This window comes from Meles meles, chromosome 2, assembly GCF_922984935.1.
Source record: "Meles meles chromosome 2, mMelMel3.1 paternal haplotype, whole genome shotgun sequence".
Taxonomy (NCBI): domain Eukaryota; kingdom Metazoa; phylum Chordata; class Mammalia; order Carnivora; family Mustelidae; genus Meles; species Meles meles.
The window spans coordinates 168,553,258-168,625,346 of NC_060067.1; the positions used below are offsets into that span (position 1 = coordinate 168,553,258).

The 72,089-nt window shown below is 38.0% G+C and overlaps 1 protein-coding gene across 1 annotated transcript; it reads right to left on the bottom strand.

The window, feature by feature from the left end:
* Window positions 1–25,628: 25,628 nt before the first annotated feature.
* On the bottom strand, window positions 25,629–50,491 carry LPL (lipoprotein lipase). Its single transcript, XM_045998262.1, has 10 exons — window positions 49,469–50,491; window positions 42,811–42,971; window positions 38,323–38,502; window positions 36,724–36,835; window positions 35,715–35,948; window positions 34,078–34,320; window positions 31,793–31,913; window positions 30,894–31,076; window positions 29,806–29,910; window positions 25,629–27,729 (listed from the first exon to the last, which is right to left on the bottom strand). Coding segments are annotated over exons 1-10 (1,428 nt in total). The 5' UTR covers window positions 49,557–50,491; the 3' UTR covers window positions 25,629–27,728.
* Window positions 50,492–72,089: the final 21,598 nt, after the last annotated feature.

The following is a 72,089-nucleotide window of genomic DNA, read 5'->3' on the forward strand; positions in this document are numbered from 1 at the left end:
GAGAGAGAGAGAGAGAGAGAGAGAGAGAGAGAGGAGGAGGAGGAAGCAGGCTCCCCACTGAGCAGAGAGCCCGATGCTTGGCTCAATCCGAGGACTCTGAGATCATGACCTGAACTGAAGGCAGAGGCTTTAACCCACTGAGACACCCAGACACCCCTTTGAAGAGTTTTAATCAGGAAATGATGCTATATTTTGTCAAATGCTTTTTCTGCATCAATTGAGAGGACCATGTGGTTCTTCTCTCTTCTCTTCTTGATTTGTTCTATCACATTGATTGATTTGTGAGCATTGAACCTCCCTTGTATCCCAGGAATAAATCCCACCTGGTCATGGTGGATAATCTTTCAAGGTACTATTGGATCCTATTGGTTAGGATCTTGTTGAGAATCTTGACATCCATATTAATCATGGATATTGGTCTGAAATTCTTTATGGTGGAGTCTTGGCCTGACTTGGGGATCAGGGTAATGCTGGCTTCATAGGGTCTGGGAGTGCCTCAGTGGCTCAGTGGGTTAAGTCTCTGCCTTTGGCTCAGGTCATGATCTCAGGGTCCTAGGATCAAGCCCTGCATTGGGCTCTCTGCTCAGCAGGGAGCCTGCTTTCCCATCTCTCTCTGCCTGCCTATTTGTGATATCTCTCTCTCTGTCTCTCTGTCAAATAAATAAATACAATCTTTTTTTAATAAAAAAGAAAGAGTCTGGAAGTTTCTTTCTGTTTCTATTTTTTGAAGGAGCTTCAGGAGAATAGGTATTATTTCTTCATTGAATGTTTGGTAGAATTACCCAGGGAATCCATCAAGTACTGGACTCTTTTTTTTGGGGGGGGGGGGATTTTGATCATTGCTTCAACCTTTTTACTACTTATTGGTCATTCAGGTTGTCAATTTCTTCCTGTTTCAGTCTTGGAAGTTTATAGTTTTCTAGGAATGCATCCATTTCTTCTAGGTTGCTTAACTTATTGGCATATAGCTGTTGATAATAATTTATGATGATTGTGTCTATGTCCTTGGTGTTAGTCATGATCTCTCCCCTTTCATTCATAATCTTACTAATTGGGGTCCTTTCTTTTTTCTTTTGGGTTAGTTTGGCCAGTGGTTTATTGATCTTAATAATTCTTTCCAGAACCAGCTTCTAGTTTTGTTGATGTGTTCTATTGTATCTCTAGTCTAATTCATTGATCTTTGCTCTAATCTTATTTCCCTTTTATGCGTGGGGTTGGCTTAATTTTTTGTTGATTCTCCAGGTCTTTAAGGTGTAAAGAGAATAGGTGAATTTGGGATTTTTTCGTTTTTTTGAATGAGACTTGAATGGTTATGTATTTCCCCCTTAGGACCATCTTTGCCATATCAATAGATTTTGGGCCAATATGTCTTCATTCTCATTGGTTTCTATGAGTTGTTTAAGTTATTCTTTGATTTCCTTGTTGACCCAAACATTATTGAGTGGGATGGTCTTTTTTTTTTAAAGATTATATTTATTTATTTGTCAGAGAGAGAGTGAGCATGCACAAGCAGGCAGAGTGTCAGGAAGAGTCAGAGAGTGAAGCAGGCTCCTTGCTGAGCAAGGAGCCTGAAGCAGGACTCGATGCCAGGACCCTAGGATCATGACCTGAGCTGAAGGCAGTTGCTTAACCCACTGAGCCACTCAGGCTTCCTGAGCAGGATGGTCTTTAGCTTCAAAATGTTTGAATTCCTTCAAAACTTTTTCTTGTGGCTGGGTTCCAGTTTCAAACCATTGTGGTCTGAGAATATGCAGGGAATAATCTCAATCTTTTGGTATCAGCTGAGCCCTGATTTGTGATCCAATAGATGATCTATTCTGGAGAAAGTTCCATGTGCATTCGAGAAGAATGAGCTTTAGGGTGGTATGTTCTTTATATATCTATGAGGTCCATCTGGTCCAATGTGTCATTCAATGCTCTTGTTTCTTTGTTGATTTTCTTCTTAGATGTTCTGTCTAAATCTCAGAGTGGCATGTTATGATCCCCTACAATTAACATATTCTTATCAATATGATTCTTTATTTTGATTAACAGTTGATACAAATGTTGGATATTTAGTTAGCTGCTCCCATATTGAGAGCATATTTACAATTTTTAGATCTTGATGGATGGACCATTTAAGAATGATGTAGTGTCCTTCTGTATCTCTGACTACAGTCTTTAGCTTAAAATATAATTCATCTGATATGAGAATCACTACACCTGCTTTCTTTTCAGGCCTGTTGGAAAGACATATGGTTGTTCATTGCTTCACTTTAACTCTAGACGTTATATTTAGTTTCCAAATCTCTCTTGTAGACAGCATATGGATGAGTTCTGTCTGTTTATCCAGTCAGAAACTCTGTGCTATTTTATGGGAGCATTTAGGCCATTCACATTGAGAGTGATTATTGAAAAATAAGTTTTTCCTGACATCATGTTGCCTGAGAAGTCCTTGTTTCTATTGATTGTCTCTGTAAATTTGGGTTCTATAACACTCTTGGAATCTTTCTTATTTTATAGAACCTCCCTAATGTTTCTTCTAGTGCCATCTTTGTGGTCCCATAATCTTTCAAACTTTGCCAGTCTTGGAAGCTCTTAATCTCTCCATCCATTCTGAATGTCAGCCTTGCTGGATGAAGTATTCTTGCTGCAAGTTCTTCTCTTTTAGTACCCTGAATATATATTTCCAGTCTTTTCTTGCTTGCCAGGTTTCTGTGGACAGGTTTGAAGTTATTCCTGTGGTCCAGAATAACGTCCAGAAGGAATCTCTTCCTCCTCGCTGCCCTTAAGATAATTTCTGTGAATTTACAATTGTGAATTTCATTTTCACATGTCTGGTGGTCTTTCTACCCTCATTGATCTTGATGTGTGCCCTCTCTGTTTCTAGGATACAAACACTTGTTTCATTTCCCAGATTAAGGAAATTCTCATCTAGGATTTGTTCAACTACATCTTCTAGTCCTCCCACTCTCTCCACTCTCTCAAGGATCCCAATAATTCTGACATTGGAATGTTTCATGGCATCATTTATTTCCCTAATTCTGTTTTCATGGCTTCTAAGCTGTTTGTTCAAGGCCTCATCCTGATCCTTCTTTTCTATCAGTTTTCTATCACTAATTCAGTCTTCTGCCTCATTTACCCTAGCTGTTAGGGTGTCTAGATTAGGTCCGATCTCTTGACAGCATTTTTAAGTTCTGCCAGATTAGCTCTCACTTCTGCCCTTAGAGATTCTATGTTTTCACTCATGGTTTTCTCCAACCTAACCATTGTCTGGATAACTGTTACTCTGAATTCCATCCCCAACATCTTGCTTAGGATGTTAACCTATTTATCATTTGGGTTGATATGGTCCATATCCAGTAGTTCTGTGACAGAGGTCACAGTCTCTGAATTTTTCCTCTGTGGAGTGTTCTTACTCCTAGTGATCTTGGTTAGAGGTGGTTGAGGGGATGTATAGCTGAATATGCCAACCACATCCCAGGCAAAGTGCACCCTGGAAAGTTTCAGAGCAATTGGAAGTCACCACCAAAAAGAAAGAAAATGAAAAAAAAAAAAAGAAAGAAAGAAAAAATAGAGGGAAAAAAGCCCAAACAATATGAACCCCAAGAGTAAGATGTATAAAGTACAAAAACAAGAAATACAAACAAACAAACAAAAAAACAATAGAAAAAGAAAGAAAAGAGAAACCCAGCCAAAATGAACCTGAAGAATGAGATTTATACAGTATAAAAACAAAAAGAAACACACAGAAACACTGACAGAAGAATAAGATGGGAAGGTGATTACAATCTCTTGATATGGGTAAGGAAGGTTATTTCAGTTCTTCCTGGGTGTATCTTGTTATCTTTGTTAAAGAACTCAACTTTCTAGAGATACAGGGAAATTAAAACCGGTATGTATGTATGTGTGTGTATATATATAGTATTGGATAAGAAAAAAGGGCTACATGGAACCTTTTATATATATTTATATATTTATTTGTATATCTATATATTATGTTATATACTATATTTTTATATATTTATAACTACTTGTATATTTTATATATCTATCTCTACTTATATATATTTATTTATATTTTATATATTTATTTGTATTTTAATTATATTCATATTTTATATATAAATTTTTATATATTTATATATATTTATATATATTGTGTATATACATAGTGTGTGTATATATATCTATGTATATATATACACAAAAGGAAAAGTAACAAAATTATATGTATGAAAAAAGTTCAAGTTAAAAAGTTACTATGGAATATGTTGTATTAAATATCTAGTTGAAATGATAAATAGATTAGAAAAAACAACAAGAATTATGAGAACAAATTAAGAAAGAGAGAGAGAAAAGTTGTGTCTATGCAATATACAGGTTTCCAACAAATACCAGGGGCTTAATATATTGTTTTCCCCTGATGTTGGGGTTTCACAGTTTTATGGGGAAGCTGTGGTTGTTGTCCTCTTGTTCTTTTGGCTTGTCTTCTGGGGGTGGGGCCTGCTGCATTGATTTTCAGTCAGTCTTGCTTTGGCTGAGTTGCTCTGCCCCCTATCAAGGGGTTAGGCTCTGTGGAAACTAATTTTTCAGGTTTTTGTTCTCTGGAGGTTTTTGTTATTTGGTGGCTTTTTGAGGCTTTTTGGAGGGTCAGAGCAAAGTAAACTGTCTGCTCCTAGACCTCTGCCTCAGAGAGAAGCCTCAGCATCCTCCCCTCTGAATGGTCCAGAATACACAGTGTCCCCCTCTGCAAACTCCGTTGAACACTGCAACATCCCACAGGTGGTACACATCCACAGCCATGGTCTCCGTGGTCACCTGAGGTCCCCACTTCTCTCTACACCTCTGTGCCACCACAAACGTGAGTGATACTGGTCTGGGCATGCCCGGTCCTGGTGGCTGCCATTGCTGGGACCACTGCCTGGAGCCCACGCCCACATTGGGTGCACTCAGCCCTGGTGGCGGTGGAGGCAGCGGATGGCCCTGCACCCGGGGACCACCAACTGGAGCCTGCACCACTCTCTCTTCTGTGTGGTGGGGTTATGCTCATCTCTGGTGGTGGTGCAGGTAGCAGAGGTGGCTATTGTGCCCATGGACCCAGGTACTGCTGACTGCAGCCAGGGCCTAGGCTCTCTCAGGCGCAGATGGGCACTGGCTTTGGCTGTCCTGGGAACATGGGCTTAGGTCTGTGCCTATGGCCACCTGATCCAAACAATTGGATCCATTTGTCCTTTTTGAGTGTTGTTAACCATTCTCCAAGCTGTTGCGGGTCCCCAGGCACAGGGCACTTCCATATTACTATCCTATGGGTCACTTCTGGTTGCTCCCTCCCCCTTCTGTTTATCCTGCAATATTAGACTGCACATTCCCAAGTCCTCTGTGCTTCTCCACTGATGATCCTCTCCCCCATGGAGATCCAGAAGTCTATAATCTTACATTTCAGGCTGATTTCATGGGTGTTCAGAGTGCTCTGGTAGATATTTAGCTCAATTCAGGGGACTGGTTGAAATAAGAAACTTAAATAAATATTTTTTAAAAATACCTGCAGATAAAACATGAGCTCAGCAAAGTTGAAGGCTATAAAATGTGTAGATAATGTGTAGACATCTGTTTCATTTCTACATACAAATAATGAAGCAACCAAAAAAGAAATCAAGGAAGCAATTCCATTTGCAGTTGCACCAAAGAATAAGATACCTGGGAATAAACCTAACTAGTGGTAAAAGATCTGTACTCTGAAAAGTATAGAACACTTATGAAAGAAATTGAAGATGATGCACAGAAATGGGAAAGCATTCCATACTCATGGATTGGAAGAACACTCTTAAAATGTCTACACAACTTAAAGCAATCTATACATCTAATGCAATCTCTATCAAAATACCATCGACATTTTCCACAGAGCTAGAAGAAACAATCCTAAAATTTGTATGGAAACACAAAGGACCCCAAATACACAATACAATACTGGAAAAGAAAAATAAAACTGGAAGCATCTCAATTGCAGATTTCAGCTATATTACAAAACTGTAGTCATCAAAACAGTATGGAACTGGCACAAAAATAGATACATAGTTCAATGAAATAGAATGGAGAACCAAGAATTGGACCCACAACTTTATGGTCAACTAATCTTCAACAAAACAGGAAGGAATATCTGATGGAAGCATGGCAATCTCTTCAACAAATCATACTGTGAAAACTGGACAGCAACATGCAAAATAATGAAACTGGGCCACTTTATTACATCAGACAAAAAAAATAAGTTCAAAATGGATGAAAGACTTAAATGTGAGACAGGAAACCATCAAAGTTCTAGAGGAGAACACAGGCAGCAATCTCTTTGATCTTGGCCATATAAACTTCATACTAGACACATCACTGCACCCAAAGGTAACAAAAGTAAAAATGACCTATTGGGAATTCATAAAGAAAAAAACTTTCTTCACAGTTGTGTAAACAATTCAGAAAACTAAAAAGCAGCCTACAGAATGGGAGAAAATATTTGCAAACCACATATTGGATAAAAGTTTAGTATCCAAAACCTATAAGGAACTTATCAAACTCGACACTAAAAAAAGCCTGAAAAATCCATTCAGGAGATGGGCAGATGACATGTACACACTTTTCCAAGGAAGAGTGCCAGATGACTAACAGACTCATAAAGAGTTTCTCACCATAATTCATCATCGGGGAAATACAAATCAAAACCATGATTAAATACCATGTTACACATGTCAGAATGGCTACAATTCACAATACAAGAAATGGTAGGTGTTGGCGGTGATGTGGAGAAAGGGGAACCCTATTACACTATTGGTGGGAATACAAACTGGTGGGAATACAAAGTGGTGCAACTATTCTGGAAAACAGTATTTAGGTTCCTACCCTATGATTCAGGAAGTTACTTACTGTAAATACCTTACTAGGTATTTACAAAAAAAAAAAAAAAAACAAAAAAAGATTTGAATGAATACATGTATCCTGATATTTACAGCAGCACCATCAATAGCCAAACTATTGCAAGAGCCCAAATGTCCACTGACAGACGAATGGATAAAGAAGAATTGGTAAGACTACGCAGTGGAATATTACTCAGCCATCAAAAAGGATAAAATCTTGCCATTTGCAATAACATGGATGGAGCTATAGTGCATTATGTTAAATGAAATAAATCACCCAGAGAAAGACAAATACTATATGATTTCATCCATATATGGAATTAAAGAAAGAAAACAAATGAACATATGGCAAGGGTTGGGGGGAAGAAAAGAGGGAAATTAACCATAAGAGACTCGAATGTTAGAGAACAAACTGAAAGTTGATGGCAGAGGTGGGTGGGGAATGGGATAGATAGGTGAAGGGCACTTGTGATGAGTACTGAGTGTTGGACACAAGTGATGAATCACTGAATCCTACTCCAGAAACCAAGCAGGGAGTCTGCTTCTCCCTCTGACCCTCCCACTTCTCATGCTCTCTCATTCTCTCTCTCTCAAATAAATAAATAAAATCTTTAAAAAAAAAATAAAAACCACTGGGCACTGGGTGTGCCAATGAATACTGTTATGCTGAAAATAAAAAATACTGAGCTCTGTAAAAAAAAAAAAAATGTTGCATGATGGGAAAAAGAGAGCTGAAAAGAAGTTGGTTCTGTCACTACTAAAAACATGCTCCTCTGGGGCGCCTGGCCGGCTCTGTCAGTGGAGCATGCGATGCCTGATCTCAGGGTCGTGAGTTCGAGCCCCATGTTGGGTGTAGAGATTACTTTAAACAATAACTAAAAATAAAACCATTGTTTTCTTAAAAAAAAAAAACAAAAAACAGTATTATGGATGAATTGATAAGGAAGAAGTAAAGCTTTCACTATTTGAAGATGACATGATATTATATAGAGAAAACTCTAAAAAAGTCCACTGAAAAACTACTAGAACTGATAAATGAATAATGTTGCAACATACAAAATCAATATGCAGAAATCTGTTGCTTTTTTAATACACTAATAATAAGCTAGCAGAAAGAGAAATCAAGGAATCCATCCCATTCACAACTGCACCAAAACTATAGGATATATAGGAATAAATCTAACCAAAGAGGTGAAAGACCTATACTTTGAAAACCATAAAGCACTGATGAAAGAAACTGAAGAGGACACAAAGAAATGGAAAGACTCATGCTCATGAACTGTAAGAACAAATACTGTAAAAATGTTTATATTCCCAAAGCAATCTACACATTTAAAGCAATCCTTATTAAAATACCAACAGTATTTTCACAGAGCACAATCTTAAAATTTATATGAAACCGCAAAAGTCCCTGAATAACCAAAGCAATCTTGAAAAAACCTAGAGGCAGCACATTTCCAGACTTCAAGTTATATTACAAAGCTGCAGTCATCAAAATAGTATGGTACTGGCACAAAAATAGACACAGAATAGGAAACCCAGAAAGAAACTCACATATGTGGTCAATTAATCTTTGGCAAAGTAGGAAAGAGCAACCAATGAGAAAAAGACAGTCTCTTTAATAAATGGTGTTTGGAAAACAGGATAACTATCGCAAAAGCATGAAACTGGACTGCTTATATCATACACAAAAATAAGTTCAAAATGTATTCAAGACCTTAATGTAAGATCAGAAACCATAAGAAATCCCAGACAACAGCATAGGCAGTAATGTCTCTAACACTGGCCACAGCAACGTTTGTCTAGGTATGTCTCCTGATCCAAGGGAAGCAAAAACAAAATAAAATATAGGGACTACATCAAAATAAAAAGCTTCTACACAGGAATTAATCAACAAAACTAAATGACAACCTCTTGAATAGGAGAAGATATTTGCAAATGACATAGGATAAACCACTAGTACCTAAAATATAAAAACAGCTTATAGAATTAAACACCTCAAAAAAGAAACAATCAAATTTGTAAATGGGCAGAAGACATGAACAGACATTTCTCCAAAGAAGATATCCAGAGAGCCAACAGACATATGAAAAAAATGCTCAACATCACTCATCGTCAGGGAAATACAAATCGAAACTACAATGAGATATCCCATACCTTTGAGAGTGGCCAAAATGGAAAACAGAAGAAACATCGGGTATTGCTCTGTTGGTGGGAAGGTAAATTGGTGCAGCCACTCTGGACAAAAGTGTGGAGGTTCCTCAAAAATTTAAAAATAGAACTACCCTAGGATCCAGCAATTGCACTACTAGGCATTTACCCAAAGGATACAAAAATGCAGATGTAAAGGGGTACATGCATTCTGATGTTTACAGTAGCATTATTAATAAAAACCAAACTACAGAGAGAGTCCAAGTATTCACTGACTGAGGAATGGATAAAGAATATTCATCTTCTTTACTCAGCCATCAAAAAGAATGAAATCTTGCCATTTGCAATAACATGGATAGAGCTGGAGTGTATTATGCCAGGTGGAATAAGTCAGTTGCAGAAATACAAATACCATATGATTTCACTCATATGTGGAATTTAAGAAACAAAATAAATGAGCAAAGGAAAAAAAAGGGAGAGAGAGATAAACCAAGAAAATTACTTAACTATAGAGGAAAAAGTGAGGGGAGTGGAGTCGGGGGAATGGGTAAAATAGGTGATGGGGATTAAAGTGTGTTGTTTTGATGAGCACAGGGTGATGTATGGAGTTGTGGGATCATTATATTATACACCTGAAACTAATAGAAAGCTAAATGTTAACTATACTGGAACTTAAAAAAATGGTTAAAATAAAAAAATTAAAATATAAAATAAAACAAAATGATGTACAGATAGTTGATAAAACATTTTTTTTTTTCTGGGTGTGTCTGTAAGCATGTCTCCAGAAAAGATTAGCTTTTGATTCAGTAAACTGAGTAAAGAAGATAACCTTTCCCATTCTGATAAGCATCTTCCAATCTGTTGAGTGTCTCAATAGAACAAAGAGACAGACCTATCTGCTTGACCTGGGATATCCATTTCTGCCTTCAGACACCACTGGTTCTTGGGCTTTCAGATTCAGACTGGGACTTAACACCACTGGCCCCCAATTTTCAGGCCTTTGGACTTAGACTGACTTATATCGCCTCTTTTCTGGGTTCTCCAGTTTGCACACAGTAGATTGTGAGACTTGTAAGGCTCCATAAACTATGTGAGCCAACTTCTACAATAAATCTCTTTGTATCTCTATAATCTCTGTCTTTGTAATGTCTCTATTCATTCTACTGATTATGTTTCTCTCAGAGAAACCTGAACAATACAATGCTCTTCAAATTGAGATTATACCCTTCTAGTCCTAATTTTTTGAGTTTTTTTTTTATCATGAATGGATACTAAAATTTGACAAATGTTTTTCATCCTCAATTTTTTTGTGGTTGTAAATCATTTTAATTAATGGACATATGTGTTGTTCACAAATTTGCTATTAAAAACAAAACTGTAAGGAGTGGCACCAAACTAATATCTTTTTGCAGATGTGAATCTTCAAAATAAAATTCCTAGGACCAGGGATATTAGAAAAGGATAATCATTTACAATTTTGATAGATATTACCAATTACCTTCCATAATAATTGTACCAATGCACAGTCCTACCACTGGTGTAAAAGAGTTCTTAGTTCCTTTTAGGTTTGCTAGCAAAGTGTATCTTTAAACTTTAGAATTGTTCCAATCTAAATTAGTAAAACTTGGTATTTTGGCTTTTTGTTCATCTTTTTTTATGATAATGACTATATTTCCATCTGTTTGATGGTCTTCTTTTTACATCTTTTACTTTTTTTGACATTTACATTTCGACTCCCATTTTTTGCCCTCTTCCCCTTTGTGTGTGTATGCATGTGTGCACGTGCATGATTTTATTGATTTTTAGAAACTTTTTAAAATATCAATCTTTTGTCAACTTGTTATCTTTTGACTTTGCTTTTGGTGTGTGTGAAAATCATATTTCACCCTAACTTCAAGTGATTTTTTTCCACTATTTTTTCTGATAAGATTTTAGAAATGTAATTTATGAGAAAATATGGAAAATGTTGTAATTTGTCTATTCCTTTGACAAATTATCTTGTGGAAAGATATCCACAAGCAGTTAACCTTATAATAATAGTGGGATATTCCTGCTAATTTCTTGCACAGAAAGTATTTAGTATAATTTCAGTGTTTCTTCTTTCACAGGTATGGATAAAAAGGTACAAATCTCATTCACTACTTTAAGATTACAAAGGTCAAGTAACAGAGTAATACTATTTGATGCATATAGAGTTAAAATGTGCTCTTGGAGTCATGTCACCTTGAAATAATAAGTGACTTTATTTCAAGTAGAATACTTCATACCTATTAGAGTAGTATATTTGTCATTGGTATTTTAGCCCAATCCACATAGAGAAAAACTAGAACCTCATCTTACAACCCAAACTCTCCAACTTGGAGACTTCTGAGAGACCAATTTTTCTAGCCCTTTCTTACATATCAAAGTGCTGAGTTCACAAGGATGAATTCAACCAGCTCTTTATTTAATGTGTAGTATCATTACTTTTGTGTATGACACTACCTCACATGATGTTGGCACACACAGTAGGAAATGGTTATTTTTTCTTTTAAAATTAAAATTAACTATATAGTGTTGATACTAATATTTCTCTTCCTTCTTTTTAACTTCTGCTTTCTGCTGGGTTTTTTTTTTTTTGTTGTTTGTTTTTTTTAAGTCAGCATCTCAGTTCCTTTTTATATCTTCTTCTTAGGACATACAGGAAAATCTCCTGGGGCTAAATATGTTCATGTTTGTTACATTCTTGAGAAATCCATTTCAACAAATAAAGAATATATTTTTAGAACATCCTAAAAGTCCTGTTCCCAGAAATTATGAATATACTGGTCAATTTCAATTATATCCGTTGCTTATAGAAGCCTGATTTGGAGAATGAAGTGAAGTTTCATTCATTTATGCTACATGTCAGAGTCTAAAAAGTACTTATTCCTTTGCTCATTTGTTGTTCCTTAAATGAGAGACAAGCCAAGAAACAGAGTCAACTATAGAAAACAAACTGATGGTTACCAGGGGGAGATGGGTGGGAGATGGATGTAGTAGGTGATGAGGACTAAGTAATGCACTTGTCATGATGACCCCTGGGTGAATGTACAGAACCATTGAACCACTTTATTTTACACCTGAAACTATTATAACTCTGTATGTTAACTATATTGGAATTAGATATTTAAAAAGAAATACTTATTCATGATTGTCACCATCAATTTATTTATGCACCTAATTAAAGTGTTGTTAATATGAATATATTTATTTTTATACTCTGAGGTTTTATTTTTTTAAGTAGATAGATGATATAATCATTATTAAAGAAACTTGGTGTCCATCTGAGAAAGCAAGATAAACAATGATATAACTTCATTTCTGGGAAAATAGAATGATGGAGGCAACATAGAGTCAAAACATAATATAACATAGGGGGAGTCAAGATAGCGGGGAAGTAGGAGAGGGACCATTTCAACCTGTACCCTAAAGTGAGCTGATTACCTACCAAAGAACTCCAACCACCCATGAAATCAGCCTGAGATCAGAATTATACACGTCTGGATCTCTACAGGAGCAGAAGACACCAGTGGCAGGTAAAGCAGACTGGGAGCATTGGACTGATATCGGAAGATAAACAAAAGGGGGAGGGAGCCACCAGAGGTGACCCATTGGAAAGTAATACCCCAACACGAGAGTGCTCTGCGTCTGGGGACCAGCATTAACTTGGACTCTGGTTGAAAGCACTCAAAAAACAAAGAGCAAAGGATCACGGGGGGGTAATAGTGGGAACCTGGGCAGTTAGGGTCAGGGACCTAAGTCCCCCGACCCAGGACAGCCTCCCCTGGCGCTGAGCCAGAGAGAGTGTGGCGGAGAAATCAGGTCTCTGTCCCTGAGCCACCAGTGCGCCTGAATGCCAGAGCGCCCGGGAACGAGTGGGGTCTGGCTCCCATGAGGGGCTGGGAGCCTGGCCAGACGGCAATCCTGAAACGTGCGCATCCCACACCCTCCCTTGGGATAGGTGCTCATAGGCGCTAGCCTGGAGCTCTGGCGTCTGGAAAAAACAGACATTCCCAGCCCGGGACAGTGGGAAAATCTCAGTGTGCGATCTCTGCTCAGAACCTCTCTGGCGGTCTGGAGCTGCCCTGGTTTTGGGTACAACTAGGAGCTCCTGCATCCCCAGGGACAGTGACTCAGAACTGACTCAGCCAGCAGCTTTTCCAAAACATTCTGGGGCTTCTCTCTGAGAGGGAGGTCAGGGTGCAGTTTGCTCTCCTCTAAACCTCCAAAAACCATCAAAAGCTGTCAAGGCTAGAGAAAGCAGATGAAAGAACATAAAAACTCCCAGAGAACAAAAGCCTGAAAAAAGCAGTTTCCTCAGAGCTCACCCCCTTGAGGGGAGTGGGAGGACCTAACTCAGGGAACAACATTGTCTGAAAACCCACGTGGCAGGCCCCTCCCCCAGAAAACCAACCAGGAAGGAAGAAAAAAATAAAAAGACTACAAGAGAACAACCACCACTACTTCATAAATACAACTTTTATTTTTAACTCTTTACCAATATTCTGGTTCTTTTTTTTTAAACATACAGATAATTTTTTAACCTATTTACCACCACACTGAGATATCCAGTACATCAAATTCTTTAATACCCTTCTAACCTGAACTTTTTGATACATACACCGGTGTTTTTCTTTTGCTTTTCTATTTTTTTTAATTCTTTTTTAATTTTAACTTAGTTTAGTCTAGTTTATTCTTTTTTAATTTTTATTTTCTGCTATACATAAAGAGTTAAACTTCAAGGTAATCCCCTTTCCCCAATCAATGCTACCCCTATAGGCAAACCAGTTTCTAATCCCCCTGTAACTTAGGAAAGTTGAGTCCCTTAACAAAAACATCAAGATACCACCAGGAAGAATCAAAATAACCTTCCTCACCCACACTGAGAATTTATAACCACTCTCCCAATTTTTCCTTCTGTCAGTGTTTCTGTGAATTTGTGTTTGTCCTGATAATATATAAATCTTATACTTGGGGTTCTTTCTGATGAGGTTCTTCCCTTTTTTTTGCTTATATATATATATTTTTTTTTCTCTTGTCATATACTTTTATCAGTCTTTTTGTTTGTCTGTTTTTGTTTGTATACTTCATAAATCTTACCTTGTGGCCCATTTGGGCTGAGCCTTCTCTTTTATCTTCCCTTTTTTTTCCTATCTCTCTCTCTCTCTTTTTTTTTTCCTTTTTTTCTTTCCTCGTTTTTTTCTTTCTTCTTCTCTATTTCTTTTTCTTTTCTTTTTTCTCTCATTTGGGTGGGGAATCCTGATTGCACAGAAGCGTTCTAGGGTGCACATTGACTGCACCACAAGAGATAAGTCCAGCTGCATCTGTTCAGTCATCTCTTTCCAAAATGACTAGGAGGAGGAATACCCAACAGAAGAAAAATGCAGAGGATGGGCCTTCTGCAACAGAGCTAATGGCTATCGACATAGACAATATGTCAGAAAAGGAATTCAGACTAACAATTATCCAGGCAATAGCTAGGTTGGAGAAAGCCATGGATGACCAAACAGAACTGATTCGGGCAGAACTGAAAGCCACCAGGGATGATGTTCACAATGTTAGGGCAGAACTGAAAGCCACCAGGGATGATGTTCAAAATGCTCTCAATGAGTTCCAATCCAATCTAAATTCTCTAAAAGTTAGGGTAACTGAGACAGAAGATAGAATTAGTGATCTGGAGGATAAACAGATAGAAAGCAAGGATCAGGAGGAAGCCTGGAACAAACAGCTCAGAAGCCATGAAAACAGAATCAGGGAAATAAATGATGCCATGAAATGTTCCAATGTCAGAATTATTGGAATCCCTGAAGGGGAGGAAAAGAAAGAAGTCTAAAAATGGATGGAGAGATAAAGAGTTTCCAAGACCGGCAAGGCTTAAAAGACTATGCAACCACCAAGCCGACACTGCAGGAAATATTAAGGGGGGGTCCTATAAAAGAGAAAAAATCCTAAGAATATCATTGAACAGAAATATAGAAACAATCTACAGACAGAAAGACTTCAAAGGCAACACGATGTCAATAAAAACGTATCTATCAATAATCACTCTCAATGTGAATGGCCTAAATGCTCCCATAAACAACACAGGGTTGCAGATTGGTTAAAACGACAGGACTCATCCATATGTTGTCTACAAGAGACCCATTTTGAACCTAAGGATACACCCAGACTGAAAGTGAAGGGATGGAGAAGCATCTTTCATGCCAATGGGCCTCAAAAGAAGGCCGGAGTAGCGATTCTCATATCAGATAAAATAGATTTTAAACTAAAGACTGTAGTCAGTGATACAGAAGGACACTCCATAATTCTTAAAGGGACTATGCGCCAAGATGATCTAACAATTGTCAATATCTATGCCCCCAATATGGGAGCACCCAATTACATAAGAAAACTATTAATCAAGATAAAGAGTCATATTGATATGAATAAAATAATAGTAGGAGATCTTAATACGCCTCTCTCAGAAATAGACAGATCATCGAAGCAGAAAATTAATAAAGAAATAAGAGCATTGAATGAAACATTGGACCAGATGGACCTCATCGATGTATACAGAACATTCCACCCTAAAACAACAGAATACTCATTCTTCTCAAGTGCACATGGAACCTTCTTCAGAATAGACCACATACTGGGTCACAAAGCAGGACTCAACCCATACCACAAGACTGACATTATTCCCTGCATATTCTCAGACCACAATGCTTTGAAACTGGAACTCAATCACAAGGAAAAGTTCAGAAGGAACTCCAACACCTGGAAGCTAAAGACCACCTTGCTTAAGAATGCTTGGATCAACCAGGAGATCAAAGATGAACTTAAACAATTCATGGAAACCAATAAGAATGAAGACACTTCGGTCCAAAACCTATGGGATACAGCAAAGGCGGTTCTAAGGGGGAAATACATAGCCATCCAAGCCTCCCTCAAAAACATTGAAAAATCGAGAATACACCAGCTATCTCTACACCTTAAAGAACTGGAGAATCAACACAAATCAAACCAACTCCACATGCAAGAAGGGAAATAATCAAGATTAGAGCAGAGATCAGTGAGGTAGAAACGAGAGATACAGTTGAATGTATCAATGAAACTAGAAGCTGGTTTTTTGAAAGAATCAATAAGATTGATAAACCATTGCCACACTAATCCAAAAGAAAAGAGAGAAAGCCCAAATTCATAAAATTATGAATGAAAAGGGAGAGATCACAACTAACACCAAGGAAATAGAAACAAACATCAGAAATTATTACCAACAGTTATATGCCAATAAGCTAAGCAACCTAGATGAAATGGATGCATTCCTGGAAAACTACAAACTCCCAAAACTGAACCAGGAAGAAACTGACAACCTGAATAGACCGATATCTAGTAATGAGATTGAAGCAGTGATCAAAAACCTCCCAAAAAACAAGAGCCCAGGACCGGACGGATTCCCTGGGGAATTCTACCAAACTTTCAAAGAAGAAATAACACCAATTCTCCGGAAGCTGTTCCAAAAAATTGAAGCAGAAGGAAAACTTCCAGACTCTTTTTATGAAGCCAGCATTAGCCTTATCCCCCAACGAGGCAAAGACCCTACCAAAAAGGAGAATTTCAGACCAATATCACTGATGAATATGGATGCAAAGATTCTCAACAAGATCCTAGCAAACAGGATCCAGCAGCACATTAAAAAGATTATCCACCATGACCAGGTAGGATTCGTCCCTGGGTTGCAAGGTTGGTTCAACATTCGCAAATCAATCAATGTGATAGAACAAATCAATAAGAGAAGAGAGAAGAACCACATGGTCCTCTCAATTGACACAGAAAAAGCATTGGATAAAATCCAGCATTCGTTCCTGATGAAAAAGTTTCAAAGTATAGGGATAGACGGAACATTCCTCAACTTCATAAAATCTATCTATGAAAGACCCACAGCAAAAATCATCCTCAATGGGAAAAAGCTTGCAGCCTTCCCGTTGAGATCAGGAACACGACAAGGATGCCCACTCTCACCACGCTTGTTCAACAAAGTATTAGAAGTCCTAGCAACGGCAATCAGACAACAAAGAGAAATAAAAGGTATCCAAATTGGCAAGGAAGAAGTCAAACTCTCTCTCTTCGCAGATGACATGATTCTTTATATGGAAAACCCCAAAGACTCCACCCCCAAATGACTAGAACTCATACAGCAATTCAGTAACGTGGCAGGATACAAAGTCAATGTACAGAAATCAGTGGCTTTCTTATACACCAACAATGAAAATACAGAAAGGGAAATTAGAGAATCGATTCCATTTACTATAGCACCAAGAACCATAAGATACCTGGGAATAAACCTAACCAAAGAGGTAAAGGACCTGTACTCGAGGAACTACAGAACACTCATGAAAGATATTGAAGAAGACACAAAAAGATGGAAGACTGTTCCATGCTCTTGAATTGGAAGAATAAACATTGTTAAAATGTCTGTACTGCCTAGAACAATCTATACTTTTAATGCCATTCTGATCAAAATTCCACCAGTATTTTTCAAAGAGCTGGAGCAAATAATCCTAAAATTTGTATGGAGTCAGAAGAGACCCCGAATTGCTAAGGAAATGTTGAGAAACAAAAACAAAACTGGCGACATCACGTTACCCGATTTCAAGCTTTACTACAAAGCTGTGATCACCAAGGCAGCGTGGTACTGGCATAAAAACAGACATATAGACCAGTGGAATACAGTGGAGAGCCCAGATATGGACCCTCAACTCTATGGTGACATAATCTTCGACAAAACAGGAAAAAAAATATTCAATGGAAAAAAGACAGTCTCTTCAATAAATGGTGCTGGGAATACTGGACTAGAAGAATGAAACTCGACCATTCTCTTACACCGTACACGAAGATAAATTCGAAATGGATAAAAGACCTCAACGTGAGACAGGAATCTATCAGAATCCTAGAGAAGAACATAGGCAGTAACCTCTTCGACATCAGCCACAGCAACTTCTTTCAAGATATGTCTCCAAAGGCCAAGGAAACAAAAGCAAAAATGAACTTTTGGGACTTCATCAAGATCAAAAACTTCTGCACAGCAAAGGAAACAGTCAACAAAACAAAAAGGCAACCCACGGAATGGGAGAGGATATTTGCAAATGACAGTACAGACAAAAGGTTGATATCCAGGATCTATAAAGAACTTTTCAAACTCAACACACACAAAACAGATAATCATATCGAAAAATGGGCAGAAGATATGAACAGACACTTCTCCAACAAAGACATACAAATGGCTATCAGACACATGAAAAAATGTTCATCATCACTAGCCACCAGGGAGATTCAAATTAAAACCACATTGAGATACCACCTGACACCAATTAGAATGGCCAAAATTAGCAAGACAGGAAACAACGTGTGTTGGAGAGGATGTGGAGAAAGGGGAACCCTCTTACACTGTTGGTGGGAATGCAAGTTAGTGCAGCCACTTTGGAGAACAGTGTGGAGATTCCTGAAGAAATTAAGAATAGAGCTTCCCTATGACCCTGCAATTGCACTGCTGGGTATTTACCCCAAAGATACAGATGTAGTGAAAAGAAGGGCCATCTGTACCCCAAAGTTTATTGCAGCAATGGCTACGGTCGCCAAACTGTGGAAAGAACCAAGATGCCCTTCAACGGATGAATGGATAAGGAAGATGTGGTACATATACACAATGGAGTATTATGCCTCCATCAGAAAGGATGAATACCCAACTTTTGTAGCAATATGGATGGGACTGGAAGAAATTATGCTGAGCGAAATAAGTCAAGCAGTGAGAGTCAAGTATCATATGGTCTCACTTATTTGTGGAGCCTAACAAATAACATGGAGGACACGGGGAGATGGAGAGGAGAGGGAGTTGAGGGAAACTGGAAAGGGAGATGAACCATGAGAGACTATGGACTCTGAAAAACAACCAGAGGGTTTTGAAGGGGCGGGAGGGGGGGTGGGAGGTTGAGGAACCAGGTGGTGGTTAATAGGGAGGGCACGTACTGCATGGAGCACTGGGTGTGATGCCAAAACAATGAACTGTTATGCTGTAAATAAACAAATAAACGAATAAAAATAAATAAATAAACATATATGGAAAGAAAAAACATAATATAACATAGCATTATTTTCTAGCTCCTACTTCATATACAGATATTTCCAACATCTTTGAATCTTCCTTCCCTAGCTAATTTTGGGGAAGAACAACGCAGAGAGTAAAGTAAGTTCTAACATATGCAGGGTCTTTGATTGAATTACAAAACAATGCCCACTCTGGGTAGCTGAATTACAAAAAGACATTTGCTTATGAGCACAGGAAGCATGTGAAGATCTATGTCATTCATAGCTTTCCTGTTTAGTTCCATATGCCTGCTCAAACTTGCCGTAGGTACTGTGACTCTAACACCTTACAAATTGCATGTAGTAGATGCCTAATAAAATCTGTCAGCCTGAGTTGACTTTATACTTGCCTTCCTCTGTACCTCCAACTTTTAATATCACTTGTCACAGCTCACCACCAGTGATTCATTTAACTGGAAGAGATCTCAAGGTTTTCTGATTGAGTCCCCACTGAAGCCAATGCAGCTTACAAAAAACGTCAGAGATTCCTGTGCATTAAAGCTTGCTGGGAAATTGCTTGGCCAAAGCTGCTACCAGACACCACACCATATATGCTAAATCTAACCATCCACAGATTAGTCCCTTCTCCCTAAAACTCAGACAGACCTTCATACAGGCTGGGCTTCAAGACAGTAGAACAGAGACATGGCAGAATTCAAAAATTGTCTCCCTTTTCCATCCTGGCCCCTTGTCCATGAGTTCCTCTTGTGTGTTCTTGTTTTCTTTTTCCTGCCAATACATTTCTGGTGAACCATCCCCCAAGTGCACTGACATGCTCGAATAGGTTTAAAACTTAGAGGAAAAACAACAACTTTGAAGCTAGACTCGAGTTTGAATTCCAACTTAACCGCTTACTATCTCTTTTTTAACTTGTAAGTTACTTAATTTCTCTTCAATTCAATGTGTTCATCAAGGAGAAGATAAAAGTATTTGTCTTAGGGGGCTGTTGTGAGAATAAAACAAATGTAAGGGTGCTTGGGTGACTTAGTTGGTTCAGTGGCCGACTCTTGATTTCAGCTCAGGTCATGATCACAGTGTCCTGGGATAGAGCCCTGTGTTGGCCTCCATTCTCAGCTGGAGTATGGTTCAGGATTCTCTCTCCATCTTTCCCTCCCCTCACTCACTCTCTCCTTCTAAAATAAATAAATATATCTTTAAACAATCAAGTGCAAACAAAGTGACTTGCACAGTGTCTGGCGCATAGTTGATGCAAGAAAATGTTATCTGCTATTCTTATTATAGCAATATCATGATGTGGTGATCACTGGGTGTTATACAGAACTAATGAATCATTGAACACCAGATCAAAAACTAATGATGTACTATATGTTGGCTAAGTGAATTTAATAATAAAAAAGCAATATCTGAATACATGCTATGCTCATGCTGACAGATCCTAGTGGTCATGTAGCAATGGAAGAAAGGAGATTGAGGGAGGGAGTTCAGAATACTGAATACAGTCATGAAAGGAATAGAGAAGATACAGTCATTATTCTTGACAGGGAAGGCCATATGAGCAAAAATGTATAAATCAGAGTAAGAAATCTTATTTGGGGAAAGAGTAAGAGGCCATGCTATCTGGGGCAGAGCTTCCTTATTAGATTAGTGAAGAATGACTTGATTGAATTAGGAAAGTGTAGAGAATACAATTATTTATTGTTTCTATTCACTTCCCTTGACATGCATTTGGGCATTAATGGGCTTAAAGAACTCCTAATTTTGATTTAGCTTAGCCTAATTCAGGAGATGGTCTTGGGATTATATCTCCTGGCAATCATATTCTGGTAGTGTGAACTTGGACTTTGCACACAACATTTCCTCAGCTATAATGGGGCAATGATGCCAACCTCATGGGTTTTTACAAGGATTAAGAAAGAAGATGCATGTGAGGACCTAGAATGCTAGCCTCTTGATCTCACGTTCAGATCATGTGCCAATCCTCAGCATCTCATCTATGACATGATTTCCACTACCATACTAGCCCCTTATAGGAACACTAAGAATATATAGAAAATTTTGCCATCCTTGCCTTATGCAGCCAATTTTGACAATTATTGATCTTATTCCCTTAAGCAATTTATTCTGTCGTGTCCTAAGAATGAGTTTCATTTGGATTGTAAAATCTTTGTGTTTTATCTTTCACTAAAGAAGAATTGTCTTAGCTTAGAAATTAAGAGATATCTACATCAAAAAAAAATCTAGAGATGTTGGAACCATATCAAAGGAATGGGAGAGGTAGGAGAAATAACTTAGGTCCAGGTACTTTCCTTCATCTCTCATCTTAGGCATATTTCCATTTTAGGTCCAGAAACATGGGATGAGAAGGTAAACAAGCTGACAAAAAACTTAAGCCATGATAAAATAGGGAAATCCCCACACTAGAAATTTTGTGCAGGCTGAGTTAAATCTGTTCAGAGTCAAAATATGCAAAAAAAAAAAAAAAATCAATCACTATGAGTAAATGACTTGTGAGGATCAGAGAACAGATTTGCTAATGTGATTCAATGGAGAAAGGTAAGTCTTTTCAACAAATGCTGATGAGACAATTTGACTGTATTAAATACAAAAGCAAATAATTACTGACACTTCCACCATAATAATAAAAAACCCTCTATCCATAGCTTGCACCTTATATAAAAATTAGACATGAGCTAAATGTAAAATAAAGTGAAAAATGCACACACACATGTGCTCACACACACATGCATGCACATACCTGCACAGACATTTGCTCACATATGCAAATAATAATTTACAGTTTTGTTGTTAGCAGAGACATTAAGTTTTGAGTAGAAGAATGGGATTGTTATGCATATTCTAGAAAGTTCATGTGTCTGTTATATCATTACAAGACTAATAGGTAGCCAAGGCAATTGCAGAGATTAAAGGGAAGACTACTGAAATAATCCAGGTAAGATTTGATAGTGATAGCATTAGCAAAGTAAAAAGTGGTCAGATTCAGGATATACTTTGAAGCAGAGCTGATAAGATTTTTTGACTGAAAGAAGGGGGGTGGGATTTAAGGATAAATTCTAAGTTTTCTTTCTGAGTAAGAGGCAAAAGGAACTTGCCATTAACTGTTTGGGGAAAAAAAATGGGGAGTTAGAAGGTTTATAATCAATAGTTATGTTTTTTACATGTTAGATCTGAAATACCTATTATAAGGCCAAATGGAGATATTTATTTATTTATTAACTTTATTGATGAATCATTGAGAAATATAGTGGTATATATTTAAAGTCTACAATGTAATAACTTGATATGCATGTACATTATAGAATAATTACAAAGATTAAGATAATCAACACAGCATCACCTCAAATAATTAACACAGTTAACTCCTGATTATGTGTGTTGGAGAGGGAAAATCTTTTTTTTTTTTATTTATTTTTTAAATTTCTTTTAAGTGTTCCAGAATCCGTTATTTATATACCACATCCAGTGTTCCATGCAATACATGCCCTCCATAATACCCATCACCAGGCTCACCCAACCTCCCACACCCTGCCCCTCCAAAACCCTCAGATTGTTTTTCAAAGTCCAGAGTCTCTCATGGCTCATTTCATTTCCCTCTCCAATTTCTCCCAACTCCTTTCTCTTCTCCATCTCCCCCTCTGTGTTATTCCTTATGCTCCACAAATAAGTGAAACCATATGATAATTGACTCTCTTTGCTTGACTTATTTTGCTCAGCATAATCTCTTCCAGTCCCATCCATGTTGCTACAAAAGTTGGGTATTCATCCTTTCTGATGGAGGCATAATACTCCATACTGTATGTGAACCACATCTTCCTTATTCATTCGTCTGTTGAAGGGCATCTCTGTTCTTTCCACAATTTGGCGACTGTGGCCATTGCTGCTATGAACTATTGGGATACAGATAACCCTTCTTTTCACTACATCTGTATCTTGGGGCAAATACCCAGTAGTGCAATTGTGGGGTCATAGGGAAGCTCTATTTTTAATTTCTTAAGGAATCTCCACACTGTTCTCCAAAGTGGATGCACCAACTTGCATTCCCACCAACAGTGGAAGAGGGCTCCCCTTTCTCCACATCTTCCCCAACACACGTTGTTTACTGTCTTGTTAATTTTGGCCATTCTAATTGGTGTAAGGTGGTATCTTGATGTGGTTTTGATTTGAATCTCCCTGATGGCTAGTGATGACGAACATTTTTTCATGTGTCTGTTAGCTATTTGTATGTCTTCATTGGAGAAGTGTCTGTTCATATCTTCTGCCCATTTTTTGGCATTATTATCTGTTTTGTGTGTGTTGAGTTTGAGGAGTTCTTTATGGATCCTGTATATCAGCCTTTTGTCTGTGTTGTCATTTGTGAATATCTTCTCGCATTCCTTGGGTTGCCTCTTTGTTTTGTTGACTGTTTCCTTTGCTGTGCAGAAGCTTTTGATCTTGATGAAGTCCCAAAAGTTCATTTTCACTTTTGTTTCCTTTGCCTTTGGAGAGATATCTTGAAAGAAGTTGTGGCCGATGTCGAAGAGGTTACTGTCTATGTCCTCCTCTAGGATTCTGCTGGATTCCTGCCTCATGTTGAGATGATATTTTAAATATATAAAATCCCCAATAAGAATTATTTAGAGGATAACTATCTTTATAATAACATTTCTACAGTATAAGTGCATCAAAAATGGGCCTGCAGGGACACCTGGGTGGCTCAATGGGTTAAGCCTCTGCCTCCAGCTCTGGTCGGGATCTCTGGGTCCTGGGATCAAGCCCCACACTGGGCTCTCTGCTCAGCAGGAAGCCTGCTTCCCCCTCTCTCTCTGCCTGCTGCTCTGCCTACTTTTGATCTCTCTCTGTCAAATAAATAAATAAAATCTTAAAAAAAGAATGGGCCTGCAGTCTAACTGAATCAGGCTAAAATAAGACATTCTTTAAGTGTTTTATTAGTTTCAGAGGTAGAATTTCATGATTTATCAGTTGCATATATTAAAACATTTTTAGAAGAACAAGGTTATGGCAGCATTCACTTATGACAAACTGCCATGTGCTGGGTCCTGGGATAGACTTGGCTGGTGTTAGAAGATACTAGATAAACACTGAAGATTCCTCTTAAAGGGACAAGATTGGGAGTGTCTCCAAATTGTTTTCATAGGTTATATATGTAATGTGATTGTGTCTATCCCCACAAGTCTATGCATATGCATTTTAATACCTTTATTGAGACACGCCATAAAAATCACTCATTTTATTAAGTGTACAATATAATTTTTTTAGTACAGAGTTGTGCAATCATCACAATCTTCATCCCCCAAAAATCCCTTATATTCATTTGTAGTTAATTTTTCTTCCAACTCTCATCCCCAAGCAACAACTAAAACTCGTTTTTTCTCTATAAATTTCTCTTTTCTGAAAAATTCATATAAATGGGGTCATACACTATGTAGTCTTTTGCATCTGGTCCTTTTGTATAGCAAAATTGTTGGAGGTACATCCATGTTGCAGCAGATAGCAGCAGTTCATTCTTTTAATTTTCAATAATATTCCTTTGTATGAATATATGACATTTTCTTTATATCTTCACCAGTTGAAGGACATTTAGGTTGCTTCCATTTTGGGGCTCTTATGAATAATGCTGCTATGAACATTTTTTTTTCAAATCATTGTGGACATACATTTCATTCCTCTTGGGTATATACCTAGTAGTGGAATCACTGAATCAAATGGGTTAAACTCTAAAATTAATTTTTAAAAACACTGCCTGTTTTCCAGAGTAACCCATCAATAATATATGCAGGTTCACATTTTCTCTACAGCCTTGCCAACTCCTGTTATTTGCATTTTAGTATCAACAGGCATTGATGGACAGTGAGCAAAGTTTAAACTGGGGAGTCTCTTCCTGTCAAGGGGACCCCAGTGCAGAAGACCCTATGCCTAACTAACAATGAAGTTTTGAGTTGGTAGCCACCAAAATATTTGTTTTCTGTATGAAATTCTTTCTGACTGTACTAAGAAGCAATCTCTACTTAGTTCCATGTATGGCTATGTGTTCTTCTGCCCAAAAAAAGTTCTAAAGAATGCAACTTTACATACCAAATAGTTAATTTCATTGCACAAATTCACTTCAGAGGTAACAATTTGACCTCAGAAATAAAGATAATATACTCTAGAACATGGTCAAAATCTTCTATATTAATTTAACATTTTATTAGTGAAAAAGTAGATGCAGGCAAGAAAAATTCTGTGCATTTTATTTAGAAAAAAATCTGTAGTATTTTCCTTTATAGTTATTTTATAGGATTTCTAAGGCTTTGTACAAATGTAAATATAAAAATTAAATATAATGTGTATTGTAATTTTTAGAAGCTATATTTTTTCCAAGCATAGTAATTGTACTCAGTAAATTTTTTTCAGTAAAAGTGTGCTGAATGACTCTTCCCTAAGAATAAATATCTTTTTATGGAACTAAAACAATACAAAATAATGACTTAGTATTGTAATAAAATTGCCAATTTTATTAAAAGCAGATTCTATTTCTTAACATAGTTAATTAAGTTTTCTTAAAAAAAAAGTCTATTTTATGGTATTATTTCATCAGAGTAAGTTGGCCCAATGAGACTGTCAGTGACAAAGACATGTACAGAGTTAGTAACGCATGTCTATAAATGCAGTTAGCCACAACCTTTCCATATACAATTTCCTTTTGCTCTTACACACATATATTTACAGCTAATAAATAACATTTAAAGCCAAGGCACTGCATATATATATATGTGCAATATATGCACCTATGCATGTATTGCATATACATATATAGATACATATATATATACACATACACACACACACACACACACACACACACATATATATATATATATATATATATAGTGAAGTCTGTAGAAGTCAGAGTTCCTAGGGCCATACACCAATTGGATCCATATTTTCTCGAGTTTATGCACCCTTGTTCAAAACCCAAATCCAGAAAATTAATGAATTAGCAATAAAGGGGGATGACAACAACAAATCTCACAACATTTTATTTTTAGAGAAAATTCATTCCAAGTTAGCTGACATCAATCACAGCATTCATCCTACTTTGTATAGGTATAAACATACTTCTCAAATGAAGGACTGAAGTTCTGGCACCTCTGGAATAACTTCAATATGTCCTAATGCTATACCTCTTGATTGTTTGCTTTCTAAGCTATGCTGAAGAAAAAATGTACATGTGGGGCTTCATATATAAGTAATATGTTCAGATACCCACACGTGTTCACAGTTTGGATTCTCAGCAATAGACTTTGAGACATTTTACTTATTAATTTATATTAATATATAGGTCATTCTGAAAATACGATACCTAGTTTATAAATAACTGTTCACTAACTCTTGACTAATTGTTAAAATAACACCTCTCATGGCATTTGATGTGGCTACGGCAATTGAGGATTCTTTTAATTGCCCACAATGGTTTTAAGCACTGTTTATGGATATATACTTTTTCACCTCTGAACTTAGTAACAATAGCCTTTGTCTAAAATTTATAGGAACTTGCATGATGTAAAATTTGACCTCTGGTACATATCATCTTATTAAAACCAGGGAAGAAAGAGACATGCTCAAAGTATGACTGAAGCATGACTGAAATAACCCTACAGTTGAATAGTGCCTATCAAATATTAAATGACCTCAAATTGATGAATAAAATTTCAGAAATCTGGTAAATGAAATTGCGGTATCATTTCCTTTCCTCATAGTTAAAATTTTATGTCTGTTGACAATAATATGGTCTTTTAAAACATCAACCTAGAAAGCACTGTTAAAATATAATCTCGAGACAAATGGTGGGTAGAGATTAAGCAATAAACTATAAAGCCTATTAAAACTGAATTGGTCTAAATTTTGTATCTCTTTTAATTTGTAACTTAGCAATGATGCAATCAGCTTCAGGGAGGGCTTAAAGTTTCAGTGATTTATCAACTTCATTTTCTATTCCTTTCTCCAAGTCACTAGGCCCTGGTACTGTTGGGCAACACAGAACCCAATGTCAAGAGAAGAGCCATTCCAGAAAAGTCGGGTGTTTTGACTAGTAGGTAATGGGTCCAACTCATGCCACTTAAAAAAAAAAGAAGAAGAAAAGAAAAGAAAAAAAATCATTTTCTATATTCAGACTTGGAGAAAACTTTGAGAAGGTATCAGTCCAGAAAATGCAGACTTCTGATTAAAAAATGAAATTCTACTCAATTTTAGGCTATGGTTAAACTCACTAGGTAAAGAAGGCCTATCATGTTACCATGACCCAAAATGTTTCTCACTTCTTTCTCTAAGGGCAAAACAGTGATTTTCAAATCTGTGATATTTTAATGTTGGAAGATGTGTTATTTGGCCAGTATATTCCTCACATTGAATTAGCCACTTTTTTGGGTATTTAAGACTGTATCCTAAAATAACTAGTCAATTTTTAATTAGGGATTAATATTCAGAAAAATTCTCTTTGAAATAACCAAAGCACTGGGCATCTTTTGTAAAAGTTATTTCGTTCTTCAAGGAATTCCTCTGCTGTTCTTCCTTCTGGAGATTTGCCCAGGGTCTGAGAAAAAGCAGAGGAAGGGAAATTTATTATTTGCTCAGTGTTTTATAACTCCCTGTCCCACCCCCACCTTCATGATGAAAAATTTATTCGACTGGAAGTTCAGAACAAAGGTTGTGAGTGTATACCCAGGGTACATATGGATAATGGATCAGGTATGGATAATGGCAGGCTTGTGGGAACAAAAGACCCTCTATGGGTCTACTTAGCCAGGCACCAATAAGGACTATCATTTTTCAGTGGACTGAATCAAATTATTTCAAAGAAGATATGATTTAAGATTTCTTAATTCTAAAACTTGTCAAATGAAATGCCTGATTTTTTGCTTTTCTTTTGATATGAGTCTTCTATAGAGTTATACCAGAAGATAAGAGACAGAGAACTTTTGATTAATTTAGTGACAGAAGCGAGAAACTGCAGAAGGTTATTAGTCTGATTCACAATTCCTAGATAAAGTTCAGATGTATAAAGAAAAGTCACCTAAATATCTGTGTGTCGGTAGTCCTGTAATCAGACAAAGAATGTATCAATAGACTTTCTCAGATAAATGACTATGACTTATATAAATAATATGACCAGAAACACTTTCAAAGCATCTGGAGATATTTCCTAATTTTTCAGGTTTTCTCTTTACATTCACATATAGATTTAAAATTGTGGATGATATGGGGAGAATGTATGTGTACAAGTGTTTGTATATGTTTGTATGTGACATAAATGCATGTATAAAACTTCACAGTCTCTTCTAAAAGTTAAAGCAAAGGTGAAATTGTCTTAGATTTGTGATGAGGGAAAACAAAGCAATGAACCTCTGATTAGAACTGTCTCCACTTAGATAAAAATTCAGTTATTCTGCTTGACTCAGTACCATCAACTATTTTTCATTTTAAGTTTATCTTGAGTGTTCTTACATTAATGTTTTTAATCAAGCAGCTTCATCTTATTATTCAAAGTGCATGCCACAAGAAAAAATGTAAATATCATATATGCATTGAGAAGGTATGAAAGAATATAAATTTAAATGTTAATTGGGAGTTATCCCTGGGGGATAGAGTCACAGTGATTTTATTTCAGCCTATTTTTCCTAATTTACCCATAATCCATAATTATCCATGGATAAATTACAACATAAAATAAAGATTTAAAATAATAGAGATATTCCACATAGGGTCTTTAATATGTTTTGATTAGGCAATTCTTATTCTGTACTTTTGTCTATAAATGTAACCGAGAGAAGAAAAACCAGAAGCAATTGTTTTTTTCTATTTCTGGATGATGTTGTGACCAGCCTTGCCCATTGTTTCTTGCTTCCCTGGCTTGTACGACATGATCTAAGCTTTTCCCTCTTATACTTGTAAACCATTAGCACTTGGTATCTGGCAGGGGAATGAGTAGGGAAATGAAAGTGAGATAATATGAAAATTCAGGAGAGGTAGGAGAAGGTCACATGTTTAAACTCCACTTAGTACTGACAGTCTGGAAAGGCTTAGCTGACAGCTGCCATATGTATCAGTCTTAAAGGTCAGTAGGACAGAGCCAGCAGATTATTTTGAAATGGAAAAGAAAACCATCTCTTAAATTCTAACTCCATTAGCTTCCTGATGTTGGGGATTTTGAGATAGATGTTGGGTGGCTGCCCCTTTTTGGTTCTCTGTTCTGGAGTCTGCTGCCACTTGGAGCACCAAGGACTATGTGTTGCAACTGAAGTTTTGTCCCCCGGAGGGGCTACGTCCACCATCACAATGATGACAATTGTGTTGTTTGCTCTGCACACAGTCTCCATAAAGGTAACAGTAAGGCAGTACAGAAAAAAAAAAAAAAATAGGTAGTTGTAAAGATTTTGTGTAGTGCAAAAGGAAAATAAAAGAACAGAAAGAGAAAGAAAATAGAGGAAAAACTGCCAAAAACAAATAGGCCAGGCCAATGTGTACATGGAAGGGCTACGAAAGACCACCTGAAGAGTCCAACCACAAGAATCAGTGTAAGCCTTTCCTTATGGGTGAAGAGCAATGTAAGAAGCAGTGTCCCTAAGGGCAAGCTCAGGGTACCCAAAGAACTTTAGTTTATGATGCTCACCAGCCAGACTTTTTATTCAGAGACTTGTCATGGCATTTCACAAATACTACAGATGCCTTTCCTTTCTGCAGATGAGACACTTTCTCTCTGGAACAGAAGATCACCCTGTAGAAGAAAATGAATGTGAACATGTCAAAAGGAAAAGAGAAACAACTGAAAATATATGGTTTGGTCAGGGCTGATCATTATGATTAATTATTTCGATATTTCCAATAAACTGTTTAAAGTCAGGCCATTCTGGCCAGCAGCACATCTGAACCAGAGAGTTATTTGAGGGCCTAACCCACTATTTAACAAAAGAGTTAATTAGTCTAGACAGGCATAAAGACAGCTTGGGGCAGCCCTAAAATCTCAGAGGTTTCACCACGAGGTGATAGAAGATCAACTTTACCATTTCCTTTAATCTGCATTAGGGAATTCACAAATGATCCTTCAACTCCTGTGAAAGAAATAAATTCTCGGCATAGCCTCTTCATCCACAACATGTTTTTTGTTTTTTGTTTTTGTTTTGTTCTGTTTTGTTTGTTATAAAAGAAAATGACCAAATAGAAAAAAAAATTCAATCTTAATTTAAAAAGTCATTTTTATTACCAATAGTTTGCAAAATCCCCATACATTAAATATAAAAAGTTTAAATCCTATGGGGCTCTTTATGCACTTAATTTATAGATAACGTGAGGTGAGGGCAGGAAGACAGGGTGAGATTACTTTGGAATCTCATTCTTCTTGAAGAGGTTGATTTTAATCTTTGAATGTCAAATCTCTGAGATTCTTTCCATAACTGTTTTGTGCTTGTAAGAAACACTGCTAAATGAGAAGCTAAGATCCTCAACTTAAAATCTCAGCTCTCACCCAATAACTGTGATCAATTCAGGGCTTATATTTTCTTTCCATGAAATTTAGAAACACTATGACTTCCCTGTGATAATAAAAGAACATGTCTCCCCAAAATTATAGGTGCAATTATCTAGTTGATTTAGTTTTAAAGAAAGAGCTTACTAAAGTTCCACCTGAATGATGAAGGCTCCATTATTCCTAGGTCAGGACACAGTGAGTTTAAAGTGAATGGGGAAAATACATTTAATTACTTTTTTTGGGTCTCTCCAGCTTTTACTCTGATCTTCTCAATGGCAAAGCCAGGGCTGCTCCACCAATCTGACCAGCTGAAGTATGAATCACTCTTCCATTTGAGTTTCAACATTAGCAGTTCCCCAATATCCACCTCCGTGTAAATTAGAAAAGAGTATGTCTTATTTGCAGAAACTTCAGGCCTGAAGAAAAAAAATTAGCATATTCGGTTAGTTCTGGAAATAAGTTTTTTGTTTTTTGCTTTTTTTTTTTCATTTTTTTTTCCCCTGCAAGACATAAATAGCTTTATTGTTTGGGAGGTATTTTAAAAATGCAAAAAATGTCCAACAAAATACTCAAGATGAAGATCAATGGCATTTGGGTATTTTAAAAGATACCCACACCTTTTTAATCTAGTCTAACTTTTACACTAACAGTATTCTTAGGGAAAAAAATCCATATATCAATCATTCAGAGACATTTATATTCATTTTCATCTATCCCCTTTCAATCTATATTGCTATGTGAACATGTTTGCTTTGTTAAAGTCATAAAATACACATAATTCTCTATTCTTTCTTTGTTTACTCTATATTTTACTTTCCACTTTTTGCCCTGTTTTCCTGGGATTTTTATAATTATAGTTTTTAGAAACTAGATTGATTTTATTGACTTTAAACCACAACTCATTTAGCCATTGTCTCAATGTTGGGTACTTATTTTATTTCTAATCCACGCTATTATATGAACCAATGTAATGAGAGCCACCCAGATGCCCCACCATAAAGCTTTTAAAAAAAATCCGATGACTATTTCTTTTCCAAGTGTCCTACTCTTCTGCTCTAAGGACCAATGGTTATAGCAGGTAGCACTGCCATGATAAACCCACATGCTGGGGTAATGCCATGTGGCTACTCACAGGGTAAAAGGGATGTTCTCACTCTCGGCCACAGTGCCATACAGAGAGATATCGAAGGCCTGGTTGGTCTGTGTATCACTCTCAGTCCCAGAAAAATGTATCTTTACTTGGTAATGGAAGACTGTAGGGAGAAAATTGGAACAAGTGCTGATCAGTTTTTATGGAACCACCACCATCCCCAAATAAACGGGTAACTCAGAACCACAGAATCCTGAACCATTAAATAGGAAGTGTTCACACATGACTATCAGTGTGAAAGATTTCTTCATGTCTGCACAGTGTTCATTACTAGAAAATTCAGACCATGAATTCCATTCCCTTTCAGGAAAGTATGGTTGTAGTGGATAGAGGGAATCCAGGTGTGTATGAATTGTAAAGCAGTCCTGGAAAGTAGTCATCTTTGATGGGGCACAAGGGAGATCAAATCATGAGGAAAAATACACATGATTCTTTCTTCAAGAACTCTACCCTTTCTTTCTTTTCTTTTTTCTAAAAAAGATTTTATTTATTTATTTGACAGACTGATTACAAGTAGGCAGAGCAGCAGGCAGAGAGAAAGTAGGACGCAGACTCCCCACTGAGCAGAGAGCCCGATGCGGGGCTCGATCCCAGGACCCTGGGATCATGACCTGAGCTGCAGTCAGAGGCTTTAACTCACTGAGCCACCCAGGAGCCCTGAACTCTACCCTTTCTTGGCCATCTTATCCCCAAACATCTATATGGAGCATATTTTAATGGGACACTGTATGTGCCTGTTTCTTCATGTTTTATGAGTATGTCTGACTCCCTACTTACGTGTAAATTCCCTCAGGTCAGAAGATCACATTTATCCCCTCAGTATCTAGCACAGAATAGGTAGTTACAGCAGGCTCACAATCAAACTTATTTATCGAATCATCAGGCCATAAAGACTGCTAGTTCCTAATGTGTTCTGTATTAGGGAGAACCTCTGGAATCAGATACTTGAACATCTACATATCTTTACTGCTGTCCCCATCTCCATTAAGAAGCTGGAGTAGATGAGATGGGGGAGATTAAGGAGATAAGAAAGGCAGCTGGTATAACACACAGGTACTAAAGGTGAAAAAAAAAACAAAAAAAAAAAAACAGAGTCTGGAGTTGAATGGAGTCCTTGCAGGCATCACCATAGACCAGAGCAAGGGAAGTTGAGACTGCCGAAGTACTCCCAAAAATAGGATGTGCCCTGCAAAGCACTGAGCAGGACACCTGGGGATGGGTCTTCAGAAGAGTCCAGTCTCCTCTATACCTCACACCCACTTTCTTATTCTGAAGAGTCAGGGAAACTAAGGGTTTCCTCATTGCTTATAAGGTTCCTTTGAATTATTGCTGCTCCGAACCTTTAGGCCATCAAATATACCACTCTAGCGGTTCTAACAAACCTCCTTCAAATAGTTGCCTCTATCAGATATATTTAATCTTGGAAAACTGTACTTCAATAGCATCCTTTCCCTTAGACTTCCACCTGGACCCCACATAAGTTAGCTTTTCTGGCCTTAGTTCCTCTTGCCAGATTTCCTTAGTATCTCCTCTCCTGTTTCCCTTCAATCCCTATAAATCTTGCTCTAAACATGTTTGAAATTCAACTGGATATAAATTCATGACAAAATGGCAATATCTTGAGGTTTGGTATATTCTTCCCTCCCAGGAACAGTTGAATTTTAAAATACAGATAGTTTTTGCCTTCACTTAAAGCAAACTTTAGAGATGGCAAACTTTTTTCTGTGAAAGGCCAGATAGCAAACAATTTAGGCTTTGTGGGTCATACAGTCTCTGTCCCAACTACTTAACTCTGCTGCAGTAGCACAAAAGCACTCTTAGTCAATACAAAAATGAATGTATATGGCTGTGTTCTAATAAAGCTTTCTTTACAAAAGCAGGAGGTAGGCTGGATTTGGCCCATGTGCCATAGTTTCTTGCTGATCCTGGATAGATAGATGCTTTCAAATTAGTTCAGAGCCTAGTACAAATGGGCTGGCCCACGCTGGTGGTCACAGTTAGTGAGGAGGGTGGCAAGCAAGGCTGCTGCCTAGGGTAGTGCAGGTTGTACACTGGGCATTACTGGTTATATAAATTGGGAGCTTCAGTTAAATAGACCAGGGTAACTCCTTCTCTACCAAAGGAAATACAAGTGAGGGTTCAGGGTTTAGTAACATCATTTCACTACCTCTGTTGCAATGGACAGACATCGTACATGTGATGCAGTGAGCACAATAAAAAAATAGAATCAAATTGATTTTCTTTATTCGCAACATTCTCCAGCCTACCTTTGTAAGGCATCTGAGAGCGAGTCTTCAAGTACATTTTGCTGCTTCTTTTGGCTCTGACCTTATTGATCTCATAGCCCAAGTTGTTGCAACGGTTCTTTCTGCAACTCAAGCAGAGCCCTTTCTCAAAGGCTTCCTTTGAATTGCACCGGTAGGCCTTACTTGGATTTTCTTCATTCAACAGAGAGTCAATAAAGAGATGAATGGAGCGCTCATGGGAACACTTCACTAGCTGGTCCACATCTGGGGAAAAAGAGGCACAAAGGAAATTCAACTCCATGAGTGTCCACAGTGAGTGTTTCATCTTGCAGTCCAAACTAGTTTAGGTGTGATGTCAGAATAAAATTACCGAAGGATCTAGTCCTATGACTGCTTGAGTGTAAGTCTTATTTAAGGAGGTATTTTTGGTGGCAGTTTCTCCTGTCTTTCTGAGTCAAAATTGCAAATTTTCAGAGAACTTTTGCCTTTTCTGCTGTCTTATATTTATATGTTTATGAAGATATAATAAGAGACATTCAAGGTAAAAGTTGATTTCCCCCCGTTTGTCACATCTTTCTTTTATATTAAAAACATAAAACATTTCTCCATGCTTCTAGAATTAACATCATAAAAGACAGAATTGTTAAGTGAAAAGTATTTTATCATAAATACTATGTATAATTGGAGGTTGTCTCACTATCAATAATTTTTACATCAAATTAATTACGGAAATATTTAGCTATATAATAAAAGTGTATCTCTTACCATAAGATTTTATAACTATTGAAAAGAGTAACATTAAGCTGTAATTTTTATAACATATGCACAAAAGACCTAAGCATATTGACTACAGGTAAGTTCCACTGCTCAGGATGAAACGATCCCTTAAAACAAATGATAAGTTTGACACAAACATGATTGTGTTGCAGTAAACATTAAGATAACATTAAATTATATTTTCTTCCTTAAATTTTGGAACAGTTAGAGAAAGGTGATTTATTTTTTTTTTTTAAAGATGTATTTATTTTAGAGAGAGAGAGGATGAGAGAGAATGCATGTGCATGAGTGAAGGGAAGGGCAGAGGGAAAAAATCTTCAAGCAGACTCCCCACTGAGGGCGGAGCCCCGTTCTGGTCTGGATCTAATGACCCATAAGATCATGACCTTAGCCAAAATCAAGAGTCAGAGGCTTAACAGACTGAGACACCCAGGTGCCCCTGATTTATTTCTTATTTGTACATCTCTTTAAAGGGCTGACAAAAGAAATCTGGACTAATTAACAAGAACTCTTGTGTTTTCACAACCATATTCAAAGTAGAACATGTGGCCTAATATCATTTTATACTGCTGTTATCCAACGCAGTTGAGTTTTCTTATGTAGGTCTCACCTTTCTCTTCTTTTATTTCTGGAAGCTCTGTACTCAGTGTAGTCTACAATATGACACATAAAAGAAAAAAAATGTGTTTATCTGTCTGTCTGACCAAAGGAAGTACTAAGGCAGTAAAGATGAACATGCTGAATATGATAGCTTTTTCAGAAAGATTTCTCGGCTCAATGTGTATATTAAAACTACATTCTTGTTGGGAATGGATAGGAGACTAGATCAATAAGAATTAAGAGTGAAACTTATATTTAATTAACTTCTAAATCATATTTACCTCCAAGTCCTCTCTCTGCAATCACACGGATAGCTTCCCCAATGTTACATCCTGGTTGAAAAGTGCCTCCATTAGGATAAATGTCAACATGTCCTACTGGTTTCTGGATTCCAATACTTCGGCCAGGCGACCCTCTGGTGAATGTGTGTAAGACATCTACAAAATCTGCATCATCGGGAGAAAGGCGACTTGGAGCTTCTGCATATTCAAAATTAGGTCCAGCTGGATCTAGGCCTTAATGCGGGGTTGAGGGGAGGGAAACAAACAAACATAATAAAGGCCTCACAGATTTTTAAATTCCCATTCATTTTAGCCTCCATTAGTATCACGGTAGCATTCAATTGTTCATCATTTGAATGTAACTGGCAGCCACATGGGTTCTTATTAGTTCCTTATTCTGTAGTGATTGGATTCTTAAATTACTGAGAGTATCAAAAGGCTTAGCTCCTCTGAAAGAAATTTGAGGCTCCTGAACAGCAAGTAGGAATCTTCATTCAGGACAAGTAGATCTCCTTTTGTCAATTATTTTTGAACCTGGTGAGAAGGGCTTCAAACAATGGCGGCTCTTTCTTTTTCTCTTGCAATGCTAAATCATCCACTGCCCTGGCTGACTGTCTTCCTTTTTTCAAATAGCCTCTGGTGTTGGTCCTTCTTCATTTCTCCCAGCACTGAGGGGAGAGGTGATATACATGCATTATACCACCAAAACACAGAGCAGAGGGAGGAGGGGAATGAGCTTCCCAGAGACTCCACTGGGCAATCTGTGCTTAATTAACTGCTCTATTTCTCTTCTGACAGTATATGGTAAGCCTAGGAGAGCAAGGGCCCATATTCTATCCTACTCCAGGGGAAAAAAAAAAAAAAAAAAGCCCTCCTATGAGATAATCAAATGGCTGGGCAAACACAGGAACACCACACACATACGGGTGTTTGACAAACTTTCTGACTCTCTTTCAGAATGACTGGCATCTCAACTCTCCTGTGACGACTACCAGCACTGCTTTCTTACCAGTAATTCTATTGACCTTCTTATTGGTCAAACTTCCTGCAATGCCAGCAGCATGGGCTCCAAGGCTGTATCCCAAGAGATGGACATTGTCCAGAGGATAGTGAAATTCCTCCTTTGGAAGAGAAAAAGAAAAATGTTCTTACAGTTCTGTACAAAAGATCAAAGCTAAAAGAAAAAATGAATATAAGTATTGTTTTTGAGATACAGACAATGCTGAAAATTAACTCTATTTATTTTAATTTTGTGTTCTAGATCAAACACTCTAGTGTTGAGATTTTTCTTTTTAAAAACATATCTAAGGGGCACCTGGGTGGCTCAGTGGGTTAAAGCCTCTGCCTTCAGCTCAGGTCATGATCCCAGGGTCCTGGGATCGAGCCCCACATCCGGCTTCCTCCTCTCTCTCTGCCTGTTTCTCTGCCTACTTGTGATCTCTGTCTGTCAAATAAATGAATAAAATCTTTAAAAAAAAATTAAAAACATATCTAAGTTAGAAACTTTTCCCATCCATCTAAAATTGAAGTGAATGCAAACCTGAATTTCCAAATATCTGAAAATATACGTATGCATGTACATGTGTAGTTATATACTTATATGTAGATATATGTATATATGTGTCATCTATATGTAGATAAACTATATGTAAATATACACACATATATTAAATATATATTTAAGTTTAACCCATTATTCCCTACTCTAAATACTCTACATCATTTTGTTCCTTCAGGTTGGCCAGAAAATATTACAGGGGGAAATAACCACAGGAACATATTATCCGGGCTCTTTCTTCAACAGATGAGAAGCCTGAGGCCCAGGCAGGTGATCCAATTTGCCCAGGTTCACTTTCTTGACAAGCAAAAGAGTCAAGAAAAGAACTCTAACTTTTAATGGTCAGTCTAATAAACAGAGATGATTTTTTTAACCTCCAAGTATCTGGCTTAAATAAATTTGGCCCTCTCAGAGTATTAACTTTCTTTTAGCCAACCCCAAGATATTTTTCAAAGGTAATTTCAGAGGCTGACATCAGAGAATAACATGGATGAAGGTGGAAGCTAAATCAGAATTCCTGACCCATAGCCACCTCATAGTCCACAGACCTTCCCTGCCATTTTCTTTCTAGCTCAAACCTACCATCCCTTAAGCCTCAACAAAAATCTGGACCTTTAATCCACACTAAGGGATGGGTAGTATTAATCTTTTCATGAAAAATATTGGTATTCTAATGGGTCAAAGGCAGGATAACATTTTCATGCACCAGCCTAGTGTAGAGAAGGATTTGGCTGAACATGACATCTTCTATCTGCCCTGAAATAACAAGCTTTTGTCTGCTCTGCCTAAATAGTTCTTGGTCTTGCAGATCTAATCACTAGGAGAATATCAAAGGATAGGGCATGGCAAGACTATGCCTTGACTTTACAGTTTTTCATTATCATAATGCTGCTTTCTGGCTAAAAAATGTCTGTATTTATTCTGAAGATTTGAATTGCCCCAGAAAATATTTATATTTAGGTGAAAAGGAATAAAGACCAGCCTTTTGTTCAGCAATAGTGAAGGGACCAGTTTTGGACACATTAGCTTTCTTCCCACAGTCTTACTTACCGCCATCCAGTTGATGAACTTGGCAACATCTTTTCCCACTAGCTTGGTGTACCCCGCAGACACTGGGTAATGCTGCTGGGCCCGTGACAGCCAGTCCACGACAATGACATTGGAGTCCGGTTCCCTCTTGTACAGGGCAGCCACAAGTTTTGGCACCCAACTCTCATACATTCCTGTCACCTGAAGAGGATGATACAAGCTTTCCTAAAATACCCACCTGCAACTTGTTATATATATGTCAGCTACATTAAGTGGAAAGAAAACAAACCTCAAAGGAAGCCCATTGGCTCAGAAAGAAAACTTAAACCATGGAAAAGAATAATCAGAGACTTATGCCTGACTCTCCTAAGACAAATCTGAGTATGCCAAAGAAGGAATGTGTTGATCTGAGGAATGGCAGGTTATGTTCACACCACTAATTTTTAAACACTTGTTTCATAAATTCTGTAAAACCAATAATTTATACAAAAGATCAATCTGAATAAGTTAAAATTCTGCAGCAGAATTATAGACTAATTTTAAAATAAATTTAATTTAATTATTTCCAATTAGGCTAATAAATTTTTCCCAACCACATTATGTTGGAGGATATGAATGCACTTTTTTTTCTTACAAAGAGTTTTTCTTACAAAGATGTGCTAATGTAAAAAGTAGTTTCAAGCATACTAATCCTAAATTCATTCAGCAATCTCTGTTAATATATAAGCAAATGAACAGCTTCAGCTTAGAATTTTTTTTTACTATTTCTCTCAAATTCTTATCTATCAGAGTGGAAGTTAATGAGGTTTAATCGTCACAATTCCCAAATTATTATATTGGCCCTGTTTGGAGATAAGAAGACTTCCAACTGTAATTCTTTGCCTCTTATTTTTAAAAGGTTCCCAAATTCAAAGTCAAAAGAACTATAAGAGTCCTCAGGTTAATTCTATTTCTGTAAAATTTTAATTTAAGTTTTCAGAGAGGGCATTGGACACCTTTGCAAAGATGCCTACTTTAAAACAATGGAAACACACTTAAAAACTGCAGATGGTAAAATTGTGCACCATCTTGCCATGAGCTTAAACACAGCAGCAACCGGATTCCAATCCCCTAATCTACCCGCTCCTGCCATGACCTGAGAGAAAATCATGTTGTAGCCACAGCAGAGGTTCCTTAAATATGTGCTCAACAAAGAAGATTCTGAAATACATGTTTAAGGCAGCTTTTCAGGGGAGACCTATAACACTCATATTCTTCTTAGATTAATTCCAGTAACAAAAGTAGGAGTCATGAATTCTCAAATCAAGGGACTTCAGTTGGAACATTGATCTTATATAGTGGATTCTTTTAGATTTATTCTTCCATTTTATTTAGTTTATTTTCTAGACTAAAACTATCAAAACAAGATCTCACTTCACTCCTGACACTAATAACAGTGAGTTGTGCTCTGTGGCAGGGAAAAGCAACACTGAAACTCAGGAGATTTTGGTTTCAGTCCCAGCTCTTCCAATAATTACTTCTATGAATGTAGGCACAGTCTTAACCTTTTAGGCCACCTATAAAACAAAGGGGTTGGGGTCAGATGATCTTGAAGTTACCTGCCACCTCATAAATGTCTTCTTGTAACCACTCTGACTCCCAATCGACTTGCAGTGATATAATACCAAGTATGAAGAGAGAAGAAAATCTATAAAGGTAACATTAGTCCATTAGAAACTCATTTAAACTGTTTTTGAACCTGTCTCAACAAGAGGCTGCTTTAAAAAGTCTAAGTGCAGGGGCACCTGGGTGGCTCAGTGGGTTAAAGCCTCTGCCTTTAGTTCAGGTCATGATCCCAGGGTCCTGGGATGGAGCCCCACATTGGGCTCTCTGCTCAGCAGGGAGCCTGCTTCCTCCTCTCTCTGCCTGCCTCTCTGCCTACTTGTGATCTCTGTCAAATACACAAATAAAATCTTAAAAAAAAAAAAAAGAGTCTAAGAGCAGCCTAGGTCATGGAGGGAATAAGTCAGAACACCCACCTAGCCCCAAACCCCAATGAATTGGTCCCGTCTCCCCTCTTCCTCTCTTAGACATTGAGGGTTTGCCACCTTTTGCAACTGCCTTTCAAGAAAGGATGATGTCAGTTCTTCAGAATGCAATGTTAACCACTCCTCCTTTCAGCCAGGCGTGAGGACCTCCTATTGCAAGGAGAACTCTGTACTTAACACTCTGGTCTATGAAACCTAAGCAGGTGGCAAAGCTTCAGGACAGCTGTGTCTAAACCGCCTTCTGTGTTGTGCGCTATGCATACTACACACTAAGCATTCTTCTGAATTTTCCATGGCAAAGCTGCAGAACTTCTTCATTTCCCTTTGTCCTATGACCTTGAGTTGCCAAGCAGTTTACCTCAGATAAGGCAAAAAATCGTATTTGCTCTAAACTCCTATTACAAGTTTTTCTGCACTATCAATGTTTCCAAGTTAAGCAATCTGTCAAAGAGTAAGTAACCCAACTTACTCCTACAGTGACTGATACTTTTATTAACTGCCTAAAAACGATTTCAAACCTTTCTTTTTTAATTCAATGTAAAATACTGCTGTAAGTAACTGAACAATAAAGGGGTGGGAAATACAAGAACTCACCTTCTTTAACTCTATAAAGGTTATTATTTACTAGGTTTTTTCCTCTGAGTTTCCTTAAATCAGCACAAATTTTAAAAATCTTTGGTTCTCATACACATAGCTGAACTGAAGCCCTTCTAGTCACTCAGTCCAGGTGGTCCAACTTAACCAGCCAGGCAGGCCACTGAGATAAGCTGAGATCCATTGCCCAGTGTGGCTGGATTAATTATCACATAGAAGCAACCAGCTCTTTATGATGACACTCAGTTCCACAGTGGCCTAACCTCTGAGGTCAGGCTCTCAAAATGTTAGGACACACAATGTGAAGAAATGGGGGGCTTAGTGAGCAAGAGGGCCAATGATAGAAATTGCACTTTGTACTGATATTGGATTAGTCATGTCATCTTTGCATAAGAAGGAACTATGCTTTTGAAAAATCCCTAAAGCATCAAGTTGTCTTAGGGATAAGACTGAGATGTCTGAGATATTCAATTTATTCTGTCATATAAAATGTTTATTAAGCTTAGTATAATTTTTGAAAACTAAAGTTCCATATACAACCAAAATGTCTCTAAAACTACCAATGTTTACCTTTTCTTATTTAAATCTCTTAAAAATGTAAAGGCATCTATGTATTTGAATATGTATTTTTATCATCAGATATGTGATTTATTATGTTAATTCTAGTAAAGAGATTTTTTAAAAAATAAACATCCATGCAAATTCTGTTAGTCGTTGCCTTCATCTCCATAAAAGTTACAGCACTTGTCCTGGATTAAGAAGAAAGGAACTTAAGTTATACAGGAAAAGAAATCAGGACTAGAAGTCTATCAATCATTCTCTAATTCGTCTCACTAGAGTTTATTTAGTATCTACTACTTTATTCACAAGCTCTGACATAATGGCAGGATTATTTCTCTTCAACTCCCATTTTATAGAATTTCTTTTTATATTTAAAAAAAAAATGAAATCTTCTCACTAGGATTTCAAAATATTAACAACAAACTGGAGGAGCTAAGAACTGCGCCATGGAAGGTGACCGGCATATTTAGAAGGCACTACGCTAATTGTATTCTTTATTTTTGGTTTTTTTTTTCTTTTTTAAAAGATTTTATTTAAATTTCAGCCAGTTAACACACAGTTTCACAAGTAAAATTTAGTGATTCAGCACTTCCATATAACCTCTGGTGCTTATCACAACAAGTGCATTCCTTTATCCCCATCGCCTATTCATATTATTTAAAAGTAAAAGTAACTGTAACCACAGTTTTTACATTTTCTAATCATTTGGCATGACAATTCCCTGGCTATCCCTCTTTCATCTCTGGAAAAGTTCTCTAAAGTTTACAACTGGAGAGTTTTGGAAGTGGCATCTAATCTCTTTGTCTTACACATCAGTCATCTGAGGCCCAGAAATGAAAAGGAGCATCAATCACATCACAGAGCTGAAGAATGGCAAAGCCAGAATCAGAATCAATATTTTCTCACACCACACCAACCCTCTCCTCCCTCTGACAGGTTCTCCCTTAGAAAAGGGCCTTTGGTGATGTGCTGCACGAATCAGGATAATGCCAGTTTCCCACTGGTTTCCTAAAATGATAACCTACATTCTGCTCTGTAGTTGAGCAAAGCCTTATTTTCCCACCTCACAAGAATGGCTGGTTCAAGGGCACCAACTAAGTACCATGGTAAAATGAAGGATGACACTACCTGGGGCAAATACTCATGAATCCATGATTTTAGATGCCACAATTCCCACCCCAAGCCAGAATTTCCTGTACTCAAGTTTAAAGTAAAGCCATTGGAAAACAAACAGAAGCACAAGATAGGAAGACTCATCACAGGGCTCCCAACAACGGGAGGAAGCCAGTCTACCCCAATCTGCTTCTTCCTAAAGAGACTGTCTTACCGTCCAGCCATGGATCACCACAAAGGTTTTGCTGCTGTGGTTGAAGTGGCAATTAGCCACAGATTCTGTCACTCCAGGAATGAGGTGGCAAGTATCCTCAGCTGTGTCTTCAGGGGTCCTTAGAGCAAATTTACTTTCAATATCTATAAAATCTCTTCCTCCTGTAATTGCCAAAAAGGAAAAAAAAAAAAATGGATAGGTGGCTAATTGGAGGGCTGTTTATTTGCTAGAATTGTATGTTTTAAGCTTCTAAGCAACTTCCACCAGTGCTATTTTTGTAAATATATGTGGATTGCAAGAGAATGACTAATCCTCCACTGGTGATCAATGTTGACAGAGCTCAGAATCCAGGTCTTTTGGTTATAATTCAAAACTCATTCTCCCAAAGAACATTGGCTCATGGCTCTTGCATTGTAGAGTTCCACTTATTTTGTATATTATCTCACCGTTTCAATCTCCAGTTACAACAAAGGAATGTTTTCCCAAAATATATAATAGGCTTCAGGAAAGGTTTCCTTTTCAGTAGCATAATTTTTAAAATGTTAGCAGTAAGAAAACTTGGAAGTCTAAGTAAATTTTTGTATAAAATTTTTCCCACCCCCACATCAAGGTACATCAACTAAAATTGTTTGAAAAAATCATTCAGAAATGCCTGTGCTATGTGTGAACTGGTTAATTCTTTTTTTTTTTTTTAAGATTTTTATTTATTTATTTGACAGAGAGTGAGAGAGCGTAAGCAGAGGGAACAGCAGACAGAGCGGGAGAAGCAGGCTTCCCGCTGAGCAGGGAGCCCTAGGACCTGGGGCTCCATCACAGGACCCTAGGATCACCACCTGAGCCAAAGGCAGACGCTTAACTGACTCAGGTGCCCCTGAACTGGTTAATTCTTTTCCCAAATATTTCTTTTACAATATTTCTTGTCTTTGCAGTCTTTCACACAAAGTCAAAGCTTAAAAAACTGTAGCAAATTTGGGAAAGAATTCACTTTGACTTTTCATAGTCAATCACAAAGTGAATAAGGAGGGAAATAAAACTTCAGCCAACCATTTGCCTCTCTTGATAATATATTTAAATTTTGATAAATCTTCATTTAATGCTACAGTGAATGCTTGAAGTAAATTGTATTTCCAATTAGTCAAATTCTTACACCAAGTGAGCAAGTCAAAGGTAAGTTATGTTAGGGGAAGTTATTTAATTTCTTAACAAGTAAAAAAAAAAATTAAAAAACTATTATAAGGTAATAATTTGTAGTTTTTAATTTCTTTATTTCTAATTTCTTAACTTAAACTTACTCTTTTCATAATTCGAATGCTGAAAATCTGTAATTTCAAGTAACATTGTAAAACCCTGGCCAAAGAAGTGAAAATAAAAATGATACAGTATAGTGAATGTATAAGGATTCAAGTCAGGCTTATCATGTAATTAGCTGACTACTGGTCAAAATTTCCCTTTTTAATTATTTCCTAAATCTCCTTAAGCAGTATTGTGGCTACTTGCTAAGTAATTCATTATAGGTGACAAGTTCATTACACACACACACACACACACACACACACACACTTCTAGCACCTGACCATTCTAAAATTATTTACTCAAATAATAGCCTGTGGTAAACTATTGCTATTTAAGGTTTTTTTTCATTTTAATATACTAAAAGTGGAACTGACCCACCAAAAATACACTCTGCCTTCCATCTTATTTGAGGATGTAGGTCTTCCTTTTCCTTTCTAAACAGGAAGTACTCTGGTGGCCTTATTATTTCCCTGATAGTAGAAAAAGAATATTATAAATTTTTAATCTGATTTCACTCTCAACGTCCACGAAGTGTTTTTATTGTTACAAAGTACTTTAGAAAATTTAAAACTAAATTAGTTTCACCTATCCCATATCTCTCCACATCAAATAAGTCATTCTTCCTCAATAATCACATTATTTTAAAAGATTTTATTTACTTGTAAGAGAGAGCATGAGAGGAGAGAGGTCAGAGGGAGAAGCAGAGTCCCTGCTGAGCAGGGAACCCGATGTGGGACTGGATCCCGGAGCTCCAGGATCATGATCTGAGCTGAAGGCAATCACTTAACCAACTGAGTCACCCACCCCAATAATCACATTTTAACATGTTTGATCACCAAATTTTTTTAAGTAGAAATTATCCAAATAACCTGGCAGACAGATCTCACCCACCACCAATTTTTTAAACCGATATTTAAGATTATTGTCCTGCCTGACTCCAGAAGATGCGACTTACTTTGGTCTATTTTTCCTTAGAATTATGCAATGCAGCAGCCCTGGTGTCGCTGGTGGTTTTGAAAAGACTAATATTCTCTGGCATTATTAAGGCTAGCTTTGTATATTTCCATAAAAAAAAACTCTATTAAATTCATAGATTCTCCGTCAGTTGAGCATCCGACTTTTGATTTTGGCTCAAGTCATGATCTCAAGGTGGTGAGATCAAGCCCCAGGATGGCTCCATGCTGGGGGTGGAACCCACTTAAGACTCTTTCTCCCTCTACCCCTCCCCTCTCCGGCCTCACAGGCTCCCTCTCAAAAATAAATAAATGAATGCTTAAATAAATAAATAAATAAATAAATAAAAGCTCCTGTACAGATTATCTGCGTAGCCCACTGAGAGGTCCAATTTTCCACAACTAACATTTCCTGTTAGGTACATAATTTCTAACTTTAAAAAAAAAATAGGAAATTCATGCATTCTCAAACAAATTTGTATCTGGAGAGTTTTATTTCACTGCTCAGGGAATTTTTTTTTTTTCTTTTTAAGTTACAGAAAGCATAATGAAGCATTTGACAGCACCACTCCATATGCTACAAGATGTTTTCAATTCTATGTCAGTGCTATATATGAAATCATAAATGTTATAGCAATTACAGTCTTTCCTTCTCTTTGGATTCTGATAGAAATATTCCCGATACTGGTGTAAGAGTGTCTCAGCAACCTAGGGATGAATGTACTTCCCAAGCCTCACTTTCTCACACAGCTGATATACGTCAGTCAGTATGTTTAGCTGTCCCAGTATACACTGGGATTGCTGTTGGCTGGCAGATGAACTGATGTGATGTGATGATGTGATGTTTTTCCATACATGAAAATAGTATTAATGGCTCTGCATTTACCTTTTTTAAGGGGATAAGAATCTTTTTTATCAGGTCCCCTTAGAAATAAGAGCCACCTTAAATTAGTGGAAGGGTGAGGTGTATTCTTTGGTAAGAGCTTCCATCCTGAATTCAACTCATATCATCATCACATCAACCAGTTACCATCAGATATGTTCTTATTCAGCACTAAGGTAAGATCTAGGGTAAGTTACAAGTTAATGCATTTCTTGACAATGTAATCTTTATTTCTAAACTATTAAATAGCTAAAATCCTAAGTGTGTAAACAAAGACAAAAATTTACATAATGTGGACAATCACTCAGAGAGATGAAATTAGGTTGAGAAATCTAAGAGTTTCAAAGGTAAATTTATAGGATATACATTATTGTTCCTAGAAAAGAACATTGAGCATCCCAGGAAAGATATTCTAAAGTCAGCTCACAATTATCAGATGATTGGGTTAGTGTGCATATGAAGACATGAGGTACAAGAGCTCAATTATAATGCAATTTTCTTTGAAATTTCTACCCCACCACATACATGCCTAAAGGACTTCATCACTAATTTACCTTCTCTCTGAAACTGATGGTCATACTTAGGCAGCTTCTACAGAATGCCAAAAACCACTGCCTGGGTGAGAACAAAAAATAGTTTGATGAGGTGAAAAAAAAATCAATATCCTATCTGACTGAATTGATTGGTCTTTACATGCTCCTGAATATTTAACAAACAGATTTGCTTTTCATTTTTATAGAAAAAAATGTTCATAAAATAGAAGCAGTAAACTATATAGCTCAATTTCTCCTCCTGAACAAAGGGAAGAAGAAAGGTTATGCTAAAAATACACTACACTACCTGAAAGAAAGTGAAAATTTTCCATTGTAACTCTACCCCTGTGTCTGACAGGAACTTTTCAATACTGCTATTAATCAGTCACTCCAGTGCTGAGCTCTGCTCCATTTGCAAATGCTATCAGCTATTCTGCTGTCATCATCATCACATTTAACTTAGATGTTAGCCTGGAAAGTCACTATGGCAGGTCAAATAGAATTGCAGCTACTGAGTACTGATTCCTATGCTCCTTGTCTAGCTCTTTCAGCTTCCTAATGAGGCCCTGCAGAGATGGAGGTGGCTTCAAGAACAAAGAGCCTGAGGGCAGTGAGCACCTCATTTCCTCATATTCTTCTTAGGAAAAACAAAAATCCAGAATAAGTAAAATCAGAGCCCAGAGAGGTGCTGTTTACCATTCTCTCACTGATAACTTTTGCCTCTGAAATTGCTAAGTTCCTAGATGAAATCACCTGTTAGAGAAAAGGGGAGATCATTTGCTGTGATGGGAGAAAATGAAAAGGGAGGTAGTGGTGGAGTGAAAGTAGGAGGGAAGGATAGGAAGGATTAATTTCATGTCTGCTTAAAAATGATTCCTCCCTTGAGTCCCTTGTGAATCTGACTTTTGATTTCAGCTCAGGTCAAGCTCTCAGGCTCTGGAGATGGAGCCCAGCATGTGCAGGGCGCTAGGTGTGGAGCCTGCTTAGGATTCATTTTCTCTTTCTCTCTCTCTCTCTCTCTCTCTCTCTCTCTCTTCCCCCCCCCCCCCCCAAGTGCTCAGGCTCTCTCTTTCTCAAAATTATTTAAAAAAATAAGATTCCTCCCTTGATACATTTACAGCTAGCTAAAGCATGCGTTGCTTAAAATCCAGTTTAATTCATCAATCACAAAGCGCCCTTTTAAATCAAAGCGTATAAATTAGAGGAGACTAAGAGAATTTTGAGCGTGGCCTGAACTCCTCATTTTTGAGTTGAGGAATCTAAACTCAGAGAGGTGACACTAACCAGACCAGGAATTTAGGGCTGTGAACTTCTAAGAAGCCAGCAAAAACAGGGGCTCCTAGGTGGCTCTATCAGTGAGGCCTCTGCCTTTGCTCAGGCCATGATCCCAGGGTCCTGGGATCCAGTCCAAAGTGGGGCTCCGGGCTCAGCTTCTCCCTCACCCTCTGCCCCTTTCCACCTCCTGCTTGCGCGCGCGCGCGCGCGCGTGCGCGCGCTCTCTACCTCCCTCTCTCAAAATAAACAATGGGGGTGTGTGTGTGTGTGTGTGTGTGTGTGTGTGTGTGTTTCAAAACTAGAAAACACAAACTGGGAAACACATATTTGTGTGTGTTTTTACAGTAAAAGTAGCTTCACACCATGGTGTATTTTCTGAAATAAGAATGTGGAATTTGTTCCTACCACCTTCTTGGACAGGGTTAAACACTATGGAGGGGTACATAACATTATGCAAGATATTTAAGACTTTTTAATTCAACCTTCAGATACTGTTTCTTTTAATCCAATCAGACTTGATGAAATCTACATTTTTAAAAAATAAGTCTAACAAAATGTTCTTTTTCCAACCCACTGCATAAGTCTACAAAGTCAGCTGCAACGTCATGGAGAGACTCGACTTGAACCTGCTGCCTGTAAACATAACCAAGCGACTCCGCTCTAACTGCAATTTCACCACTCAGGGAAAACGCTGACTTTGGGTTGCTGTTTTATGTTCAGTGAACCAAGGGAAGGTTCAAGGTACTAGGGCTGCCTCTATAGTGGGCAGGTCTCGGGCTGCTCCTTTGTCCTCCCTGCATCTCTCCGGTAATGCCTTAGCCCCGAGGAGTGGCGGCTGCAGGGCGCTGGCTGGACTTCACGTGGCGGCTCCGGGAAGCCCCACGTACTGTGGGCGCTCCGCGAGGCTGAGCGTCGGAGCCGGACTCAGCTCGGAGGAGTTTAAGAGTCGCCAAATGCAAACCTTCTACCGCCGCCGGCGGCGGCCAGGGGCCGCTGGTCTCCGCGCCGTGTTTTGAGCAGAGCAGCCCTCCGCGAGGCTGTCCGCGCGCTAGGAAAGGCGGCGCGTGCCAGAGTGGAAACTGGAGCCCTTCCCCGGCCCCCGAACGCTTGCGGGACGCTGACCCGCTGCACTCGGCGCCGCGCGTCCCAGCGCCCCCCCCCCCCCCCCCCCCCCCGCCGCGTCCACGCCGAGGACGAGTGCCCAGGGCTTCGGCGCTGCGGACGCCGCCTCCTACCCCGTACCCACGCTCTCGGGCGGCTTCTCTCAGAGAAAGGACCGCTCTCTACCCACGCTTCCACTGGCGGGGCCGAGCCGCGATGGCGGCCGCGCCAGGGTCACCTTGGCCTGCGTGCCTCTCATTCCAGGGTCCTCGCGCGACGGTGACTGCCGATCACCGCCATTTACGCCCTTCCTCCGACCTCTCTCGTCCCGCCCCTCGAGCGACCCCTACTTTTCCTCTCTGAAGTCTGCGGACGCGGAAACACCAACTCCACCGGACTGGGACGCGGCGGGAACAACTCCAACGAGGTCAGAAGGAGGATTCCTTCCCTGCACCGCCAGACCCCAGCCCCTGCCTCTCCTCGGGACTGGCGCTTGGTCTAGGACAGTGTCCAGTGCGCGTCTGCAACCCCTTTGGGCTTCCTCTTTTCCCACCTTCGTAACGCGTGCAAGTTGCCAAAGTGGAGTCCGCAAGTGCAGGGCGTCTACGGGCAAAACTTACTGTCGGCGGCGGCCACCCCTCCGCGGGCGGCGGTCAGACTCTGGAACCACAGGCCGAGCGCCACCAGCAACAGTGCTTTGCTCTCCATCCCGCGGCGCGACTCTCCGTAGGAGCTACAGGGGACTGGCAGGATCGCGGACAGGGTGATGGACCCGCTGAGCCCGAGGTGGGAGCAGGCTGGAGCTGAGGTCCAGCGTGGGACAAGTTGCCCTTTAAAACGGAGGGCAGGGCGGCTAGAATTGACAGGTTCCCTCTAGGAGGAGAAGGACGGATCGTGTCTGACAGTGTTCGCACTTCACAGCTGCTTATGTGACTGGAAATATGCAAATAAACCTCATCACCTATTGGCTATAAAATCATAAATTGGGGGGAGGGCCTTACATTCACTTCCAAGTATTTGAGCAAACAGTAAGGAGGATAAAACCTTGCCAGTGAGAAGAGGGGAAAAGGGCAGAAGGGAAACTTGCTTTCTCTTTAAGTTTCCTCTTTGCTTTTCCTAAGGACTCTGTCTCTCAAGGGCCCCCTGTACTAGCACCAAATACAAATTTATATGCATTTATGTTAATACTCTCAATCACCAGTTTTCCAAGGTTAAGCTGTTAAACTACATTTGATCAACACTTAAACTACACTTCTCTTTTCATGGCTTCTGTTTGTAACTTGCAGTGTTTGTTGTTGTTACTTCTTTGCTTTTCCCAAAATTCTCCTGGACAATGTCAATTTAGGGATCCATGGACACACATTGTTCTGCAGTTTATGCTTGCACATCTGGTATATTAACATTAGCGAAATGGATTAGCCTATGTGGTAGAGAAAAGCCCTCTTGGTCTAACTAGTTTCTGAATTTTCTCTCACGAAAATTGTGCCCAATCCTCAAACTCAAAGGAGTCCAAGGATAACATTTTATCATCAGAGACAGATTATTGAGGTCAAATAATATAAAAATAGATTGTTATGCTAAGTGAAAGAAGCCAGTCTCAAAAAAATACATATTATATGATTCTATTTATATAAAAATCCACAAGTATTCACATTTTAGAGACAGGAAGTAGACTGGTGGTTGCCTGGAGCTGGGGAATAGGGGCTGGGGAGCAATGGAGAAGTTTTGGGGGAACGGTGATTAAAAAATTTAAAATTACATTATGGTTTTGGTTGTACAACTGGGTGAATATACTAAAAAAACTTTGACTTGTACACTTTAAATGGGTGAAGTTTACAGTATGTAAATTATATCTTAATAAACCTATTAAAAATGTATTGAGATACGCAAGTTAAATAATAATGAAGTCTCTTTGGATGTTGTAATTTTTTGCCAAAATGTTCAAAATACTTTCAAATATCTTTCTAAATGTAAATAATTTTCATTGGCCAGCAAAAACAATTATCATTATATTCCACACTCCGATGTAAATCTGAGAAACTGACTTATAAATCAGAACCTCCAATTCACTGTCTATATTGAATTATTTCTCTGAATATCTTGAATGCTTCTTTCTATTCATTCTACCCCCATCCACATTTGTGTGTGAGAAGGATGAAAGATCACAGAATTTAAACTGGGCTCCCATGTTAAGTTTTTCTTATAAATAAAATACATCTGATAATACCCCAATGATTCTAAATTTGTTACTCCATGAAATAGAGTTCTGTTGTTAATTTGATGTATTAAATGGCACAACACAATATACTGTCTTGCATTGCAATTATTCAGCAATTTATTGTGCACATTCATTCTATACGTCAAGGCATGTAGAGGAATTCTGAAACCTGCAATAAATTAAACTCCTCAGAGGAACTTTAGAACAGACTATGCAGGAGATGAATAACTATGATGTGGTAGTCCTCCAAAAGCTATATAGTAAATTCCAATTTAAAAAAAATGACACAAAATGAATATAGTTGCATGGCATGTACTCCAGATATAAATGACATATATACAAAAAGGCAAAAATTCCTACTATCTTATACAACATACTCATGAAGTCTGTTTTCCCACATATATATATTGTTTGCTAAGATAGACAACCCAATCTGCACTTCTGTGTCTTTCAGAGAACTACAAGATTTTACATAATTGCTAAAGGGAGGTCTGAGTCTTATAATGTATGTTTAAAATGATTTCCCAAGTTAACAGAAAACAAAATCAAGGAAACCAAGTGTTAAAGTAATTTTTTTTTCTTTTTTTAACACTAAGCCAGCTTTGGAATGGCCTGTGTTGTTATGCTGCATGTCCATCCGAGTGGCCGATATTTCCAGGAAGAATTAACTCCTAGCAACTCAGCCTGGTTAAAAGAAAAAAAAGAAGAAGGAGAAGGAGAAGGAAGAACAAGAAGAAGAAGAAGAAGGAGAAGGAGAAGGAGAAGGAGAAGGAGAAGGAGAAGGAGAAGGAGAAGGAGAAGAAGAAGAAGAAGAAGAAGAAGAAGAAGAAGAAGAAGAAGAAAAGAAGAAGAAGAAGAAGAAGAAGAAGAAGAAGAAGGAGAAGAAGAAGAAGAAAGAAAGAAAGAAGAAGAAGGAGAAGGAGAAGGAGAAGAAGAAGAAGAAGAAAAGAAAGAAAGAAAGAAAAGAAAAGAAAAGAAAAGAAAAGAAAAGAAAAGAAAAGAAAAATTTGCTCCTAAAGCTGGGGCAAGCAATGAACAGGTGGGTGTGGCGGCAACCCTCTCTCCTGATTGGCTGTTCTCAGAGATGCCTGGCTTGTACTGTGGAGGCTCAGTTGATCTCCAGGTCTAGACTGCTGTGCATTAGCGGAATGCCTTGGTGAAGTGCCTCGTCCAAACTTTAGCGAAGTTATTTGATTACCGATAACATGATGCTTGACTTTTTCATAATTATCATTTCCTTTATAACAGGCTTAAAAATCTTCAGATTAGAAGAAGCTAAACTGTTCTATAAATGTTTAACAACCCAGCATTCTTACAGCAGGACCATTGCTCCTGCATAAGTTAAAAATGATGTAAATAAAAAGTTCAGTGGGTTTACCTACAGAAAGGACCAGAAACTCCAGAACGGTCGTGAAGTTCTACTTACCTATCATCTATTATTTAGATTGAGAGACTGCTGTTTGTATACACTGAGCACATTTCATCCCTTTCTGCATTTAATCATTACCAACCAACCAACCAACCAACAAAAACGCCCTGGACTTAGTAATATTCCCATTGTGCAGCGGAGGAAAAATGAAACTCAAGAATAAAGAACAGTAACCACAAATCATAAAGACTTTTCCTTTGGTGATCCGAAGGAGGGGGGATATTTGATGGTTATATTTTAATCTTGCTGTAATTACAAACTGGGGAAGGGCTGAGAAGTGGATGTTTGTTGTGCATGCATAATTTAGGGCATATATTTTTATGGGTCTTTTTTTCTAAATTAGAATATGATGGTATGTCTAAGTGAGCTCTAAAAGAACATCAGTACTGAAATAGATATGGTCTTTATCACAAAAATTATATTTAATTAGAAAAAATGGCTAATGAAAATAAAATTTACAAATATAAACTCATAAATAAAAAAGGTACTTAAAAATATATTGCCTTTAAATAAGAAAAGGCAAAATCAAAATGCTAACTAAAAATTGCTGTGAAAGACTTTTCCAGTGCCACTTACCATATGCACATATGCACAAGCTGCATCTGTCAGGGATGGTGATATGACAGTGACGGTGAGGATGAGGTTGAGATCATAGCTCTGGGATCTGGTGCCTGAAGCTAGAATTGTCCTACTGGACAGTTGATAAGTGGAGATGCTGGTCTTGCAGACTTTTTTTATTCATTACCTAGCAAAGCTATGTTGAAGAAATTCCAAGTAGCAGTTCAAAAGAAGGTTAAACTCAGAGAGAGTTTAATTCTCCATTGGTAAAGTTGGGTGTTGTATTTTGAAAAAGACCAAGTATAAATAAATATTATACTTAACCAATTTCTATGATCTTCTTCCTCTACCAGGTTTGAATAAAGGAACCAGTGATACTTTCTTTGCTTTGGGGCTGAAGGAACTGTAGAGTATGGAAAAAATTGCTTCAATGATAAAAGTATGGTGTTATATAATCCAGACACATTTTAAGGGTTTTAGTTTTTTTGTTTTGGGGATATCCATCCCCTCCCCTTTTCCAAGAACAAAGGAAAGCAAACAATGGAAGAAGAAGTAAGAAAGAAGAGAAAAAAGAAAAGAAAGAAAGAGGTCATATTCTGATATCGGCATTAAAATGTTTGACTAAATAAAGTTTAGAAAAGAAATAAAATATTTTTTTTAAAGGAGTGAATAATAATTTAAAAAGCCAATGCATTGGAATGCCATGTCCTGGAACAAGTCCTTATGGTGAAGAAGACATATCAGAACCTACCAGAGAGACAGATACTGTGACTGGCTGAGGGGGGAGAGTGGTAGGCCTTTTCTAGAAGACAGCTCATACAAACCAAAATGAGTTCCCCACAAATACGTGTTTATTTTTAAGTAGTTTTATTAAAAAAAAAAAAAAAAAAAAACTTAACTGAAATCCATGTAGGAAATAAGAATTTCCTTGAGAAATTCACTGGTGGTCACCAGTGTTTTTTTGAGGACATTGTTTTCTGAGATAACTTCAGACAAAACATCAAAGACATGGGGTGAAAATGAGCTAAACTGAACTCAGCATGGATTTGTTTGAAGTGCCCCCTGCTGACTTCTGTTGACACTGTAACATCTCAAAAAAGCTGTTCTAGGAGGCTTCAAACAGAATTAACTTAAATTGAACAATCATTAAGCTTTTTTAAAAATTAATTAATTTATTTATTTGACAGAGAGAGATCACAAGTAGGCAGAGAGGCAGGTAGAGAGAGAGGGAGAAGCAGGCTCCCTGCTGAGCAGAGAGCCCAATGTGGGACTCAATCCCATGACCCTGGGATCATAACCTGAGCAAAAGGTAGAGGCTTAACCCGCTGAGCCACCCAGGCGCCCCAAGCTCTTTTTATTGCCGAATTTTATTACTGAATTTTTCTTGTTTATCATGTTAAATTATATGTAACATGAAGGAAGGTTATCTCTGTGGTACTTCCCATAACATCAAACTGTGCTGGGAAGTTAAGAGGTTCTTGGTCAATAGTTGCTGGGGTAATGAACCACACTGAGTAAAAGGTGATCCAGTGTTAAGATATTTTTTATTTTTAATTTTCACTGAATTTTGAAAGTATGAAACTTGTCATAATCTAGGCCAAATCTATCTGGGTTATGGAAATGGAAAACAACTTTTTCTGACTGGAGTCTTCTTCTGGCCTTATATTTGTCTTTTTCTTCTTAACTAATTCTTTAGTTAAAAAAGTAATAAATTCTTGATCAAAAAATCACAAAAGACAAAACATTTGAAGCAGCACAAATGTGTGTGCAACCACACACATTTGAAAACAAACATCTTCTGACCTCCTACTTTCAATCCTTTGGTCTTTCTCCAAAAGCAACTAGTTCCCTTCCTTGTGTACCTTTGTAGAAAGTCTATGCATTTATAAGCATAAATGTTTTTGTAAAGGTTTGCCTATGTATGTTCATATTCATCTACAAATTCACAACTCACTTTCTACAGTAATGTTACCATACTATAAGAACTGTTATGCAATTTATTTTTCCACTTAATATGTGACTTAGAGATGAGCTTATGAAGAAGAACTCCTTTTTAAAAATTTTAATGGCCTAGTGAATTTCCCTTATATGGTGGTCCTATCATTTATTAAACCAGACATCATTAATAGTTATTTAGAGCTTTTGATAATATAAACTAGGCTATAATGAAGAAAGACAAATTCTTTAAAATTATTGAGTCAAAAAGTATTATAAATATTTGTCATCTTAATGAGTAAAGCCACTTATCCTCTAATGAAACTGCATGAATTTACATTCCTACCTACAGTGTAGGAGAGTTGAGTGATTGTGGATATTCTTGCTATTAATGTATATTATTGAGCTATTTAATCTCTACCAACCTGGAGTGTGAAAAATGATTTCTTGTTTTAATTTTTATTTTAAATTATAACAGCTACCTCTCATACAGCAGTTGCTATATGTGCTAAGCATCATTCTAAGAGATTTACATATATGACTGTGATACAAAAGACCTTTATTAAGATATAAGTCATATATCATAAAGTACATCCATTTAAGGTATACAATTAAATTGTTTTCAATATGTTCACAGAGTTGTGTGAACATGACCAATTTTAGAACATTTTGATCATGCTCGAAGAAAGTCTGTATCCATTAGCTGTCACTTCCCACCCTCCTTCCCATCCCCAACCCTAGGCTACTTTCTGTCTCTACAGTTTTGTCTGTTCTAGATATTTCTTTTAAATGAAATCATATAATATGTGATTTTTATGACTGGCTTTTTTCATTTAGTATAATATTTTCAAGGTTCATTCATCTTGAAACATGAATGAGTACTTCATTCCTTTTCGTTGTCAAATAATATTCATTTTATGCATATAACATATATTCTTTATCCATTTATCAGTTAATGAATATGGGTTGTTCCCACTTTTTGGCCACCATGAATAATGCTGCTAATAAATATTCGTATACAATTTCTTGTGTCAAGTTTTTATTCTCTTGGGTATATATGAAGGAGTAGAATTGCTGGGTCATATAGCAAGTAACTCTATTTCTAAGTCATTGAAGGACTGCCATATTATCAAGTACCTCTTTCTTCATAAAGCTTCCCAGATTTCCTTCCAAGAGTTTGTTATGACCTCCTGATGTTGCAAAATAGCATTCATTTATTGATTATTATACATATAACATACTATTATTTACTGTGTATTTATTACTTATGATGGTAGCTTCAAAAAGGTGGGGATGAAACCGCAGTCATAGCCAAACATAGATTTGGGCACCGCTACGAGTACTCAGACATTTATATGAACAAATGATGGAATAGAGGAAGAAAGGAGGGAAAAGTTTAAAAAGTGAAAATTAGTATATAATATAAGGTATTTACATTTATCTTAAAACTTATTTCTAGTCTCCTTGGCAAAATAGTTAAGTAAAAAGCCAGAATTAAAAGGATAAATTGAAACCTTTGAAGTCTTAAAGAACCTTACATATGACTAAACATGGCAATGTAGGGCTATGTACAAATGAAGTAAAGATAAATGCAAATCAGAACCAAATCAAGAGGATACAGATCTAAGCTTGCATTATCATAAGCATCTGTAATTATATGGTAATGCTTTTTAATTTTATTGCAAGATTTAGAAATGTTATAGCAACCAGTAGAGTATAGTTTTATAAGTGATATTTTTCTCCTTGTATTGTTATTAAAACCAATTTTCCCATTTTATTGATTTTTTGTCATCACTAGTAAAGTACTATTTTATCAAAAATGATGTATATGTTGTCCACGACCAATACCACGACTAATACCTTTCATCCAAGATGCGTAAATAGTCTAATAATAATACATTATGCCACATGTGAACAATCATCACCATTACAAAGGCTAAGGCATCATACTCAGAATTGAGAGAATTTGCCTGGACTTGGAAATCACCTGGGAAAATCAGCACACAAATTGATCTTTAGAATTATTTCTAAAAAGTTTATTCTCTGACTTCAATCATCAATTTCTATATGCCTTCTCACTACATACAGATTTGATTGACCTTATCCAAAATTCTACACAGCTAACCTAAGCCTACTACACATATCCTACCCTAGTTGCACTCTTTGGACTATTTCAAGCTACAGGTCAACCCAGTTGACTTATGAAAGAAGGACATAAATATGCCAGGACCTTTAGCCCACATTATTAAGGGCTTTCTCTAGAAGCCTTGAACCAATTTGTCTACTTGACTGGCCAGGAGAAAATAGGGAGTCTTGTCATCTTAGTCCAGTCTGAATGCCAAAGACTTTCCCATCTTGGACTTCGGCTGTAGCAGCTTCACTGAAAATTTCCAAGGAAAGCAAATCATTAGATCTTGATAGAGAACACTGAAAATAGGTGTCAAAATCTACAGTGAAAGGAGGGGAGAACCACAAAAGTTGGAGCTCTGGGCCTATTCCTGGTCACTAGAACCCTAGTCCAAGAATCACTTTGACATCAACAGTCTCAGCTGGAATGTTCTTTTCATTCAGGCACTGTTGATCCTTATCTGTAATTTGCTGAAGCAGCCTTAAAAAAAGTTTGCTAAAGATAACTGCTAAACCTTTAGGAATTATGCTAGCAGGCTGATGGCATTTGAGCTTGAAACAAGTCATTAAGGGAGAATGGAATTTGGAAAATAGTACAAACTAAGACAGTGTGTGTGTGTGTGTGTGTGTGTGTGTGTGTGTGTGTGTGTGTGTTTTCCATAACAGAGTTAGTAGGCTAAATATTTACCAGGACAGCACTTATTCTTACGTTATGAAGTGTACATATAAAGCATAGGTTCTCAACCAGGGGTGATCTGGGCCCACAGGTGACATTTGGCAATGTATGGAAACGTTTTTTTTCCTTGTCATGAAAAGTAAGAGCAGGGAGGTGTTACTGCCATCTAGTGGGTAGAAGCCAGAAATGCTATTAAAGAAGTCTTTTTTTTTTAATTATTTATTTATTTTTTAAAATTTCTTTTCAGTGTTCCAGAATTCATTGTTTATGCACCACACCCAGTGCTCCATGCAATACGTCTTTTTAAAAAAAGATTTTATTTATTTATTTGACAGACAGAGATCACAAGTAGGCAGAGAAGCAGGCAGAGAGAGGAGGAAGCAGGATCCCCACTGAGAAGAGACCCTGATGTGGGGCTTGATCCCAGGACCCTGGGATCATGACCTGAGCCGAAGGCAGAGGCTTTAACACACTGAGCCACCCAGGCACCCCATCAATACATCTTTTTAATTGCTATTTAAATTCAAGTTACTTAACATAGAGTGCAATATTGGTTTCAGGAGGGGCATCTGGGTAGTTCAGTTGGTTAAACATCTGCCTTTGCCTTAGGTCATGATGCCAGGGTCTTGGGACTGAACCCTGTGTCCTGATCCCCACTCAGCAGGGAGTCAGCTTCTCCATCTCCTTCTGCCCTTTCCTTTCCCTCCCAACTCATGAGTATGTGCTCTCTCTCTCAAATAAATAAATTTAAAAGAAATTTTAGTTTTAGTCATTCATAACTTAGATACAACATCCAGTGCTCATCACAAGTGACCTCCTAACTACCCATTACCCATCTAGCCCATCCCTTACCCAATTCCCTCAATCAACCCTCAGTTTGTTCTCCATTTCTAAGAGTCTCTCAAGGTGGGGTACCCAGGTGGCTAGGTGGGTTGGGCCTCTGCCTTCAGCTCAGGTCATGATCTCAGAGGGCTGAGGTCATGATCTCAGGGTCCTGGGATTGAGGCCTGCATTGGACTCTCTGCTCAGCGGGGAGCATGCTTCCCCCTCTCTCGCTGCCAGCCACTCTACCTACTTGTGATCTCTCTGTCACATAAATAAATAAAATCTTTTTTAAAAAAATAGTCCCTTATGGGTTTTTTTTTCCTCTCTCTTTTTCCACTCTTCCCATATGTTCATCTGTTTTGTTTCTTAAATTCCACATATGAGTGAAATCATGTGAAATTTGTCTTTCAATGCTGCTATGAACATTGGGGTACAGACGGCCCTTCATTTCACTACATCTGTATCTTTCAGGGAAATACCTGGTAGTGCAGTTGCAGGGTCATAAGGAAGCTCTATTTTTAACTTCTTAAGGAATCTCCACACTGTTTTCCAAAGTGGCTGCACCAACTTGCATTCCCACCAACAGTGTAAGAGGGTTGAAACTTCTTGAAAGAAGTTGCTGAAAAAGAAAAACAAAACTGGAGGCATCGCATTGCCGGATTTCAAGCTTTACTACAAAGCTGTGATCACCAAGACAGCATGGTAATGGCATAAAAACAGACACATAGACCAGTGGAACAGAGGAGAGAGCCCAGATATGGACCCTCAATTCTATGGTCAAATAATCTTCAACAAAGCAGGAAAAAATATACAGTGGAAAAAAGATAGTCCCTTCAATAAATGGTGCTGGGAAAATTGGACAGCTATATGTAGAAGAATGAAACTTGACCATTCTCCTACACCATACACAGAGATAAACTCGAAATGGATAAAAGACCTCAACGTGAGGGGCAAGAATCCATCAGAATCATAGAGGAGAGCATAGGCTTTAACCTCTTTGATATCAGCCACAGAAACTTCGTTCAAGATATGTCTCCAAAGGCAAAGGAAACAAAAGCGAAAATGAATTTTTGGGACTTCATCAAGATCAAAAGCTTCTGCACAGCAAAAGAAATAGTCAACAAAACAAAGAGGCAACCCACAGAATGGGAGAAGATATTTTCAAATGACAGTACAGATAAAAGGCTGATATCCAGGATCTATAAAGAACTCCTCAAACTCAACACACATAAAAACAGATAATCATGTGAAAAAAATGGGCAGAAGACATGAACAGACACTTCTCCAATGAAGACATACAAATGGCTATCAGACACATGAAAAAATGTTCATCATCACTAGCCATCAGGGAGATTAAAATCAAAACCACATTGAGATACCACCTTACACCAGTTAAAATGGCCAAAATTAGCAAGACAGGAAACAACGTGTGTTGGAGAGATTGTGGAGAAAGGGGAACCATCTTACACTGTTGGTGGGAATGCAAGTTGGTATAGCCATTTTGCAAAACAGGGTGGAGATTCCTTAAGAAATTAAGAATAGAGCTGCCCATACAGACCCTCAACTCTATGGTGAAATAATCTTCGACAAAACCGGAAAAAATATTCAATGGAAAAAAGACAGTCTCTTCAGTAAATGGTGCTTGGAAAACTGGACAGGGATATGTAGAAGAATGAAAATTGACCATTCTCTTACACCGTGCACAAAGATAAACTCGAAATGGATAAAAGACCTCAACATGAGACAGGAATCTATCAGAATCCTAGAGGAGAACATAGGCAGTAACCTCTTCGATATCAGCCACAGCAACTTCTTTCAAGATATGTCTCCAAAGGCCAAGGAAACAAAAGCAAAAATGAACTTTTGGGACTTCATCAAGATCAAAAGTTTCTGCATAGCAAAGGAAACAGTCAACAAAACAAAAAGGCAACCCACGGAATGGGAGAAGATATTTGCAAATGACAGTACAGACAAAAGGTTGATATCCAGGATCTATAAAGAACTTCTCAAACTCAACACACACAAAACAGATAATCATATCGAAATATGGGCAGAAGATATGAACAGACACTTCTCCAACGAAGACATACAAGTGGCTATCAGACACATGAAAAAATGTTCATCATCACTAGCCATCAGGGAGATTCAAATTAAAACCACATTGAGATACCACCTGACACCAGTTAGAATGGCCAAAATTAGCAAGACAGGAAACAACGTGTGTTGGAGAGGATGTGGAGAAAGGGGAACCCTCTTACACTGTTGGTGGGAATGCAAGTTAGTGCAGCCACTTTGGAGAACAGTGTGGAGATTCCTGAAGAAATTAAGAATAGAGCTTCCCTATGACCCTGCAATTGCACTGCTGGGTATTTACCCCAAAGATACAGATGTAGTGAAAAGAAGGGCCATCTGTACCCCAAAGTTTATTGCAGCAATGGCTACGGTCGCCAAACTGTGGAAAGAACCAAGATGCCCTTCAACGGATGAATGGATAAGGAAGATGTGGTCCATATACACAATGGAGTATTATGCCTCCATCAGAAAGGATGAGTTACCCAACTTTTGTAGCAACATGGACAGGACTGGTAGAAATTATGCTGAGCGAAATAAGTCAAGCAGAGAGAGTCAAGTATCATATGGTCTCACTTATTTGTGGAGCCTAACAAATAACATGGAGGACACGGGGAGATGGAGAGGAGAGGGAGTTGAGGGAAACTGGAAAGGGAGATGAACCATGAGAGACTATGGACTCTGAAAAACAACCAGAGGGTTTTGAAGGGGCGGGGGTGGGGGTGGGAGGTTGAGGAACCAGGTGGTGGGTAATAGGGAGGGCACGTACTGCATGGAGCACTGGGTGTGATGCCAAAACAATGAACACTGTTATGCTGTAAATAAACAAATAAACGAATTAAAAAAAGAAAACAAAAAACAAACAAACAAAAAAGAATAGAGCTTCCCTATGACCCTCCATAGATACTCCATAGATCCAGATGTAGTGAAAAGAAGAGCCATCTGTACCCCAAAGTTCATAGCAGCAACAGCCACGGTCGCCAAACTGTGGAAAGAACCAAGATGCCCTTCAATGGACGAATGGATAAGGAAGATGTGGTCCATATACACTATGGAATATTATGCTTCCATTAGAAAGGATGAATACCCAATTTTGTATCAACATGGACGGGACTGGAAGAGATTATGCTGAGTGAAATAAGTCAAGCAGAGAGAGTCAATTATCATATGGTTTCACTTATTTGTGGAGCATAAGAAATAACACAGAGGACATGGGGAGATGGAGAGGAAAAGGGAGTTGGGGGAAATTGGTGGCGGACATGAACCATGAGAGACTATGGACTCTGAAAAACAATCTGAGGATTTTGAATGGGCAGGGGGTGGGAGGTTTGGTGAGCCTGGTGGTGTATTATGGAGGACATGTATTGCATGGAGCACTGGGTGTGATACATAAACAATGAATTCTGGTACACTGAATAGAAGTTAAAAATTAAAAAAAAAAAAAGAAGTTGCTGTAGTTGATGTTGAAGAGGTTACTGCCTATGTTCTCCTCTAGGATTTTGATAGATTCCTGACTCACATTGAGGTCTTTCATTCATTTCGAGGTTATCTTTGTATATGGTGTAAGAGAATGGTCGAGTTTCATTCTTCCACACATAGCTGTCCAATTTTCCCAGCACCATTTATTAAAGGGACTGTATTTTTTCCACTGTATATTTTTTCCTGCTTTGTTGAAGATTATTTGACCATAGAATTGAGGGTCCATATCTGGGCTCTCCCCTCTGTTCCACTGGTCTATGTGTCTGTTTTTATGCCAGTACCATGCTGTCTTGGTGATCACAGCTTTGTAGTAAAGCTTGAAATCAGGCAATATGATGCCCCCAGTTTTGTTTTTCTTTTTCAACATTTCCTTCACAATCGGGGTCTTTTCTGGTTTCATACAAATTTTAGGATTGTTTGTTCCAGGCCCTTGAAAAATGCCAGTGGAATTTTGATTGGGATGGCACTGAAAGTATAGCTTGCTCTAGGCAGTATACACATTTTAACAATGTTTATTCTTCCGATAAATGAGCATGGAATGATCTTCCATCTTTTTGTGTCTTCTTCAATTTCTTCCTCAATTACACATACTTTACCCCTTTGGTTAAGTTTATTTCCAGAAATTTTATGGTTCCTGGTGCTATAGTAAATGGAATCAATACTCTAATTTCCGTTTCTGTATTTTTATTGTTAGTGTATAAGAACGCAACTGGTTTCTGTGCATTGATTTTGTATCCTGCCATATTACTGAATTGCTGTATGAGTTCTAGTACTTTGGGGTGGAGTCTTTTTGTTTTTCCATATAAAGTATCATGTCATCTGTGAAGACATAGAGAGTTAGTCTTCTTCATTGCCAATGTGAATGCATTTTATTTCTCTTTGTTGTCTGATTGCTGTTGCTAGGACTTATAGTACTATGTTGAACAAGAGTAGTGAGAGTGGGCACCATTGTCATGCTCCTGATATCAAAGGGAAGACTGTCAGCTTTTCCCCGTTGAGGAAGATACTCGCTGTGGGTTTTTCATAGACAGATTCAATGAAGTTGAGAAATATTCCCTCTATCCCTATATTCTGAAGAGTTTTAATCGGGAAAGGATGCCATATTTTGTCAAATGCTTTTTCTTTCAATTGAGAAGACCATATGGTTCTTTTCTCTTCTCTTATTGATTTGTTCTATTACATTGATGGATTTGCGAATGTTGAACCACATTTATCCCATGGATAAATCCCACTTTGTCATGATGGATAATCTTTTTAATGTACTGTTGGATCTTGTTAGCTAGGATCTTGTTGAAAATCTTAGCATCCACATTCATCAAGGATATTGGTCTGAAATTCTCCTTTTTGTTGGAGTCTTTGCCTGGTTTGGGGATCAGCGTAATGCTGGCTTCATAAAAAAGAGTCTGAGAGTTTCCCTTCTGCTTCTATTTTTTGAAACAGCTTCATGAGAATAGGCATTATTTCTTCTTTGAATGTTTGGTAGAATTTCCTAGGGTCCATCAGATCTTGGGCTCTTGTTTTTGCAAGGTTTTTGATCACTGCTTCTTTTTTTGATCTCACTACTAGTGATTGGTGTATTCAGGTTGTCAGTTTATTCTTGATTAAGCTTTGGAATTATAAGTTTCCAGGAATACATCCATTTAGTCTAGGTTGTTTAACTTATTGGCATATAGTTGTTGATAATAATTTCTGATGATTGTTTCTATATCCTTGGTGTTAGTGTGACCTCTCCCTTCTCATTCATAATTTTATTAATTTGGGTCCTCTCTCTTTTCTTTTGGATTAGTTTGGCCAATGGTTTATTGAGCTTATTGATTATTTCAAAAAACCAGCTTCTAGTTTCATTGATGTGTTCCACTGTATCCTTAGTTTCTATCTCATTGACCTCTGCTCAAATTTTGATTATTTCCCTTCTTGTGTGTGGGGTTGGCCTAATTTGTAGTTTTTGTCCAGTTTTTAAGGGATAAAGAAAGCTGGTATATTCTGGATTTTTCCATTTTTTTGAGGGAGGCTTGGGTGGCTATGTGTTTCCCTCTTAGGACAGCATTTCCTGTATTCCATAGGTTTTGGGCTGAAGTGTCTTCATTCTCATTGATTTCCATGAATTGTTTAAGTTCTTCTTTGATTTTCTGGTTGATCCAAGCATTCTTAACCAAGATGGTCTTTAGCTTCAAGGTGTTTGAATTCCTTCCAAACTTTTTCTTTTGGTTGAGTTCCAGTTTCAAAGCATTGTGGTCTGAGAATATGCACAGAATAATCTCAATCTTTTGGTATAAGTTGAGCCCTGTTATGTGACCCAGTATGTGGTCTATTCTGGAGAAGGTTCCATGTGCACTCGAGAAGAATGAGTATTCTGTTGTTTTAAGGTGAAATATTCTGTATATATCTATGAGGTCCCTCTGGTCCACTATCATTCAATGTTCTAGTTTCTTTATTGATTTTCCACTCAGATGATCTGTCTATTACCAATAGTGGTGTGTTAAGTCCGCCTATTTTGATTAACAGTTGCCTTATGTAGTTGGCTGCTCCCATAATGGGGACATAAATATTTACAGTTGTTAGATCTCCTTGGTGGATAGACCCTTTAAGAATGATGTAGTGTCCCTCTTTATCTCTGATGACAGTCTTTAGTCTAAAATCTAATTTATCTGATATGAGAATCAGTACCTCAGCTTTCTTTTGAGGCTCACTGCCATGAAAGATTCTTCTCAATCCCTTCAATTGCAGTCTGGATGTATCCTTATGTTCAAAATAGGTCTCTTGTAGACAACATATATATGGGTCCTGTCATTTTATCCAATCTGCAACCCTGTGCTGTTTTATGGGTGCATTTAGGCCATTCATTTTGAGAGTGATTATTGAGAGATACGTTTTTATTGACATCATGTTGCTTGTGAAGTCCTTGTTTCTGTAGATTTTCTCCATAAATTTCTGTTCTGTGACACTCTTCAGTTCTTTCTTCTTTTATAGAACCCTCCTTAATATTTCTTACAGTGCCAGCTTGGTGGTCACATACTCGTTTAAACCTTGCCAGTCTTGGAAGATCTTTATCTCTCCATCCATTTTGTGTGTCATCTTTCCTGTATAAAGTATTCTTGGCTGCATGTTCTTCTCATTTAGTACCCTGAATACATCTTGCCAACCCTTTCTGGATTGCCAGATTTCTGTGGATAGGTCTGATGTTATTTTGATGGGCCTTCTTCTGTATGTAAGGAATTTCTTCCCCCTGCCTGCTTTCAGAGCTGCTGTCTGAAATTATGGTTCATCAGTTCCACAATGAGGTTTCTCGAGGTCTTTCTAGATTCTATGATCTTGGGGGGAGGCATTTCTGCCTCTAAGACAGGAACTCTGGCTCCATTCCCCAGATTGGGAAAATTTTCATAGAGAATTTGTTCAACTTTATCTTCAAGTCTTCTTTCTTTCTCCTCCTCCCTCAGGGATTCCAATAATTCTGATGTTGGAATGTTTCATGGCATCATTTGTTTCCCTAATTCTGTTTTCATGGCTTATAAACTGTTTGTTCCAGACTTCCTCTTGATCCTTTTTCTCTATCAGTTTGTCCTCTAGATCACTAATTCTATCTTCTGCCTCAGTTACCCTGGCTGTTAGAGAACTTAGATTAGATTGGAATTCATTGAGAGCATTTTTAACTTCTTCCCTGGTGGCCTTCACTTCTGCCCTAATCGATTCCATATTGTCATTAATGGTTTTCTCCAACCTAACCATTACCTGGATAATTGTTAGCCTGTTTCCCTTTCTGACATGCTGTTTACATTCATATCCAATAGTTCTGATGGAGAGGGCACAGTCTCTGAATTTTTCATCTGTTGGGTATTCCTCCTCCTAGTCATTTTGGTGAGATTTGGCTGAGTGATGTGTAGCTGAATGTATCAACTGTGATCCAGATGAGGTGCACCCTGGAATGCTTCTGAGCAATAGGGAGTCCCCACCAAAAAGAAAGGAATAAATTAAAAAAATGAGAGACAGAAAAAAAAATAAAGAGAAGACCCATCCAGAATGGGCCCCAAAGGTAAGATTTATAAGGTATCCAAATGAAAACGGACAAACAGAAAGAATGATAAAAGTAAGTGAGAAGAAAAAAATAACCCAGCCAAAATGAACCTCAAGTATAAGATTTATATACTACCAGAACAAAAACAAATATACAGAAATGCTGAAAGAAGAAAAAAAAATGTGAAGATGGTTATAAATCCTCAGTGTGGGCAAGGAAGTTTATTTTGATTCTTCCTGGGTGTATTTTGATATCTTTGTTAAAGGACTCAACTTTCCAGAGATAAAGGGGGATTAATACTGGTTTAAATATATATGTGTAGTATTGATAGGGAAAGAGGATTACCTTGAAGCTTTCTCTATATGAATATTAAAAAAAATAGAAAAGCAAAAGAAAAACACAGGTATATGTATCAAAAAAGTTCAAGTTAAAAGGTTATTATGGAATTTGTTGTATTGAACCTCTCGTTGTGATGGTAAATATGTTTACAATTAAAAACAAATAAAAAGAATGAGAATAGTGGGAACAAATTAAAAATAAAAGTTGCATCTGTGAAATATACAGGTTTTAGGGCAATATTGGGAGCTTAATATCTTTTTTCCCCCTGATGTTGGGGTTTTACAGTTTTATGGGGACCATTTGGCTGGCTTTCTGAGGGAGGGGCCTGCTGTGTTGTTTTTCAGGCAGTCTTGCTTGGATTGAGTTCTATTGCCCCCATTAAGGGTCTGGGCTCTGAGTAAACTGGTTTTTCAGGCTTTTGTTCTCTGGAGGTTTGTTCTTTGGCAGCTTTTGGCAGTTCTTTGGAGGTTTAGAGGAAAGCAAACTGCATCCAGACTTCCATCTCAGAGAGAAGCCTCAGTCGGTTCCCTTCTGGGTGGTCCAGAGCAAACAGACTCCCCCTCTGCCACCTCCCACCAGCAGAGCACGACCCCAGCCACCATCTCAGGGTTTGCAGGAGCTTCCACTTGTCTCTGTATTTCAGTCCAGGGAGCCCACTTCCAGTGGCTGCCTTTGCCGGGCTGCTGTCTGGGCAGGTCCAGACTACTGGAGAGATCCTGGCCAGAGACAGCACGTTGAGAATTTTATGTGGGCCCGGGCGGGGAGTGTTCAGACTCTCAGCTCATCCTAGAGACCACTGGCTAGTGTCCTCACAGAACTTTATCAGGTGCGGGTAGGGAGCGTGGCTCACGCTCCAGTTGCGCAATGCACGTGCAGAGTGCAAAAGGCGCATGCAGAGTGCAAAAGGCTGTAGTTCTGGGGACTTCTGTCTGTATCCACCCAGACTCTCTCACTTGCCCGAGTGGCTCAGGGACCATGGCTTGGTGGCTTCGCCACACTCTCTATGGTATGGGTAGTCACTGGTGGTGGTTGTCCAGGGTCCGTGGGCTTAAGCACATGGCCATGCCCACCCTATTCCACCAGTTGGCCCTTAAGATCTTTTGCTCTTTTTGAGTGCTTTTAACCAGACTCCAAGTTAATGCTTGTCCCCAACCACAGGACATTCTCATATTGGGGTATTACTTTCCAATGGGTTACTTCTGGTGGCTCCCTCCACTTCTCTTTATCCTCTAATATCAGTCCAATCATTCAAACTCCACTGCTTTTCCTCACAACTGGTGTCTGCTGCCCCTGTAGGGATCCAGAAGTGTATAATCTTACATCTCAGACTGATTTCATGGTTTTTCAGAGTGTTCTGGTAGATAATCATCTCACTTTAGGGGACCTGTTGAAACAGTGTCTCCTAATTCTCCACTATCTTGCCCCCTCCTCATCAGGGGTCTTGATCTGTTTTGGGAATCAAGGTAATGCTCACCTTACAGAGGAGTTTGGAAATTTTCCTTCCATTTTATTTTTTTAAACAGTTTGAGAAAATGGGTATTAATTCTTCTTTAAATGTCTGATAGAATTCCCCAGGGAAGCCATCTGGCTCTTAACTTTTGTTTGTTGGGAGGTTTTTTATTACTGATTCAATTCTTTACTGGTTATGGGTCTGTTTAAATTTTCTATTTCTTTCCTGTTTGAGTTTTGCATGTTTCTAGAAATTTGTCCATTGCTTTCAGATTGTCCAATTTGTTGTCATCTTATTCTTCATAATATTCTCTTATAATTTTTTGTGTATTTCTGTGGTATTGTTTGTGATCTCTCCTGTTTCATTCATGATTTTATTTGGGTCCTTTCTCTTTTGTTTTTTGTAACTTCAGTAAGGGGTTTTTCAATTATATGAATTCTTTCAAAAAACAAACTTAGTTTTATTGACCTATTCTACCATTTTGTTAAAATTTTTATTTATTTTTTAATTTCTTTTCAGTGTTCCAGAATTCATTGTTTATGCACCACACCCAGTGCTCCATGCAATACGTGCCCTCCATAACACCAATCACCAGGCTCACCCAATGCTCCACCCCCTCCCGTCCAAAACCCTCAGTTTGTTTTTCAGAGTACACAGTCTCTCACGGTTCATCTCCCCCTCCAATCTCCCTCAATTCCCTTCTCCTCTCCATCTAACCATGTCCTCTGCGTTATTTCTTTTTTTTTTTAACATTTTATTTATTTATTTGACAGAGAGAGAGGTCACAAGTAGGCAGAGAGGCAGGCAGAGAGAGAGGGAGAAACAGTCTCCCCACTGAGCAGAGAGCCTGATGTGGGGCTCGATCCCAGGACCCTGAGATCATGACCTGAGCCGAAGGCAGAGGCTTAAACCACTGAGCCACCCAGGCGCCCCCCTCTGTGTTATTCTGATGCTCCACAAATAAGTGAAACCATATGATAATTGACTCTCTCTGCTTGACTTATTTCACTCAGCATAATCTCTTTCAGTCCCATCCATGTTGATATAAAAGTTGGGTATTCATCCTTTCTGATGGAGGTATAACACTCCATAGTGTATATGGACCATATCTTCTTTACCCATTCATCCGTTGAAGGGCATCTCGGTTCTTTGTACAATTTGGCGATTGTGGCCATTGTTGCTATGAACATTTTTGTTTGTTTTTTTCTATATCATTCATTTCTGCTCTATATTATTTCCTTCTTATGCTGGATATAGGCTTCATTTACTCTTCCTTTTCTAGCTTTTTTAGGTGTAAGGTTAAGTTGCATATTTGAGACTGTTTTGCTTCTTGAAATAGGTCTGTATTATAATATACTTTCTTCTTAGAACTACTTTTGCTGTATCCCAGAGGTTTGGGACTGTCATGTTGTCATTTTCATTTGCTTAATGCACTTTTTAAAAATTACCTCTTTAATTTCCTGATTAACCCATTCATTCTTTTGTAGAATGTTCTTTAACTTACAAGGATTTGAGATCTTTCCAAATTTTTTTTTGTTTAGAAATTTTTCTTAATTAGAAAAAATAAATAAATTTTTTTATTTTCTACTCTATCTTTTATTTTATATATTTTTCTTTGTTTCTTTAATCTTTCTCTCTCTCACACATACTTTTTTTTATCAGACTCATAATCTTTTTTTATTTGTTGTTTCATTTGTTTCCTTCTCCTATATTTTGGATCAGCTTACTCTGTTGGGTTTTTTTTTTTTTTTTCACTTTTCTTCTTTCCCTACTTTTTTCCTCCTTTCTCTCTTATTCTTTAGAGCTTATAGTTTATTGCTTGACTGTTTCCATCTTTGTTCCATTTCCTCTGATCTTCTCTTGAATTGTGCTTTCATTTTCAATTTTGTTTTTCATTTTATTTTCTCTTCTTTTCTTTTCTGTTTTCCTTTACAGTCTTATCTTGACAAACAAATCAAAGGACAACTACTTAAAGGTCCAAGTATTCCTCAATACGACCAAGGAGGGACACTGTAGAAGGATCAGAGTGAAAGAGGAGTCAAAACACAAGAAAGGAGTGTACACACTGTGCTCCAGAAATGCTTACTGTGCTGCTGTTCCTACTATTGTTGTTTTTGATGTTTTTCTTTCTTCTATTTTTTTCCTCCTTTCTTTTCTGAACATAATGACTAGATGGAAAAAAATCACCCCAAAAGAAAGAACAAGAGGTAATACTCACTACCAGATATTTAATCAACAAAGGTATAAATAAAATGTCTGAATGAGATTTTTAAAAAACAATTATAAAAATACTAGTGTTGAAGCATAGAAGACACTAGAGAATCACTTACTGTAGAAATAAAAGAACTAAAATCTAATCACGCTGAAATTAAAAAATGCTATTACTGATATGCAGTCACAAACAGAGGCTTTAACAGCAAGGTTAAATGACACAGAAGAGGGGGTCACTGTGATATAGAATACAAAATGATGGTGATTAAGGAAACTGAAAATAAAAGGGACAGACAAGTACTGGATCACAAATGGGGACTTCAAGAAATCAGTGACTACATAAAGCAAAATAATATTCAGATAGTAGGAGCCCCAGAAATAGAAGGGGGACAGATTATTTATGTGAACAAATTATAGCTGAGTATTTCCCTAATCTGGGGAAGAAAGTTATTCAAGTTCAGGAGGAATCTCCCTCAAAAATCAATAAAAATAGGTCAATGTTTAAACATATAATAGTGAAACTTGCAAATTTCAAAGATAAAGAAAAAAATCCTGAAAGCAGTTCAGGACAAGAAGTCTTTTAACCTACAGGTGTAGAAACATTGGACTGGCAGGAGCCTGTCCAGAGAGACATGGCAGGCCACAAAGGACTGCCATGATATATTCAACATGCTAAATGGGAAAATAAATACAACCAATAATACTTTATCCAGCAAGGTTGTCATTAAGAAAAGAAAGAGAGAGAGAGAGTTTCCAGGAGAAACAAAAACAAATTTGTGAACACTAAACCAGCCCTGCAAGAAATTTTGAAGAAAATCCCTTGAGTGAAGAGAGAGCCCTAAAGTAACAAGGACCAGAAAGGAATAGAGACAATCAAAAGAATAATGATTTTAAAGGTAATACAATGACACAAACTTCATATCTTTCAATGATTACTCTGAATACAAATGGACTAAAAGCTCCAGTCAAAGACATAGAGTATCAGAATGGCGGGGGGGGGGGGAGATTTATGAACATACTCTGTAGAGGAGACCTGTTTCAGACACAAAGACACCACCAGATTAAAAGTGAGGGTTTGAAAATTAGCAAGATAGGAAACAACGTGTGTTGGAGAGGATGTGGAGAAAGGGGAACCCTCTTACACTGTTGGTGGGAATGCAAGTTAGTGCATCCACTTTGGAGAACAGTTTGGAGATTCCTGAAGAAATTAAGAATAGAGCTTCCCTATGACCCTGCAATTGCACTGCTGGGTATTTACCCCAAAGATACAGATGTAGTGAAAAGAAGGGCCATCTGTACCCCAATGTTTATTGCAGCAATGGCTACAGTCGCCAAACTGTGGAAAGAACCAAGATGCCCTTCAATGGATGAATGAATGAGGAAGATGTGGTCCATATACACAATGGAGTATTATGCCTCCATCAGAAAGGAAGAATACCCAACTTTTGTAGCAACATGGACGGGACTGGAAGAAATTATGCTGAGCGAAATAAGTCAGGCAGAGAGAGTCAAGTATCATATGGTCTCACTTATTTGTGGAGCATAACAAAGAACATGGAGGACATGGGGAGATGGAGAGGAGAGGGAGTTGAGGGAAACTGGAAGGGGAGATGAACCATGAGAGATTACGGACTCTGAAAAACAACCAGAGGGCTATGAAGGGGCGGCGGGGGGGTGGGGGGTGGGGTGGGAGGTTGAGGAACCAGGTGGTGGGTAATAGGGAGGGCACGTACTGCATGGAGCACTGGGTGTGATGCCAAAACAATGAACACTGTTATGCTGTAAATAAACAAATAAAAATAAATTAAAAAAAAAGTGAGGGTTTGGAGAACAGTTTATCATGCCAGTGGACATCAAAGGAAAGATGAGGTGGCTGTCCTTATATCAGAAAAACTGGATTTTAAACCAAAGA

What these genes read in the sequence shown, in the direction of transcription:
- LPL (XM_045998262.1), bottom strand. Translation starts at nt 49,556, where the DNA reads ATGGAGAGCAAAGCACTGTTGCTGGTGGCGCTCGGCCTGTGGTTCCAG. An exon ending in AGTTCATCAACTGGATGGCG is followed by an intron (nt 36,836 to 38,322) that starts GTAAGTAAGACT and finishes TCTCTTCCAAAG; the next exon opens with GAGGAATTTCACTATCCTCT. An exon ending in CTCTCAGATGCCTTACAAAG is followed by an intron (nt 31,914 to 34,077) that starts GTAGGCTGGAGA and finishes TTCTCCCTACAG; the next exon opens with TCTTCCATTACCAAGTAAAG.